Genomic DNA, 72,089 nt, shown 5'->3' with positions numbered 1-72,089 from the left:
CAGGCAATGTCACCCATCCCTTCTGTCTCAGAGCCCTGCTTCTCAGTATCCGTCATGGTGGCTGCTGGCCACACAAGGAGGACCCATGCTTCTGCCCTCAGTCCTCCTGGTTCTGCTCAGGGGACCACAAACCCCCCTGATGTCCACCAGAAGAACAGCAGTGAGAAAACACTGAACTAACCTGGGGACCGTGCCCCCCGTCCCTGCCCAGCGGCCAGGTAAACTGGAGTATAGCAGGTGCCCTGAGGAGGGCGTGTCCTGGCAGGAACCTTGCCCAGCACCTGGCACAGCAGCCCAGGGATGCTCTCGGAAACTGTCCTGAAGCTGCTGTCCCACAAACAGCTTTCTCCTCACCACAGCTGTGCCAGGTTCTGCATGGGACCCCGAGAACCCCCAGAAGCAGCCGCCTTTACAGCTCTCCCTCTCTGTTCTCTGCAGGCCTGAGAGATGCACAGCCAAGGTTCAGGCAGCAGAACATGACACTCAGTCTGCTCCCCTCACTCTGCATACTCGTGTTGTTTCACGTGATCTGAACTCAAGACATCAAAGTGCTACTGTACACTTCCTGTGTAAACAGGTTTACGCACACCAGCAAAAAGCACACTGCACAAAATAAACAAGTGAGGGCCAGTGGCCCAGCTGGTCATCTCAGAAGTCACAGGCTGGGCCCTGGGTGGACCACACACAGGGCCCTCACACAGGAGCCACGCACCTGCTGCCCACAGGCTCTGGGATGGTGGGATCTGCTAGACTGGTGTCTACTAGCTGTGCAGGCAACCAGGCCCTCCTCTTGCACCCTGGACCCTAGTCTGGGTTTCCCTGAGCAACCATTTCCCTGGAGATGTGGAGGTAGAGGGTCGGCTGTCTCCAGGCATGGGCTGGAGCCATAAGGACACAGAAGGGGCCTCACAAAGCCATGCAGGCGCAGGGGCCATACCCAGATCCATTCCAGGGAGCCACGCTATGCCCCATTGTGCCCCCGACACTGTTGGGCTAGCCGTGGAGAGGGCTGTGGGACCTTCCTGCAGCATTTCCTGCAGCCCAACATAAGTGCACAGATAAGATCTGACCTGCACACTCCATGGGACCCTCAGGACCAGACAGCAGACATGTCCTTCACCACAAAGTGCCCTGCAGCCCTGGCGGGCACCTGCAATCAGTCTGAGGGGAGGCATGGGCTGGGTTCCTGATCTGTGCTCTTTCTCATCCTGGTACCAGTGGCATGCCCTGCTGTTACCATGCCAACAGCCTGCTCCCTCTTGCTGCTGTGGCGTCCACTGCATGGATGTGCTGTCCTCCCCTCAGTGGCCAGGGACTCTCTGGCCGGGTTGGCACACTGGAGCTCGGCACACACTGGCTTAGGTGCTCACTGCTCCTGGATGAGCACCTCACAGACTTGCTGGGCATGCCCCCGCTGCCTACTTCCAAGTCCTTCCCATTCTGGAGTGGCCACCAGTGCTGACCATTCTTACCTCACCTGTGTGCATCCCTCTCCTCAGGACTACAATGACTGGCCCAGGGTGTAAATGCAATGGGGGCTGAATAAATGCTCGCTGAACCTCCACACAGCCACCTGACCAACTTTGTGCAAGATGAAGCCCACAGGAGGCCCAGGAAAGAGTAAAGGACCATTCCATCCATACACGGAATTTAGTAAATCCCCAACTGGAATAAACTAAGATGCAAGAAGAGAGCTACAGATGGCCACACCATCACAGAAGTACTCTGAAGTTCTAGAAAAGTCTGACAATTAATCTTCCCAGATGTCTCAGGTGTGCCGTGACCATAACTCAAGCTGTTACCCAACACACAGGAGGCCTGACCCCAGGACAGGGCCACAAGCCAAGCACCAAGCACAGTGCCGAGGGCCAGGAGCTGCCTGTCCACAGGACGTGGCCTCGGGGAACCATGCTGGAGGCAGAGTCTGCACCTGGGAGGTCGCAGGGTGGCACTTCCTTGGGACACTCGGGGGAAGGTCCTTCCTCATTCTTCCAGCTCTGGGCCATGCAGCCCTTTGCTCAGTCCAGCTTCAGGCCTCTTTCTCCTCCTTTACAGCCTCCCTCTGCCTCCCTCTGGGGAGGACACTGTCCTTGGGTTTAGGGCCCACCCTGATAATTCAGGATGACCTCATCTCCAGGTCCTTTATTACATGTGCAAAGAGCCTCTTTCCAAACCTGGTCACACACTCAGGCTCCAGGTGCCACACCTCTGGGGGGTTGACGCCTGTGCAGCAGCTGACAGGCCCTGGGGATCTACAGAGCCTCAGGCTTGAAGGCGGCAGAGTCCCCTGAGCACCCTCTGCTCATGGGCTCGACCTCTCTGGGCAGCAACACAGCTGTCCTGTCTGTGCTGCCTGTCACCAGCCTCACACACTCCTGACTCTTCCCATCCGCTCCCTGCCTTTCAACCTCCCCATCCCACCCCAGGATCTACAAGGCCAGTGTGTCCTGAGCCATCTGTGGCACACCTTGAAAAGGCAGCAGCAAGGCCAAGGACACTGTCCTCCCAACACATGGTGCCTCCAAGTGCCCATCAGGAGCAGTACCACGGTCAGTGCCAGGGACACTGTGGAGGACCCAGCCAGCCCACCTACTGGTGGGGTCACAGAGGGGTGCCTTCCCCCACCCCAGGAAGAGCAGAGTTAAAGGTAAGGAGAGAAGTGGGCAGGGGCTGCAGCCAACTCACCCCTCTTTTGGATCCTCCCAGGGAGAGGCCCTTCTCGGCTATACTGTGGGGAAAATGATTTAAACCAAAATTGAGTGACTGGAATCTGTCTAAGGTATTCAGGAACATGAGTCAGTGTGATCTGGATCATGTCTCCAGGCTCTGCTGTGATGTATAAAACACAAGCAGACCAGAGCCCTCAGCCTTCAGAGCAAGTGAAGACACTGTCAGGTTGATGAAAGTGACTTAGGAACAAAGCACCAAGCAGCAAAAGAAACATCAATCAGGCCCACGGAACCACCTGTCAATCAGCAGGGTCTCCTGGCCAATCCTGGATCTCAGCCAGTTCCCCCGACCAACTTCATTGGGACAAATGACTCTAAAAATCTCCTTTCCTGTCCCAAGTCCTTCCCTTCCTGCCGTAAGCCCCATAAAATGCCAGTCTGGTCAAGCCCCCTCACGGTTTCTCCTCAGACCTCTTCCTATCTGCTCTGTCGGTCTGAGAGTTCCGCCCAGGGTGGGGGAAATCTCAATAAAGCCTTGCTCAGCGGCCTTTTAAAACCTGCCTCCTTTTGGTTGCCGCTGTTGCCTGACCTTACAGACACTACCACCTCCTGCGCTCAGGACACAGGGCTTGGGCACAGGGGCTTGGCATGAAGGAGGTCAGAGGGCCTCAGAAGCCTTGGTGGACCCAACTGATCTGCTCCTAGGCAGGTTGGGCTTGGGTGACCACAGCTCAGGAGGGGAAGAGGCCCAGCAGGGTGGGGAGGTAAAGACCTCCAGTCAGCACCTGGACCAGAGAAGACCCCCATCAAGAACCAGCAGCTCTGACAGACATTTTGAGGTCACCAGGGACTCTGACCCCTTAGTAAAACACCGGTCATCCCCATAGAGCAGGAGAATGTAGAAGAGGTGCGCTCCCTACGGGGACTCTCAGCAGGACACTGTGTGGGGACAGAGGAGAGGCCTCCAGGGCCGAGTGCCACTTCTCACACTGAGTCAAAACACTGACTGGACATCAAAGCTTTCTTCAAGTTCTTTAAAAGCACCACTGCCTCCGAGCAGGTGATTCCAAGAGGGATAGGCTCTGGGGAGATGAAGCCTGGCAATATGAGAGCAGACCCGGAAACAGGATCTGGGGACCTTCCCCAAAGCAGGGGGAACAGTGTCCAGGCAGGATGGCCTTGGGCTCACTGGACAGCTGTGGACAAGCTGCCCTGAAGGGTAGGCTACGCCTCTGGAATGTTCTGTCAGAAAGGACAGCAGGGTAATGGCCTTCACTTGTGGGAAGCAAGTAACTTGTAGTCTCCCCTTGAAAGCACTTGGGAAATGATGACCGTACTGACCTGTCTGAAGTTTGCCACCTCCCACCCATGGCTCAACCCTGACCAGATGCCTAGACAGAGCACTGCAGCACGGGGTACCTGCAAATCCGCTGTGCTTCCTCCTGGGTGACGACAATGTCGGTGACACCCCGGCCACACTTCCTGGGGGTGCAGCCTAGAGGGAAATAGGCAGGGTGAGGAGATGGCTGCTAAAGCCACTGTCCCGGGACAATGGCTGGCAAGGCCCCTCTAGAGACCCAGGGTGGCCCGTGTGGCCAACGTACCGCTTAAAGGGGAACTTCTGATGAGCAACATGCGGCTCAGTGAAGCACACCCTGCACACAGCCTCAGCTCTGTCCATGCACGTCCTGGGCTTCCAGTGACCCTGTGATGGACAGGTTGACCAGCCCCAGGAGGCCATTTGTGTTCCCAGACTCACACCACCTGCGTTCCTCAGCTACGCTGACCACATGTCTGAGCACTCAGGCTCCCTCAGGAGGCCCTCCAAGACACCAGGCAGAACTCCTAATTCTAGCCATGCCCTTCCTCAGGGCCCTGACAATTCCCACCAAGTCCCTCTGCCTCTCCCTGTCCTGGTGACCTGTAGAGCTGAGAGGGAGGCGATTGAGAACTCAGGGGAGCCAGGGTGAACAGAGGCCAGGTGGTGGATGGGGCCAGGGCAGACAGGGGCCAGGGAGGTAGGTAGGGCCCAGGTAGATGGCAACCAGAAAGGTAGATGGGGACAGGGTTGTGGTGGACAGGGCTGGGGTGAACAGGGACAGGGCAGTGGTAGATGGGGCCAGGATGCAGAAGTGCGTCAGATGTGAGCCCAACAGGTAATCAGTCCTGTGTTCTGGCAGCAAAAGGCAGGGCCACGCCCTGGACCAAGGTGAGCAACCTAAGGATACATCAGGCTGGCTACAATTTGCTTTTTATCCCTTTTTCCTTCTTCCTACTCAGAAAGTGAACCTAGAACCTGGAAATGGAGCCATCATCCAGGAACCACATAAATAAGTAAAGGCCATACACCCAGCACCAGCACCAGGCTCGGGCCCATGGGGCCTTCCTCTGCCCTTCATGTAAGAAGAGCAGATTCTTATTTCAACCTGTAAGGGGTGTCTGAACCCAGGGGCACTGGGTGGACAGACCCACATCCCCAGCCCTTTTTATTTTGAGACAGGATCTTGTTAAGTTGCCGAGGGTTTCACTAAATTGCTGAAGATGGCCTCAAACTTGCAATCTTCCTGTCTCAGCTTCCTGAGATTATAGATGTGCCATTTCTGGCCCCATGAACTTTTAAAATTTAAAAGTATGGCTAGGTGCAGTGGTACCAGGTACTTGGGAGGCTGAGGTGGGAGGATCACGAGTTCAAGGCCAGCCTTAGCAACTTAGCGAGACCCTGTCAGAAAATACAGATAACAAGGGTGGGCGTGTGGCTCAGTGGTAGAGCACCCCTGGTTCAACCCCTAGTGCTGGGAGCGGGGTGCCATATACACACACAGTGCTGGGGCACTTGCCTGGCTTGTGACCTGGGTTCAATCCCCAGCACACAAAACAAAATCATTGTTGAAACTGGGATGTCAGAGGGAGGAGTGCTAAGATTCAGAGCAACAGTGACGGGGGACCGTAACTCTACTGACCTCAGTGGTCATTTCACTGACCTTCTTCCACGGCCACACCTGCCTCCTCTCATCCCATTGGGTGGCAGGAGCTCGGGTTCATGTGCATTTCAATGGACCCCTTTGTAGGAGAACTTGGCAATCTTTTCTTGGTCCTAGTCCAAGGCATTGAATTAAAAAAACAAAGCAAAAAAAGCTAGTTTTTCCAGGCACAGTGGCACTGCCTATAACCCCAGTGACTCAGGAGGCTGAGGCAGGGGGTTGTCGGGAGCTGCCATGGATGCAGCCATCTTTAAGCCCTGAAGTCCCAGGGCACTGACCAATTATTGCTTCAGTCTGGCAATAATTAATAGAGCCTGGTAGATAACTCGGGTGTCACCCCAGCGTGGACAGCAAGGTGTGGCTCCAGGAGTAGGCGTCACCCACAGGGGACGAGCTACACTCACCTGTTCCTTTTTAATCCTACCCCTTTGCCCTTTTTGGGATAGAATGTTCCATGGAACCTCCCCTTATGTGTCCCCTATATAGGAATAAAGAATTCTGGCGGCTCACTCTTTCCACAGAGCCTCAAGGTCGCAGAGCCGTCTCTGGATTATTGAAAAAGGAATTTCTGTGTGTTTGTGTGCTTTCTTTGCCATTTTCTTGAGTTATTGGAATATTCAGATTTTGTGAACCCAGCATTAGGTCCCCAGCTATGGAAGATGGCGACAGAGGATCACAGGTTGGAGGCCAGCCTCAGTAACTCAGTGAGACTTTGTCTCCAAACAGAAAATGAAAAGGGCTGGGATGTGGCTCAGTGGGGGAGTGTGTCTGAGTTCAAAGTGTCCCTGAGTTCAATCTCCAGGACTGCAAAAATATTGTAATAAAAATATCTAATTCTGTCCTAAAAAACTAGTCTCTAGTGCTAGGTTTTAAAAACTGAGAACACATCTGGGTGGCAGAGAATGTTCAGGAACATGCAACAGTCAGAGAAGTGGCAGGCCCTGGTGTGGGCCAGCCCTGTAAGACGTGTGCTCTCCAGGGTGCTGACTGGCCCACAGCAGTAGGCCTGGATATGCCGGGGTTCCTCTGGGCCCCGCGCCTCTCCAGCCTCTCACCTGTGCTGGCTGCCCTTTCAGTGCTGGGTTGGGGCTGGGCGGTGTGCTGGGAGGGCCCTCTGCCAGTGGCCTTCTTGTTACCACAGCTTCTGTGTATTTTCTGGCTCAACTTTCTCTTCCCCACCTTGCCATGTCTGTGACTTTACCACAGGCACCACTGGAACAACCAGACCAGGGACACTGCCTCTGCTCCCAGGCCAGGCAGTTCCAGCTGAACAGGAGGGACAGTCATCTGCTGCCTGGCAGCTTGTAGCTTGAGCCACTATTGTCCAGCAATGGCCATGAAACAATTTGCACAGAGGCCTATGGCTCTCAGAACTGCCGTTGGGCTGGGGACACCATACCTTCAAACCTCCTGTGGCCATAATAGTCTTCAGAGCAGGGCACCTCAATGAACATGCCTGCCAGGACCTCACCACGATGGGCCAGGACCTCGGTGACACCATCCTCGGTCCCCAGGCTGCTCCAGAGCAGGAAGGCAGCCAGCACGAGGCCAGCCCCCAGGCCCATGATCCTTAGCCACGTGTCCCTTGGCGTCTCCTGCGGAGATCCTTTTTGTTCCTGGGAACAGAAAACACAATCACTATCACCGGACCACAGTTGCATATGCTGGGAGTGCAGACAGGGGCAGAGAACATGTCACATGGCTGTGTCCAGGCTGGCCTCTGGTCAAAAAGGGCCCGTCCCAACAAACAGATGGAAAAATGTTCAAAAGCTCTTGCAATCAGGGAAATGCAAACCAAAACCAAACTGAGATTCCATCTCACTCCAGTCAGAATGGCAAAAACCAAGAATAAAATAATAAATTCTGAACAACAATAAATGCTGGTGAGGTTCGGGGGAGAAGGAACACTCGTGTACTGCCAGTGGGACTGCAAACTAGTACAACCACTCTGGGGTGGTTGGGACACTCCTCAAAACACTAGGGACAGAGCCACCACATGATCCAGTAACCCACTCCTTGGTATCTTTCTAAAAGATCTAAAACTGGCATACTATAGCGACAGACCCACCCCAATGTTTATAGAAGCACAATTCACAATAGCTAAATTATGGTATCAACCCAGAGGCCCATCAATAGATGAATGGATTACAAAACTGTGGTATGTATACACAATAGCATTCTATTTGTCATTAAAAAAGGTCAATGTTTTCACTCGTGTGCAGAAGCAAGAGTAAAATAAAAGGAAAGGGAGAGGGAGGGATAGACTATCATAAATATAAAAGGAAGATCAGTACTGAAGAAGGAAATCAAGAGGTAGAGAGGAGGGATGGGGTAGGGGAGGCAATGCAGAATGAGTTCTTAAAAACTCATGACATAGGCTGGGGCTGGGGCTCACTGGTAGAGAGCTTGCCTAGCCTCTGTGACTCACTGGGTTAGATTCTTAGCACCACATATAAATAAAATAAAAGTCCACTGACAACTAAATTTTTTTTAAAAAAATACTGTCATGTGCATATGTAAATACATCACAGGAAATTTACCTTTATGCACAGGTGGAAAGCACAGATCAAATATAAATTAGCTGGGCACAGTGGCACATGCATGTAATCCCAGTAGCTCAGGAGGCTGAGGCAGGAGGATCTCAAGTTGAAAGCCAGCCTCAGCAACTTAGAGAGGCCCTAAGCAACTTGGTGAGACCCTGTCTCAAAAATAAATAAATAAAAAAGGGCTGTGGATGTGGCTTAGTGGTTAAGTGACCCTGTGTTTAAACTCTGGTAATATATATATATATATATATATATATATAACTTAACCCTAACCCTATGTACACACACACACACACACACACACACACACACACACACACATAAATAGATGAGAGAAAGGAAGTCTAGTAGAGCAGAGGAAGGAGAACAGGGGAGGGAGGAAGAATAGGAAAGAAAAGGGGAATCATGAACTAAAATCAAATTCCATGCATGTATGACTTTGTGGGGATGAACACAATTACTATGTAAAACTATAAAGCTCTAAAAATGAAAAATAAAAAGATGGCCCATCAATCCTGAGCTGCTCTGGGCACTTGCCCAGGGTCAGGGAAGCCGGAGATGGGAATGGGAGGAAGCCCACCACGCCCCACCCCTAAAGAAGCAGCTGGGGCTGTGTATGGCCCCTGACCATCTGACCAGGCAGGACTGACCCTGTTTGGTGATGGGAGAGAAGATGGAGTGACCCCAAGTGGCACCCCTGGCCCACCCACAGAGCCCAGTGGGAGGAAGCACCCTGGAATGGGAGTCTCCAGTCTCCACAGCTGGCCAGGAGCACAGGGCACAGCACAAAGATCTGCCAAAAAGAAGCCATCCAACAGTCCAGGGCTGACCATGGGGTTCAAGCAGTGCCAAGGTTGTATGCCAAGGTTGTGTGCGTGTGTGACAGCCTTCATGGGCCAAGGCCTGGACAGACAGTGGGCAGGAGGGACAGCACTTGCTGCTACAGGTACACCTGTTCCTGAAGAGGAGGGGCCTTCCATGTTCCCTCTTCCGGCTCTTCACAGTGTCACGTGAATGACTCGTGGATTCCAGTGAGAAGAGTTCCAAGGTGGAACAGCAAAGTGAGTTGTGGGTACACAGGGTCATTTTAGAAAGGGCCACAGGTTCCTCCAGGGGTGTCTTCGGGGCTCATGAAGATTCCCCCATCCATGAGAACTGCCTCTGGATACCTGGCCTCTGCTGATTAGACCAGGCTGGACAGCTGACCCCAGCCAGGCCCATATGTCTCTGCCCCTGGAACTCTGTGCCTGGGAGGGCGAGAGCCAGGCCATCCAACAGCAGGCAGCTGGATGCTTAGGCTGCAGACTCAGCAGAAGGGACCAAGTCACCCCAGGTGCAAGACAGACAGCTAGGAAGGAAGGGAGAGGCAAGGAAGCTAGGTCTGAACACACCACCACCCTGGGGTCTCCTGCTTGGGGTGAGGTGACTCAAGGTGCACCCCAGGGACCCTGCACAACATAGGAGTTTTCAGTCTAGGTGTCCGTGTGGTGCTGGGTCAACACCGCAGGGCTGGTATTCAGAATGTTCTTAATAATTTAAGCAAGATATTAACAAGACTGTATGATTCGAGTTTAAGAAAGTACAGGTACAACAGCATCCATGACCCTAGAAATTTTGCCCCTATAGGAATGTAACAGTGGTCCACGGTATGCTTTGAATATAACCCTTACTGCTGTGCTCTCCCTGTGCCTCTCTAATAATCTCAGGAGAAACAGGATTACCTTTCTTCCCCAACCTAGAAAAAATTATCTGTCCCTGAGTACACAGCCACCATAAGGAACAAGTTATCCAGACTTTGGGGATGGTACCAGAAGATCTCAGAAATGACTATCTCCCAAATTAACAAGTGAATTACAGCTCCAACACAGAACAGCTGCAATGTAGCCTTTGAACCACCTCTTTAATTCTCCCCCTCCGGTTCAAGATAATGGGCAGAATTACAGCTTCTGGGAGAGGAGTCCCCAGAAACAAATCAATAAACCTTCATTTTCCTTTTTCTCAAAACTATGTCATCATTATTGGATTGGCATCAGGAACAAGGAGCAAGATTTCAGCAACAGGCACATTATAAGAAAATGTGTATTTCTGGGGCATCCGTTGCTTCTTGAAAATGGCAAGGTAGAGAAAAGTGTATTGTATTCTATATTTGTAAAAGGACATGTAAAAGCCAGCCATTCCTGCAGCCCAGCTACTTAGGTGACTGAGGCAGGAGGGTGGCTCCATTCTAGGGGTAACAACCCTGTCTCAAAAAAAAGGACATGAAAAGATTGCAAATATGATCCAGGCGTGGTGGCACACACCTGTAATCTCAGAAGCTCCAGAGCCTGCAGGAGGATCACAAGTATAAAGCCAGCCTCAGCAACAGAGAGGTGCTAAGCAACTCAGTGAGACCCTGTCTCTAAATAAAAAGTACAAAATAGGGCTGAGGATGTGGCTCAGTGCCCCTGAGAGAAATCCCCTGTACCAAAAAAAAAAAAAGGGGGGGGATAGTATTCTACCATAGGGTTTCTTGTCATTGAAGGAATTAAAATATGCTCTTCTGTCTGTCAGGTACTTAGGCCAAAGTAACTCCATTTTGAAAATCAGCACCTGCCACCCATGCAGGCATGACCTTCCCGTTAAGGCCCACCCTGAAAGAGTCCCTAACTACCAAAACCACAGCAAAGATGCCACATAATAATCACAGGACGAGATAGGTTATTTTTAAACTACTCTTTTATACTTGACTATGTAGTTGAGAAGTTTTTTCTGGCAGGCTGCTGCACCTTGCAGAAGGGTGGCCTAGCAGATATTCCCTGTCAACAAACCTTTGCTTGAACTCAGAGATGTGTCCTTCGTGGATATTTGTGCCAGCTACCCTAACACTGGCATGTTGACCATTTGAATTAAAGGCTCTTGAAAAATGACAAAATCCAAATGCATTGTAGCTCAGTCTGTTTCTGTTTTTTTTTTCACCTGTGATTTCCCAGCCACGGAGGCTCTGGAAAATAGGAGGAAGTAAACAGGAGGACATGATAGACACTGAAGGTAGACACAAACAGAAAAGTGCCCACTCCCAAGGTAACTCAAGGCCTGTGCCACTTGGTTCAAACCAGGATGAGAGTTCTTCCTTTCCATTGCTGTGTGTTCAAGCCCAAATGCTGAACTCTAATGATCTAGAAATCACTTTTCTTAGAAAAAGTGGCTTGTTATTTTTAAATGCTGAATATGAAGAGAAGACCTGTAACACTGAAAAAGTTCTTCTTGTCCAGAGCCGTTCCTGATGGGGCTGCTAGCAAAGACCCATGCTCCCACAAGTGCTGTTGGTGGTAGCAGAGCTGCCTTGCCTCTGCCATGTCCTGTCCCTGTGTAAAGAACCTGGCCCTGAAGCCACATTCCCACTGTGCTTCCGTGTTCCTCCCGGGTCACTGCCTTGGCGGTGGGTGCTGGTGGGTGAGGGAGCTGTGAACCTGCAAGGCACTTGCAAGGCTTCTCCTGTGCACAGGTCTTATCCAGAATGCTTGGGGCCAGGGAGTTTCATATTTTAGGCTTTTTCAGTTTGGGGACATGTGAATACACACCACAAGATCTCCTGGGGAAAGGAGATCACAGTTCATCCTATCCCTACACACTTGCACACAGCCCCAAAGCGAAGCTGTGTAGTACTTGGGGAGCTTCTGTTTGGCCACGGCGGAGCCCCTGGCCCAGAGTGGGGTCTTGTCATGCTGATGCTCAACAGTCTCACATTCTTATTCATTTTGGGTTCTGGATTTTTGTACTGGGGTGTCTGAGCCTGGGCTAGCTGTGGCTTTTGCTGGTGTTGTTTCTCTTGATCCACAGTCTTGGAATGTTTGTCTCCTGCCGGTGTAAGAGGGTTAACGTGGTGGGCAGACATTGGCTTCTCTGTCTTTGGATGTTGAGAACAGATGTTTGACTTTCAGAGGAGTTGAGAGGAAGATTGGTTATCAGCTACACCTGGTGACAAACACCATTGCAAGTTTTCTTTGGTTGTTAAAATATACTAAGTTAGCGGGGCACCATGGCCCACGTCTGTGATCCCAGCAGTTCCAGAGTGTGAGGCAGGTGGATCGTGAGTTCAAAGCCAGCCTCAGCAACTCAGCAAGTCCCTGTCTCAAAAAATAAAAAGGGCTGGGGATGTGGCTTAGTGGTTGAGTGCCCCTAGGTTCAGTCCCTTCTACCCTGTCCCCCAAATAAATGTACTAATTCTCAACAAATACATGTATTTATACACAATTACACCAAACACAGCTTGCCCCTTTGTGCTTCCCATGAGAAAACTCAGGTCCACAGGGGCCAGAGGCCTTAATTCCATCCTGTGACCAGTTAAAATTTTGAATGGTCTCTGAGATTGTTTGTGCAGTAATATTTGATATGTGTTTGCTTTCCTAGCTGTCTTTGACAAATCAGAATTTTAGGCCATGGGTAGCAGTTCTAACTGTAAGATTAATTGGGGGGGGCAGTTAGGAATGATCTTTGAATAGCCCCCAATTTTATTTTGAGTTATTATCACTTTGAAAATTTGTAGAAGTTTAAAAGTGTAAATGCATGGAATGTTTATTGATCAGTGACTTTGATCCCATTTGGCTTCTGGTATTCCTGGGTCAGGCCACAGTGGGGAGCTTCCCTTGGAGTCTCCTCTGGTAGGCCTATAGCTGGGATCTTCTGAAGTAGAAGGATGGACTCAAGTTGAGGGGGGTTTTTCCTGTGCGTCTGTGTCATGACTGTGCTTGTGGACGTACTTTACAAACAACGCAAGTGTCTGTTACTAGAAAAGTGACAGTAGTGATGGTGCCAAGCTTTTGCCGGTTTGTTGAATACTCTGTATCAGATCAGTGCACTTCAGATGGCATGGCAGATTCTATAAGCTAACTCTGGCAACATGGTATTGTGAAGGGGTGACTCAGGTCTGTTTCTCTGAACAGGGAAAACTATCAGTGAGGTCTTGGCTCTGCCTGGGAGAGGCTGGGTGGTGGCAGAAGTGGGCCTCGGTTTTCTACCCTGGGAGTTGGAGGTGGGGAATGGCATCTCTCTGTGCTGCAGGCCTCACCCTGACCCAGTGCCAGCCTGCCTGCCTGCCTGCAGCTCAGGAGCTTCATGAGCTGTGCCCCCCACTCCATCTGAGAGGTCGAACCCAGGGCCAAGTCTGCGCTGAGCCGTGCTTACAGGGAGGGCTGCTCCCCCAGCACAGGACTCTTGCTCTGCAGGAGCTGCTCCCCCAGGTTTCTGCTTCGCAGGGCCAAAAACTAGGGCACATTTTTATTTCTCAGCAAAGAATTATATGAATTCTACTTATTTTTTTTTATGTTTCATAGAATTCAATTTGCCACAGTCTCTCTCTGAACCATTATTTCATCAAAGACCCGCGTTCCTAGGAAGAACCACGCAAAGGCTCCTTCTGGAGGATAGACCCAGCCTCTGAGAGCAAACTGATAGAGCAGGCTTTTAGGAAAAGACGGCCTAGGGGTGTGCCTTGCTTTAGAACCCCTCTGGGACCACTCTCGTCTAGGTAAGGAAAAGGGACCTCAGACCTCACCTGTGGTCCTAAACTCCTTCAGTGGACTGGGAACGTCCTCTTCTGAACACGAAGGAACTGCCAGGTGCATTTTGATTGAATGCTGGGATGGGGATTTGGAAAAGTGTTGGATGCTCTGCCCTGCCGTTCCTCAGGCTCCTGCACCTCAGCAACGAGGCAGCCGGCTTGTGAGGCCTTGCTTTCCTTTGGCATGTGGACAGTTCTCTAAAACTACCCTTTAGCTGCTTAAACTCAAGATTGTTTATTTGCCTGATTTTAAACCACCGATTTTTAGCTTCATTAATAATCTTGTTTTTAAGCCGCCCCCCACCAAGAAAAACACACATGAAGTGTAAGTCTTAAAGCCCCCAGCTTGCCCACTGTCTGACTGCACAGGAGCTGCTTCAGAGGCAGCAGCCCCAGGCCCAGGGTGATGCTGCCCCAGGTGCCTGAGCCTCCCTGAGCACACAGCTCAGCTCACCAGAGTCAGACTCATGGAACTGCAGTTAGTGGGCAGAAGACAAAGGATACTGTTTTGCAAAGTGAACTCATTAAGAAAACAGTCCCTTTCCATGAGGGATCACTGTAAAGGATGCTATCTTGTTTTGGTGACTCAGGAGTGCCCCAGCCTCTCCCAACCATGCAGGATTGCTATCTGCTCACTCAAGTGGTGCCCAGACCCCTGAGAGCCTGTCACGTGAAGGTTCGCCAGCCCCCCTGGAGCTTGAGCTCAGCACCTCAGCCCAAACTCACCGTCATCCAGGAGGCCCAGTTTGCCCAGAGCTCACCAGGTGAGTGCACTTCGGGGGAAAGGTAGTCAAATGCCCAGGCCAGCAGAGAGGATGCTGCCAAACTCACCATTGAGGCCACTCTGCCTCATGCTTTCTGCTAGGTACCTGAGTGTTAGGTTGTAGGCTTTGAAAATTCTAATAACAGTGGGAGTGTTTAAGAAAGCCAGCAGAGGTTCTTTAAATGGTACTGTATATAGGTTCATGAACTAATTTAGAATTCACCTGTTTCTCAGAGAGTTGCTTTGTCATTCAGAACTCCATAAAATGATTCCACCCCCACCAAAAGCGCCATGTAGGTTGAACATACTAGAGGCTGATTGGAATCTGAAACATGTCCACTTAGTAGGTGAGCACAGCTTTAGTACAGGGATAAAAAGTAGTGGATTTAACTTAAGAGATTTGAGAGCAAATATTTGGAATAAACTGATTTAGAAAGTAAAAATGATATAGTCTATATTTGGTAAACTTAGAATCACTTTTCTTCCTTAATGAAAATGTTTTTAGAAACATCAAAGAACTTCTTAAAATATGTCTAGTTGTGTCATTAAAATGCCCAAGTGCGTTTCTGTCCCTGTTGCTTTGCTCTTCTTCAGTTAGAACTAAAGATGGTGTTAGACTAACTTGTCCTCACTCCCACCAGGGTGAAGATTTGCTGAAGTGGCAGGCAGTATTCGAGGAAGTCCCTGAGTTACTAACTGAGGCAAAGAAGAAAGAGTGGGTGGACAAACTAAGTGAGGCTTTGCTCAGCTCCGATGCCTTCTTCCCTTTCAGGGATAATGTTGACAGAGCTAAAAGGGTAAGTAGGAATTGTGCATTTGCATAGGATTGAGCATCATGTAGATATGATTTCCAAAGTCGTGCTTCTGATTTTTAAATTTCTTGGAGTTACATATCCAAGCTGTGGCTATATGATATAAACCAGTACTACCTAGAGGATTATTTGACTTCTTCATTTGATGTGTGGATCATCCAAATGCTGTTCTTTGGCCTGTATGAATGAGGTTTCATTGGCTTACGCTCTGTGGAGGGGGATTTTGATTTTTGCATAAACTGGTTTTGAAAATCAATACCCATTTTATCTTCAGAGTGGTGTGGCATACATTGCAGCCCCTTCTGGTTCCGCTGCTGACAAGGTTGTGATTGAGGCTTGCGATGAACTGGGAATCCTCTTGGCTCATACGGATCTTCGACTTTTCCATCACTGATTGTGTCACACCTCGGTGGTGTGCTCGTGTGTAAGGGAATAATTTTCAAAGTGTGAAACTTTGAAAATACCTTTTTAGTAAATAAAACATTTTAATGATTAGATCTGTGGTTTTAGAGGGTTGGGTTTTATTTACCTGAAATCTACTCTAACACTGACACTTTACGCATGGGGGTTTTTGTGCAGAGCACAGGAGCATCCCTACCTGTTGGAGCTTGGCTCATCCACAGCGTTCCCTAAATGAAACAAATCTGCCAGTGAGCCACAGAGGCTGAGCATGTGAGCAGATGACACCATCCTTGCTCCTCAAGCTACCCTGGGGGGTTCCTCTCAGGCACAGGTTTTTTGTTGTTGTTGTTGTTTTAGTGTTTATTTTTTAGTTGTAGTCAGACACAGTACCTTTATTTTTTTATTATGTGGTGCTGAGGATGGAACCCAGGGCCTCACACATACTAGATGAGCATTCTCCCGCTGAGCCACAACCCCAGTCCTCAGACATGGGTTTTTATCATATCACATCCTAGGAATTGTGCAAAAATCAAATGAGATAATTTAACAAGACCTTACAAAGTCAAATGTTCAAAGTACTAGGATGAATCATATGGAATTGATGAAATTTCATTTGCAAAAATACTGGTTTCATATACTATAACCAAACTAAAAAATATTTAATTCAAGATAATTGTGTAAATAACCGATCATATATTCAAAAATATTTACATTTTACTTTCCAGGTACTAACATATTCTAAGGGTCAATTTATATGATTATTATATAGTAAAATTGAAAGCAGACTTAAGATACCCTAGAGATAAGAGTGCAGAAATATACACTAGGTCCATTTTTGCCTGGATAACTGTACTCCCACCTGTCCTTGACCCTTGTCCCCCCATCCATGCCAATTTGCACAAATGCCTTTTATCCAATATGAGAGTTTTGATCTTTTATCATGGCCCAGTTACATTTATTGTTGTTACCAATATGTCTGACCTGTGAATTTATTTCTGCTATTACAGTTGTTTTTTCTATTTAATGTGTTCTGTCTTTGCTGAAATTCATTTGGACCTATGAAGATGTTGTGATTTATTACAGAGAATTTCCAAGATAAAAGAGCTGATATTATCACCACTTCTTCAAAGTAGTTATTTCTGCTTCTTTTCCCTTCCCCAAGCACCTTTTTGGTGTCCTCTGGACTGAGATTTCCTGCCCCAGTGAGCACTCAGGGATGCAAGCATGAGAGCAAACCCTGGGTTGAGTCTTTGGTCAATCCTGGACTGCAATTTGGAGGTGCTCTTCTTCTGTCCTCCTCAAAATAAAGACTCAGTCTTGTCATTAATGTTGACATTTACAGTTTACAATGTACTCCTTACAACATCCGTCCTGTTTAATACTCAGAAAATCCTTGGGAAGTAGTACTTATTACCTTTTCAATTTCACAAAAGAAGATTGAAAGTAAGTTGTTAAATGGCTTTCCCAAGATCAAATAGCTAGGTGATGACCAAGGCTGGGGAATGAGCTAAAGAAAGTGTAGTTCCTGAATCCTCCTCAGTCCTTAGAATTATGGAAGTAAAGCTATCAGGAAATGCTGACCCAATTAAATTATATATTTCCACTTAAGGGCAATTCAATCAGATGAGTGTTGTTAATTCTTATTCCTTCCTTCACCCCACTATCCAGTTTACCCTCACTCAGGAACTGGCTTCATATGCCACTCACATGTGGAAGCCAGAATCCAGTAAGTGACCCAAAATACCTCCCTTTTCTCACCCACTATATCTAGCTAGTTACCAAATCTCCTTGACTTACCCTCCTGAATCTCTCTTAAATCTATGTACCCCTTGCCACGCACAGTGGTACATGCCTGTTATCCCAGATTCTCAGGAGGATGAGGCACAAGGATGATTAATTCAAAGCCAGCCTCTAGCAATTTAGTGAGGTGTCCTGTCTCTAAATAAAATATAAGAAAGGGATAGAGATATGGCTCAGTTGTTAAGTGCTTCTGGGTTCAACTCCCAGTACCATCCCCTCTCTCCATTCATCAACCTGGTCCTACCCACCACTGCCTCACATCTCTGGCCTTCAGTGGCTCTTGACTAGGTATCCCATAGTCAACCTTGCTTTTTCCACATTTTTGATTCAGCAGCAGCCATAATGATCTTAATTAAATCGAAATCTGACCACCGAATTTCTCTCAAAACCTTCCTTGACTTGCCATTGCACAAGGAATAAAGTCCAAAATCTTTCACTGCTGCTTGGAAGGCTAGGGGGCGGGGTCCAGATCCCTCTAGCCACCCTCCAGCTTTATATCAAGGTGCTGGCTTTCTTCCCTCACCTCATGATGACTGTGTCTCATGCCTCAGGATTCCTGCTCCCTCTCACCTATGCTATCTCACAAGCTCAGCTCTTCCCCACCTGTCTCCTCCACCCTCCTCCTCTATATCCAGGCAGCTCTGTATCCTTACTCTTTCCACCAGGAAGACACTTTCTGACTACCAGCATCCACCAGTAAATGGACATCATATAAAAATGCTGCTAGTGCCATTCCCCCAGTTTCAGAAATAAATTAGGCCCAGGGTGGGCAATGGCATGCTCAGAGCCATAGAGCAAGGAGGTAACATCACACACTGGCCTATTTGGGCTCTGCCTTCCCACTGCCATGTAACCTCATAGTTAGCCTCTCATTTCTTTGTAGTAAGGTAAATGAAATAAATATACCCCAAACCACTGAAGTACTCAAATGAGGCTTGAGGCCAAGTATTGTTTCCATAGTATGTACTCTGGTGTACATATAGGATTTATTGAAAATCCCAGCTCCAAAGGCAGAGACTGGGCTGGCAGGCTGTTCCAGCCAGCTTTGTTGCTCCATGAATGGTAACCCCCACTGTGACTAAGGTGACATTCCTCCATGTGACTTCCAGGGACAGACCCCTTCAAGATGATACAGAAAGACCCTTTGAAAAGGTCAGGTGGAACAGAAAGTATACTGAATTAAAATCCATGAAGCCCAAATCATTACATCTTACATAACAATAAGAGGCAAGCAATTTTTGTGAGCACTTACTCTGTGGTGTTGCTAAGTGCCTTGTGTCCTCTCTTTCATTGAGTCCTTTCAGTTACCCAGATGGTTGGTTACTACTAATGGCCCCATTTTACAGACAAGGAAACTGATGAATGGAGCAAACAAATAATTCACCCCCAAAGACACTGAACCAGAAAGGACCTTAAGAAAGTTTCTGGTGGCTGGACAGTGGCCTGAGAAGGTTCATGGGTTCTAGACATTCACAAACTGGGAAACTTGGGTTTCCTATAGCAGCTTGATAGATTGATTTGTACAATGGACACTGCCAAACCCAATCCTGGTCAGGATGATATTGAAATGGATTGTAAATAAGTATGTTCTTCTGGTGGAAAAAGAAAAGAGACAGAGTATTGTGGAATTGTTATTAAGAAATGGTGACTGCTAAGAATTCATAGATCAAATTGTGTACTATGTGTCTTTGTGTGTGTGTGTGTGTGTGTGTGTGTGTGTGTGTGTTGTGCACCTGCACACATGCTGAATATCTCTTACTCTCACTACTCTAGCATCATTCCAATTCCTCACAGGATCATCTTACTTTCTTAATGCTAAGGCCTGAGAGATCAACAGCCCCTCTGTTTCCTAAGCACCAGCCCAGTCTTATTCTAGAAGTTTGGGGGGGAGAGAGAGAGAGAGAGAGAGAGAGAGAGAGAGAGAGAGAGAGAGAGAGAACAAACCCAGAGTAGCTCTAAAATGCTGAGCATGGCTGGGTGCAGGGTGGGGTATGTGGTTGCATTATATCTGTTTTCTTCATAAGCAAAGAACACAAAAGGCCAAATCCAATCTCTGTTCTCTGTCGAAATCTGACCTAATTCCGCAAGTGAAATAAATATATTTAGGTGTCTTGTTGCTGCCACCCACCCCCCAAAAAAACCTTACCTTCAAGTTTCTTTTTTCCTTAAAGAATAAAGCCCAGAATTGAATATGGACACCTGAGCATTCTGGAGTTCCCAGCTGTAGAGACAGCTGTTTCAACTAAGCAGCAAGCATCCTGCCTGGATTTGATTCCCAGAAAAATAAAACAGGCTTCTGGAGAACTCAAGAAGTGAGAGAGGGTGAGGGACCCTCCTGATGAGGAAGTTCACAGAGGGCACAGAGACTCTGGTGGTCTTTCCTGAAAACCACAACTTCTGGCAGCAAGAGGCTGAAAGACACTCAACTGGTTAACAGGCCACACACAGCAAATAAATGACACAGCATGAGGACAATGCATGAACATAGAGAAGCACATGCAGAGTGACACCAGATGGAGGAGGCAGCCTGGGTCGGGCTGGGTATTCATTACTTCTCACTCATACTGGGGTTATCAGATATGCTAGTACCTCAAGGGGCCCCATTGGAGGGCATCTCCTTTGAGTGTTGAGGGTCTCTGAATCCACCTCCTGCTCTCAGAAGCTATAAAAGATCATTACCTTAGCCCTGGTGTGACCCTGGGAAGTCATTAAAAGGGAACCAAGGGAGTGTCAGTTTGTTAGATGTGGCAGATGGTAGCTCCCTCTATACTAAATTGTGGTGAGGAAACTGGCAGAAAGAAGTGCTGACATGGAAATGGAGATGGAACTTGAAAAGAGAGTAAAGAGATGAAAAAAGTTCTCTGATTCCCCCACACTTCCCTTTACCACCTTCCACCCACAGATCACCTGCCCCAGCCCAGACCTGTCAGAAACACTATTTTGAGCTTTTTCCACCACTGTGACAAAAAGACCTGGCAAGAGCAACTTTAGAGGAGGAAAAGTTTATTTGGTATTCAGGGTTTCATAGTTTCAGTCCATAGATGGCCAATTCCATTATTCTGGGCCCAAAATTGGGCAAAACATCATGGTGGAAGGATTGCCACAGGAAAAACAGCTCAGGACATGGCACTAGGAAGCAAAGACAGCTAAAATGACCAAGAACAAAATATAAACCCCAAAAGCATGCTACCCATGACTCACCTTCTCTAACTAAACCCTTCCTATCTACAGTTACCTCCCAGTTAATACCCAGGAGAGGATTAAGGCACCAATTTGGTTAAGGATTTCATAACCCAATCAGTACACTTCTGAATCTTCTTGCATTGTCTCACGCATGAGGTTTTGGGGGACACCTCAACTCTAAACCATAACACACATGGACACAGTTACCCACAGACACATCCCACTGTGTACACAATTGCATATGCCTCAACTGAACCACAGCATCTCCAGCCCTTGGTACCCTAGCCACACCTGAGATTGCTGAGCAAGGGGAATCCATAACTTGGAAATTTCCAGTGTTTTAAAGAGAAAAAGTGGGACCTGAGAATAATTAGAGGCTAAATCTAAAATGATTAACATGCAAGTTTCAAAACTTAGACTCCAGAGTGGGGCTGATCCAATTTCAAATCCTCCCTCCACCACTCTTGCCTGAGTAGTCTTGAACAAAGATCTGAATTTCTCTCTGGATTTGGTTTACCTGTCTATTGAGGAGTTTTTATGAGGATCAAAAGAGAAAAATATGCATGTTAAGAGCATAAATGCAATAAGTATTGTCATATTTACTCTTTGGGGCTTTTCTTCTTCAATCAGCAAGCATTCATTGATCAAAGACCATTCTTATGTTTTTCCATCTGGATTTCAAAGGCCATACTTATGTTTTTTTTCATCCAAGTTTCAGATGGTCTGTGGGGCACAAACACCTTCCAAAGTTTTGAGTGGACCTGTGTCTTGGTGTTAATCATATTTTTAATATGGCCAAGTCTATATTTTTTAACTTGAAACAAACTAATAATTATAAAAATGGTCATACATGTTGGTTGGCATCTGTTCTTCCTGGATCCATGGAAAGGTGGCCTTCTTCTTCTGGCGGGCTTGTGGTAGGAGTTTGTGGAATGGCTGGAATGAGGAGTTCAAGGAGCCATGCCAACTGAGGTCCTGAGCTGTGCATGGAAAGTTTTCAAAACATACACACCTGAAAGCCAGATGACAAGTTGAAATGACAGCTTCTGTGGTGGGACAAAGATAAGAAAGATCCTGTGATTCTTCACATTTGCTTTCTGATTGCTCCTGATTTCCCCAAGGAGACCCTTGGATTGCTTAGAATGTCTATTTTTAGGTGAAACTGGAAAGCTTAAAGCTAACCAGGGAGCTGTCCCCTTGAGGACGAAGGCTGCATTTCTAGGTTGACTTCAAAGCTCCAAGTGTCTTGAGCTAGATTTGACAATTTATCTGCATTTCCACTTTCATTTAGAAGATAGTGTGGGATGGTCCCCTTCAATCTTTTATCTTTCTCTTCTACATTCTGTGCCCTTGTTTCTTCTCTTCAGCTCTGAAAATCCCAGATCCTGTCTGCTGGTGGTCAAGATGCCCAGAAAAGAGCCCACATTGATTACACATCATCTCTAGACACATGTCCCAGACTCTTCTCCCTGGCCTGCCTGACCTGTGGCTCAGGGACATGTCCCACTGCTCTTCTGATGTCTGCTATCAGCTCTTGCTTACTCAGAGAACAAATAGGGAGACAGACACATGAAATCATTCCACTGATGGCCACATGGCAATGAAAAGGTGAGGCAGACTTGACCTCAGACACAGTAATAGCTGAAACCTCTCTATTCGGGTCTTTCCAGCTCCTCTCTCAGTAAAGCTGAATTCTGGCCCCTCCTTGGCTCAATAAGTTTTGAGATCTTCAGGAAGGACCTTTGAATGCTAGACACATTGGAAGATTGTATGTTCAGGGTTCAGTAGGTCCACCGTAATGTCAGCTCTGTTCACGTTTTCAAACATAAAGCTAGGAGTCTGGGGCTTCTGATGAATGAGCAGGTCTTCAAGTCACCTGTTATCATTTTGGACCTGATTCAAGGGGGAACTGAAGAATAGAGACATAATTCTCTAGGTCAATGGATGGTCCTTGGTGGACCTAAGCTATGACAGTTCCCTGAAAGTGTTCAGGGGAATTGCCTATTCCGAGAGGTCCTAAGAGGCTTTCCATGTACCTGAATACCATTTTCACTGGAGATGCAACCCCCAAGACTATCCAGATGACAACCCCTGGGTATTCCCACCAAAGCTGTTGATCTGTCCTAGCAGTCAACACTCAGCAAAGAGCAGCTGCTGGCAGTGGGTGAGGCTACAGGTCCCAGGTTTGTGCCTTAACATGCCCAAGATAATGGGCAGGAAGCTAACTCAGTGTCCCAAGCCTATGGCCTGGCCCCCACGCCCCCAAGCTGAGACCCTGCCATGAAAAGTAGAAAGTTTGGCACTCAGGATAGCCAGAATCAAAATGAACTGCTCAGAGAGATAGAACCCATGCTGAACTTTCTTATCAGCAGAAGCAAATGGGTCAAAAAAAAGGCACCTGCCAAGGTGGAGACAAAAGACACAGGAATCCACGTAGACAGTTAAGCCCCCAGGTGCACATGAGTATGTTTGCATGTATTTGTGTGTGTGCACTCCCTGAGACTCACCATTGCAACTGAGAACCAGCCTGAGCTATCCCACACACCTAAATATACACTCCCATGTGACAACCCTTCAACCCTGAAAAGGATAATTTTAAAATGTGCATGGACCTAGGCTGTATCTCTCTCCACAAGACCCAAGCCCATCAATTATCACTGCATGGTAACCCCTGTTTTCCCACTTCAATCCCATGTAATCCTCGAGGACCCCTGTAAGGTGGTATTTTTTTGTGTTCCACACTTCACATGTGCCAAGACTAAGGCTAGAGGAGAACCACCCTTCCTGAGTTCATCCAGCAAGTTAAAGGTACATGTGCATCTTGCATTCAGGCCTGTGGCCCATGCCAAGGCCAAGGGAAGAGAGAAATGGTCTGAGCCCTTGACCAAGCTTGACTGCCTTTGACCTTGACCCAGCCAAAGACCAGGAAGAATTGTAGGAGGAGAGAGGAGTCAAATGAAAGAACTGATCCAAATTCCCACAAGCTGCTGTCTTGATTAGATTAAGTGAGAGTTGAGGTGAGAACTTAAAGGACAGGGACCAGCACCTCTGTGTTGACCATACTGGCACTTTCTGGTTCTCTTGAGGGGAGAGTTATCAACATCATGGGAGAAGCTGTCCTCTTCTCCAGGAGAAATCAGCTGGATGAGGTGGTTCTAGAAGGTTCAGAAGATGATGAATAGAAGTTTCTGTCTGTTCTTCTATTCTTAGAGTATGTCAGCCACTAGCCCTACAGACACTATGCTGCCATACTTTCCATCTGTATTATCTTCTGTTTGCTCTCTGCAGATGTTTTCTGCTCAATGCTACTGATGATCCTCCAGAAGGAATGGCATGTTCAATAGCATACTTGTAAGCCACAGAGAGAAAATATTGTTCTTCATTGGACAGTGGCTCATTGAGCTCTGTCTCATTCTTTGTGGCCAGGGCAACATCTTTGGAGGGCTCCCCCTGATCAGCCAGTTGGGCTCTCTGCACCAGTTGCTCAGAGTCCTCCATCTTCACTGTATGGTTCCAACTGGAGGAAAAATACCAAGGTGTTCTGCATGTTTTGTAGGGAGGCTATAGTGTTTCTGGAGCCCAGGTGCAGAGGGACCTACCCACAAAGCAAGCAACTGAGACAGTGGTGGCAGGGGTATGGGGCCCTTTATTTTAGCAACATCTTTCATGTCATAGGAAACATTCAACCCTTTTGTTCTGTTCCTGGCTTATTTCTTAGAATGCTCTTCCAGGGTGGTTCTCATTGTACTGGATTGGAAAGGGTGGGGGTAGGCAATGTAGCCAACAATATCATGAAGGTGCAGGCCAGGGTCAAGGGAGTAAGGGCATACTGACCTGTCACTGCTGCCATGCCTCCTGCAGGGAAAATGGAAATAAGGGCAAAGCTAAAGTTTCAGACTCAAGTGCTATCCGATAATGTGTGTATATTTGTAAACTACCATTAGCATAAATTTGGAACAATAACATTGGTGCTTTCTCCGAACTCTTATTAAATGTGGACCAATATTGTTGACCAAGAGGTATATATCACTAGCTAAGCACACTTAAGTGGCAAGATGCTGTGGTGTTTTCAGAGCTGCATGTAGCTATTTGGATTCAGAACATACTGAACCCTGCAAGAGAAAATAGACTCAGCTTCTGCACTCTGCTGGAATACCAGTGGGCAGAGCCTGGTGTTAAGAGCTGCTTGACTGCAGAGGCCTTCTGCTTACATGGACCTCAACAACCAGTAAAAGTGGGAAACTCTCCTGACCCTGTGAGTACCTTTTAGTGATATATGGGCACTTTTCATATGTATCAATATAAAAGAGATTTGTTGATATGGGAGGTTAAATAAGTTTTAAAAGTGATGCCAGAATCCACTTATTATTAAATACCAAATAATCTTATAGTAGAATTTAGGATAGGTTGCATGCTTGAAACTAGAATATGGATCCCTTGGTTTGGTATTTTCTTTTCTCTGAAAAAAAAACATATTTGAAAGGGCCACATCATTAACAAATCTAAGAAAGCTAAGAAATTCAGAATTTAGACATTTATCTCACTCTTAGAACAAAGTATTGATCAATAAGGGGGAGAGTTTGCTGTAGTACCTATTATGGGTTTGGGGGAGGAAATACTTTGGAGTCAGATTTGGTTTTGAAGTAGGGAGATAACCCAGAGGAAATTGCAGTTACCCAAAGAAGAATATAGGTACAAATACTAAAACAAAAATAGTTGATATATGTTCTAGAAATCTTATTTCTGTAACTGGCTAGTAGACTGGTTGAGCATATGGACACAAAGGATGAATTAGGAATAATTGAATTTATTAATCAATTGAGTAAGATTTCAGAGAAGCAGTTTGGTAATTACTTCAGAGAAAACTTTGAGATTTTTATTTTGATGTTTCTTGTTTGAGGGGACTAAATAGGCAGTCTAATGTTTGTGAAAAAAAAATCAAGTAGTGTTGGATCAAATGGCATAAATGTTGAAGAATCAGCAGTGAAATGACATGGAAAGTTAAATAAATTTAAAGATTGGTTAACAAAATAGCATGAAAAAAGAAAGTAACACAGACTGGAACCTAGCCTCATGTAGGTCAAGTGTTGGCTATAGGAAGAAACAGTAAGAGATAAGTGGAAAATAAGTTTGAAGAAAACAGAAAATTTTCATATCTGGACAGTCAGCTAATGTTTCTAGGAGGATAAGATTGCCATTTAATTTTATACTTCTGAACAAACAGATGTTTCTATTTGATTTGGAAATAAGGGGCTTATTTTTGATTCTGAAACAAGATAATAATGAAATAAGATAAGGATGAAATAAGATAATAAAGAAATAAATAATAATGGGTTCTTTGGCAACACTATCAGTTTTAATTCTTCTGAGTACTACCTGGGTTACATAGCCTACAGACACCATTTATCTGTGGCTTATTTATTTCATTTGTTATAGGTTCCTTGATTTGAAGGAAGTATTTTCACTCTGAAATGACAGAATATTTAATGCAATGTCTGTAAGTGTTGAGTTTCATGATACTTTAATTCTAAGAGAACCACCATGTGCACACCACCTATGTTGCTTCCACTTTAGAGAAACATTCTATGTGACTTCCGAATCAATAACCCTCCCTTGCCATGACCAGTGTAGCCAAACTAGAAAGTTCCTGTGACAGGCAATGGGAGATTGGAAGAATAAAGACTCACATACTCAGATTGTGAAAATAACAGCTGGGATTGTGTGGAGTGCTGCTCTTGGATAGAGAAGCAGATCTAAAGAATTATGCCAGCAATCTTTATTATATATATATATATCTCATTAATTAGATTAAAGACTACACAAGTATTATTCATTGTATTTATGAAAGTTTCAGAGTTAGAAACATTATGCAGCTTATACCTCAGTTACATTCTGCAGTTGAAATATGCAATGTTAGGAGCATTGTGTATCTCTCAAGAAAGTTTATTGTTTAAAGTTACTATTATGTGGGCAGGTTCAAGAGCAACAGAGGTGGTAGAAAATTATGGTTGTCTTTGCTTAAATAAATTTCTTCATTCCCAGGAGCTCTGTGACTGAGAGCAAGGTTGAGGCTGATAAGACTCTAGCACAGAGCCTCCACTTGAAGGGCATTACCATAGCAACTGGGCATCCTACACCTTTGTACAGAAACTTTCCATGCTTGCACCAAGCATGCCACAGCCAAAAAGTCATCAGGGACCCTCTTCTTAGACATTGATCTCTCAATCACTGTCACCATTCTCCACACTCCTCTTCCTAGGGAAATGTTTTTTTTTTTTCTTTTGCTTTTGTCTGTGCTTCATGGTTGCCATTAAGTACTTTTCTCTGCTTCTCCACTTACTTGGAACTTATTCTCTTTATCTTTTCATTTCAAAATTATATTTCTGCTCTTTATGCAATTTTATTTTTTCAAACTTCCTTCCAGCATGTTGAAGCTGAGCCATTAAAAAATTATTAGTGGGAACAAAGGATTAACTAGCATACAAAGCTAGATGATGAATTAGACTGCATTTGTGAATAAGTGAATAAACTAATCAATGAAAATATGGGTGTGGGGGTTAACCTTCAGACTCCCAGAAAATGCTTAAAATCACTCACTGTCCTTTTGATAATATTAATTCTGCCTATCCAAGAGCAATGTAGATATTTCCATCTTCTAAGGTCTTCTTTGACTTCTTTTTTTGGGGTTCTGTAGTTTTGATTGTATAGATCTTTCACCTCTTTCATTAAGTTGATTCCAGAGTTTTTTTTTAGGTTATTGTAAATGTGGTAATTTTCCTCATTTCTTCTCAGAGAAAAAAAACACACACTACACAGATTTAATGCAATTCTGACCAAAATCTCAATGACATTTCTCATAGAAATAGAAAAAGCAATCATGAAATTCTTTGGAAAAATAAGAGACCCAGAATAGCTAAAGCAATCCTTATCAGGAAGAGTGAAGCAGGTATCATAACTATACCAGAACTTAAACTATACTACAGAGCAATAGTAACAAAAACACAAGGTATTGGCACCAAAACAGACTGGTAGATCAATGGTACAGAATCGAGGACACATAGACAACCCACAGAATTACAATTATATTAGACAAAGGTGCCAAAACATGCACTGGTGAAAAGATAGTCTCTTTAACAAATAGGGCTGGGAAAACTGGAAATCCATATGCAACAAAATGAAAGTAAACTCTTATCTCTCACCATGCAGAAAACTCAAAGTGGATCAAAAACCTAGAAATGAAACAAGAGACTCTGCATCTAATAGAAGAAAAAGTAGGCCCTAAACTTATCATGTGGGATTATGCCCCAACTTTCCTTAATAAGACTCCTATAGAGCAAGAATTAAAACCAAGAATTGATAAATGGGATGGAATCAAACTAAAGAGATTCTTCGCACAAAAGAAACAATCTGTGAGGTGAACAGAGAGCCTAAATCCTGGGAGCAAATATTTTCCCCTAAAAGATCAGATCACTAGGGGCTGGGGATGTGGCTCAAGTGGTAGCGTGCTCGCCTGGCATGCATGCAGCCTGGGTTCGATTCTCAGCACCATGTACAGACAAAGATGTTGTGTCTGCCGATAACTGAAAAATAAATATTAAAAAATTCTCTCTCTCTCCTCTCTCACTCTCTCTTTAAAAAGAAAAGATCAGATCACTAATCTCTAGGGTATATAAAGAACTAGAAAAGCTAAGCACCAAAAAACAAATAACCCAATCAATAAATGGGCCAGAGACCTGAACAGACACTTCTCAAAAGAGGATATACAATCAATCAACAAATATATGAAAAAATGTTCATCATCTCTAGCAATTAAAGAAATGAAAATCAAAACTACTTTAAGCTACCATCTCACTCCAGTCACAATGGCAGCTATTTTGAAGACAAACAACAGTAAGTGTTGGCGAGTATGTGGGGAAAAATGTATACCCATACATTACTGGTGGGACTGCAAATTGGTGCAGCCAATATGGAAAGCAGTGTGGGGATTCCTTGGAAATCTGGGAATGGGACCACCATTTGACTGAGCTATCTCTCTCCTCGGTCTATACCCATAAGACTTAAAGACTGGATATCACAGGGACACAGCCACATCAATGTTTATAGAAGCACAATTCACAATAGCTAAACTCTGGAGTCAACCTATATGCCCTTCAGTAGATGAATGGATTAAAAATGTGGCACATATGCACAATGGAATTTTACTCAGCAATAAAAAAGAATAAAATCATGGCATTTTCAGGTAAATGGATGGTGCTGGAGAAGATAATGCTGTGTGAAGTTAACACATCCCAAAATACAAATGCTGAATGTTTTCTCTGATATAAGGAGGCTGAGTCATAGTGGAGTAGGGAGGGGGAGCATGGGAGAAATAGATGAACTCTAGACAGAACAGAGGGGTGGGAGGGAAAGGGAGGGGGCAGGGAGTTAGCAAGACTGGTGGAATGTGATAGACATTATTATCCAAAGTACATGTATGAAGACAAGAACTGGTGTCAACATATTTATATACAACCAGAGATATGAAAAATCTGCTGTATATGTGTAATGATAATTGCAATGCATTCTGATGTCATTTATTTTTTTTGAATCACTGTCCTTACTTTTGTACACAGGTGTAGGATCTATGTACTTATAGAATACCAAAGGTGAAAAAACTGCTATCAGTATTTGGGCACTCTTTCTCAGCTGCCTACACTGTAATGAGAAACAGGCAGTAGTGCTCCCAAAGACAGGTACCTAACCTTGCTGAAACTGTATATATTGCTTAGGTGACAAAAATAAATGCAATTAATTTTCTGTAATAGTTTTTTTCAGCTTGTCTTCTGTATGCTCAGTACCTTGAGGTTAATGTGAAGTGAAGAAGACCTTTTTTAACCATTAACAATTTATTTGTGTTCTATAGTCTCTTTTGGATACTAGGTATCTTTTAAAGATATTGCCTTTTATATTTGCTGCATCTTCTCCTGCTGCTTAGAATGAAGTCTGGCTATTAATTGAGAGGCAGGAAATATCTTATATATGCTCATAGATATGAAGTAGATGGAAATCTTGGAACCAGGCCTAAGTATATTGAATGGAGTTCTTTGCTGCTATAGGTATCACATCTGTTCTGGTCACAGAACCACTCAAGTCATGCATGGTTTTTGGGAATGATATGCTTGGAGAAAGTGAATACTGGGCTTGAATCATTCCATCTGCCTGTTTATTCTACTTCTGGGCCTCTAGTAATGTACCTGCTTTCTAAGCACCTCCATTTGAGCTCAAGAGAAGTCACAAAAGTGTCTGGACCGCTCACATGCTACATACGAGAACATAGACATACAGAGCATAGCAGATGTGCATCCAGATGATCTTTCTAGTCCATCTTTGTCAGAACAGCATCATCTTCCAAGCAAACACTGCAGAATAGGAGCAGAAACTGTACTGGGGCTCCATTTCTCTGAAATTTTGCTAACACATCAATGTCAGAAGCCTTTTTTTAATCTTGCCTACATCCTTTCACAGTCTGTCAGCTTAGAAAGACTATTTTCTTTTCCTCTCTAAAAGTACCTTTCACAAATTTTATATTCCCATTTCCAAGGGACAAGAAGTGCCATGACTCAGCTGTAGATGGGAAGCAAGAAGAGAAAGCTGCTTTCATGTGATAGCACACAACAAAGGGATATTTGCAAATTATTATATTTACAAAAATCATTAGATTTATACCCTATAATCGATATGATATAAAATCCAATGCTCTTTTTACTATTGGAATTCTAAAGTAGAATGTGCTATTTCATGAAGCAATATATATCCATTTAATAAATAAAAACTTTTGAAATAGCAAGCCAATAAAATACTGATGGCTTTGAATAAGGCAAAATACTCTTTCACTAAATGGAAGTAGCACAAAAATCAAATACTGAAAACAGACTTAAAAACTAATAACAGTATTTTTTAGCTTCTGAACAGTAGTGTTGCATGTCATCCCAGAGTGTCTTTTGCAGTAGAGCATCACTTGACTGTCATTCAGGCACTTCAAATGCACACCACACACACACCCACCCACACACACACACACACACACACATACACACACACTCAGAGAAACATAGTTCTAAGTAATCATTCTCTGTGACTTTAACACTTGACTTTTCTTAGAGCAGCCCCATTTTAGTCAGCTGAATAGAGGCTGCAAGTTTTATCTGAGTTCTATGTGTGGTAATCATTAAAAAAAGGTTTGTTGGGAAGTAGCTCTATATTAGAATGCTTGCTTAGCATACATGAAGTCCTGGGTTCAATTCCCAGCACTGCAAGGGAGAAAGAAAAGGTTGATCAAGTAACTTTTTGTACTGTTTATACATTTACTGAAGTAATTAACTACATACTGACCAAGAAAATAATCTTAAGGATTTATCTACTGACTATCCCTTAAGTTTGAGACTTGAAAAGAATAGGGAAAAAAAGAACTAGTACCTCCTAAGTCTTACATAATAGATGAAGTGCTGCTGCATCAATCAATAGACACTTAGGTTTTTTACATTTTTATCTGTCATGAATAGTGTTCCAATGGGACATGGGCCTACAAATGTCTCTTGGATATACTGATTTTATTTCCTTTGTATTTGAATTCAGTACTAGAAATGCTGGATCATATATAGGTTCATTTTTTAAAATATTTATTTTTAGTTGTAGTTGAATATAATACCTTTATTTTATTTATTTTTATATGGTGCTGAGGTACACATTCAGGGCCTTACACATGCTAGGTGAGCACTCTACCCTCTGAGCCACAACCCTAGGCCATGATTTTAATTTTTTTGAAGAATTCCCATACTGTTTTACACAATGAACATATTGATTTACATTTCTGTCAGCAAAATGCAAGGGTCCCCTTTTCTCCACATCCTTCCCAGGATTTGTTATCTTTAAATATGTTGACAATAACCATTGAAGCTAGAGTGAAGTGAGATCTCATTGTGGCTTTAATTTTCATTTCCCTAATAATTAGTAATATTGATCATGTTTCCTATACCTCTGAACAATCTGTATGTCTTTAGAAGTATGTCTACTTAGATCTATTGCACATTTTTAAATCAGGTCATTTGTTCTTTGCTATTGCATTGTTTGCATTCTATATATATTCAGGCTGTTAACCAATTATCAGATAATATAGTTTACAAATATGTCCTCCCATTCTGTAGGTTGTCTCTTCATTCTTTCAATTTTTATCAATCTTGTGCAGGAGCTTTTCAGTTTGTCTTCTCTTTTTCCCCGTGCCGTTGTTTTTTCTTTTTTTCCCATAATATCCTAGACCATTCTAATGTTCTGAAGAATTTTCTATGTTTTGGGCGCCGCAATTTTAACTCTAATCTGAGTAAACACATCCTCAAAATGTCTCTTTAAACTTTCTTTCCTTTCATTTAGGCAATACTGCTCTATGTCTGTATATGCCAGTATCATTAAAATAGTATACTGTACAAGTTTGTTTTGTAAATGTCATTAGAAATATACAATGAACACAAATAAACACATTCAACAGTATTTTGTATTTTTGCTTTGATACTGGTAAGGAATTTGAAATTCTTCCTTCTTGAATTAAGCTTTTGATTGTTTAAAAAAATCCCTTAATGGTTTTCATCGCAGATCCAACATTCTGTAAATTCTTCTCTCCATTTTATATATTGTTTGCCTCATCCTTGTGCACTTTTTAATGAAAACAAAGAGCCAGTCAAGGAAAGAAATCCTGACAAAATGAAACTCCAGTGCAGCTGCCTTCTACTATTCTTCAACCTAATGTTTATTAGCTGTTTGGTTTTGTTATGAATTATTATTTTATAGAGATTAAAAATTCTCACAAGGCATCACCTCTCAAAGCATATTCTGCTGGGTGAAATATGATAATAAATGGGGGACAGAAGGAATAAGTAGGAAAATGATAGCCAGAGAATACAAAAGGGAAATGAGGAAAATGTGATATTGAATTCCTTCAATGTCTTAAGAATCCATGACTCAGGAAGAACCCTGAACAGAAATCTAATTATCCAAGTGTTGGACAAAGTTAATTAATTTGCAAATATATTTTATCTTGTAGTGACAGCCATGTGTGCTCTGGGCAATGAGGAAAAAGGAGGCTGAAAAAGGAGGCTCAAGCATGAAGAAATGGCAGGCTCACACAACATGACTCTAACCCTAAAAAATTGAGGTGACACCAGTTCATTACATCTCCTCCCAAAGAAATTCTCATAATAGGGTGCTGTTTTGATTAAGGTAGTGAAGGGGGCACTTGGCAATGCACTCAAAATACTGCTTCTATTTACTCTGCTGTGTACTTAAGTTTTTTCCAAATGAATTGTGCCTGCAGGGAGAAGGGCCCTTCTGGCTTTTGTTATCAGCCCAAATAGGGTGGCAGATTGTTTACTTTTCTTTCTTAAGTCCTCTGGTCACTGTGTTCCTTGCCTTAATCTCCAGTATTTTATGTTTAATTCACTCACAATGAGGAGGGATCTTAATTTACTTCATTCAGTGACTTGCACTTGCAAGATTCTAGCACAAGGTGCAGTAGAGACTCTAGGGTTCTTGCTTGGGCCATTTCTATATACAGATATCTAGTAATAAAGATACATTCCTCTTATTCAAATCACTTCACATGGCTATATACTTTTACATCACTGTCAGAATAATTATGAATTCAAAACTGTAGTAACAGGGAGAAGAGCAATAAAAGCCTACATTCAAAGTGGAGTCAGGCCATGCTTTATTCTCAACTTCTCCAATTATCTGCCTTTGCAAGAGTGAATTTTTTGGTCTAATTTGTTGAGTCAGCAACTTCTCATCTTGTGGAACACAAAAGAAAAAGTGGTTATTAGCGTAGTGAGCAAGAAGGAAATAACTAAAGATAACTTGAAGATAAAGTTGGATATTTATTACAAGAAAAGTTTATGAGTGCCTTTGTAGACCATATGATAAAGTCTGACATGTAGTCTAGGTATAATAGGAGGGCATTGAAAGTGTTTACAGAGAAGAATTAAATGACTTATGTTTTTTAAAATAATATTATAGCTACCATGCACACATTGGATGGAGGAGAAGAAATGGTAGAATTATGGTTGGTGTTTTAGGTGTGTAAAATAAAGTGTGTATTGAAACGTTTGGCTGATGGAATACTTTTACTGGAGGTAGAAAGATTAGACCATGCTAAGAAATCAATAATATAGAAAATTACTTTAAAATAGGAGCAGATCAGAATATATTTCAGGTTTATTTTGAGCAACTGAGTGGTCATAGGCACCAGATTATTCATCCATCTTTGAGCTTGGGTCTTACATACTCTTCATAGTTTATATTTAACGTATGAGCGAGATTACCTCCACAAAGTTTCCATTTGGTGCTATGAAAAAAGTGGCAGCTTGGGAGGCTGAGAAAGGAGGATCATGAGTTCAAAGCCACCTCATCAACTGTGAGGTGCTAAGCAACTCAGTGAGACCCTGTCTCTACATAAAATACAAAATAGGACTGGGGATGTGACTCAGTGGTTGAATGTTCCTGAGTTCAATCCCGGCTATCACTCCTCCTCACCCAAAAAAGGAGACTATCAACAAAAACAGTATTACCCAAAGAATGTCTTCACTAAAATGGAGCCAGAAAGTCATTAAGAAAAAATGACTATTGATACACTTCTCACATTGCCACCTGGAAATGTGCAAATTTTTGTGCACCTGTACATTTTCACTACAGGCATCTGAAATAGCCAGATAATTACATTGTGTATAGAGGAGGGGGCTGGGGATTGAACCCAGAGGTACTCAAACACAGAGCCACATCCCCACAGCCAGTTTTCTATTTTATTTAGAGACAGGGTCTCACTGAGTTTCTTAGGGACTATCTAAGTTGCTAAGTTTTGTCTTGACTTGAGGTCTTCCTGCCTCAGTTTCTTGAGTCAGTGGGATTAGAGGCTTGAGCTACCATACCCATATTTATTTGATTCTTTAAGAAAATACCACTATAAACAGGGTTGAGACTGGCTGATGTGCTGTAAAAATTTTGAATGCAGTAGAGTGGTGTTTTGTGTTCTTTTTTGCACCTCAGTGTGGGTAGAAACTAATTCTTGTTCATTATGCCTGAGTCAACAGATGATATGCCCACCTATGAAGACTACTGCCAAGTGGCTCCTGTTTAAAAAGATTCTACCCAGCCTCCCCAGACATGTAGCACCACCGAGACCTGCTTAAAGTGGCATGGATAAAGAGTTCTCAGACTGATAGAATGTCAGTCGGATCTCAGTTTTAGAAGAAGGCCAGGGTGAATGATCAATGAAAGAATAATGAGGCAAAGAGTGAGGACCCATTGATTTCTTTTTTTGTACTGTTGCATATGTTTGATGACACTTTGGATACACCAAGACCCTTACCAGGTGTGTGTGTGTGTGTGTGTGTGTGTGTGTGTGTGTGTGTGTGTGTCCCATATCCCCTGAGAATATGGAGGAAAAACCTTTTTTTTTCAGTTTTCATATGAAATGTAGAGCAGTGAGTCACTTGGCAGATGGCTACTGCTTCCATGTTTATATATCAATCTTTAATTTCCCATCCTAAAATAGAAAATAACCAATATCCTTCAGTGAACATGTCCTGTGTAGTGGAAACATTCCCGGTACTCAGACTTCAAATTTATGAATGGATTGTTTCTTGCCTATGGATGGGGAAGACCTCCTATGTCCATGACTTTTTGTATTCCTCCTGAAATTTCACCAGTACCCAGAAGGTGCAGGTGGTTTTGTGTAAAAGTTGTATACCACCTCCAAGCTCTGTGAAATGGTCATCTATTGGCTTGGTGAAGGGAATACTGAACATCACTTGTGAAACTTATAAATCACTGTGGAAGGTAAGGCTTTCAGAGTAGAACCCTGCCTGGATGGTTAGAAATCCAAATAGGATGAGCAGTAGGAGTCTTTACCATAGCCTTGGTCCTGTGGAGAAGTTTATGAGGGGCTATGGTCTTCCCTATGTTTCTGGCCCCAGGGACCTCTTATGAAAACCCAGGAAAAAGTTTCAAAATTTGAATAGAGTATGTAGATTGCATCTGGTAAGATTCCTGACATTCATGTAGCAAAAACAGGGACACTTTGAGTGCAATAAGGTTCTTTTGTACCTGAGGGAGCTAGGATATATGTGATTGGGTTTATTCTTGAGTCAAATACACATAAAGAATTTACCATTGGCAGACACTTGGCCTATAATTTGGGAATTAGCACAGTTATAACTCTAAGCCCACCTTACTTTCCATTGTTCTCAAGAAGTGAGTCAGGAGCACAGTCTTTAGCAGATGAGGTAAACAGGATGTTTAACTTGACACAATCCTAGATTTCTCTAAGTACAGAACCTTCCAACCAAATTTTGAAGAGAAGTACATACAAAGAAGAAAATGAGTGTAATTTGTTCCATAAAGGAGGACTCCTGTTTTAAGTGTGGGTATTTGTGTGATTGTTATAATGGATGTCTGAATAAACCTCAGGCTCCACCCTTGTGTGAATCTGATCAGTGGTCTGAGTTCTGGGGCTTACTTCATAGAAGAATCACAGTGATTTGTGTTGAGATTTTGGGTACTCAAGCATCAGAGGTGTCTTTGGGAACCTAGACCTAGGCCCAGTGTGGATTTCTCCACAACATTACAAGTCTCAGCCAGGATTTCACACAATTTTCTCTGTAGAGCTTTGTTAGCCGAAGTTAAGAGCCTGAAACACACATGTGCCTCACATTTTAGAATCATTTTCCCTGCTGCTGCACTCTTTAGAAAGTCCACCTGCGTGAGGTCTCAGAAGAAATATGGCTATATCTCTATCCAGAATTTTTTTAAATCTGTAGGACCATGAACAACTGGAGCTCTTTAGGAATTCCTTGTTTCTCTCCACGACTGAATCAGAGATAAACTTCAGTGGCCAGAACTCATTAAAATACTGGAGAATAGAGATACCAGTGAGTTTGAGCCTTCTGATGGTGGGGCCTAGGGAAGATGACTATAGGTGTGTGCAGAGAAATCATTGCCAATGCCACCAGAATCTCTTTTTTTATTCCAAATCACATGGTACTGACATCACGCAGCCGGTGGACCCTAGTATGGGAAGGCATCTTTTTATGGGGAGTGGGGTGGGAATATGTTCAGAGTCAGGTTTCAACTCAGAATTTTGGAGAGGCTAAATGAGTTTTCTCCTGAGGCCTTGAATCACCTTCCAGGATAGAACTGCTTCCAGCACTATGTCATAGTTTACCTCTTGTATTTCTTGCAGCATAATACCAAATTTCCTGTGATTGAGCAATAACAGCCATGAAACCTGGAGGATGGCTCAATGGCTTTACAATCCACACAGGGAGACTTTTGGCCACCAGTGGCCACATTTCACCTCCAAGAAGAGGATTCAGCTTAGCTTCTGCAAGCATGTCCAAGGGTATTAAACAATGTCTTCCAGTTCACATAGATGGACATCCACTGCAATTTTCTCACTCCAAAGAGAGTCAACATTCTTGGAAGCCACATATATTTCAGGCACCAAAAGGTTAGAGGCATTGGTGAAGAAACTTATAGGTCAGCACACTTCCATGAGTGCTAGAACATTCTTCCCTTGACCCTATTTTTATAGTCCTCTATGCCACCTGCAACATTGTGAGCTCCTGATTATTACCAATGCCAGATAACTCATCAGATATCCTTCCTCTTCTGTCTATAATTGTCTATTTTAATTTTTGTGATGGGAATTATATCATATTATTTAGGATGGTATTTGTAAGTATTTTGGGGCAACATATATTTGCAGGTATATTCTGTGAATTTTCATATTTCTTAATCTACATATTTAATCTAACTGTAAATCAAACCTTACTCAATATTTACTACTATCCCTAATATTAATGCTAAATCTAAATCTAATATAAAGTAAATGTAATTAGAATAGTCTGTGGTTTTATATGTATTTTGACTTGCATTTTCAATTATCAATGGTATATCCTATATGACTTGTCATATATACATTATCAAACATATCCACGAATCCCCAACTTTTAGAAAGGTATAATTACATGAATCACATTGCAATCAACCCTGTTTCAGAACATGTATTTTTAAATCAATATGTAATGTTGTATAGACGGTTACATGTATGTTCTTATGAATACGTGGATTTTAGAATATAAAAATTAATTCCCTAAACAGAACACTAACCCTAAATGATATCTGAACTGAAAATTCAACTTAAAATGACCTCTATAGATAAACAAAGTTTTACATAAAGTATGTAGATTTAAATTAATATTTGTGTGTATTGTGAATTATATATTTTATTATCAATTTTATATTTGCACATATATTACTAAATATCATGTATATGATATATTCTTACATCCCCAAATTACAAAATATTTAATGCATGAGTCACATTATACTCTTATTTCAGTCTGTACATTTACATTTATATGGATTTTCATACAATGTTTACAAGTACATTTTCAGGAATTCATATTTTCAGATGTATGTATTGATTACCTCAACCTACATTAACTCCATTCAATATAGAATACTAACCCTAAAATTACCACTTAACTATACCTAATTTAAGATGAATGCCTGTATATTCCTATGAGATGTTATTTGTATATTCATTTATATTTTCAATAATCAATGGTGTATAGAGGTATAACTTAGTTCATATTCATTACATGTCATATCCATTCATCCTCTAGTTAAAAAACTTTTATTCATATTGTTCACATTATACCATTTCCATTTCAGAATATATTTATTCATATCTGTTTTCATACACATTTTCAAATGATCTTTCTAATAAACATACATACTTTTCAATGTACATATTCATTCCCTAAGCCTGACCCTAACCATCTCAATATATAATACTAACTCTAATTTTACTGCTACACCTATACCAAGTTTGACACAACTGTGTGTATATGAATGTTAGATTCCATGTGTATTTTAAAATATAATTTCAAACTTCCACGTTAACTTTGCATAAAGTTATTATGTTTTCATTATATACTATATTTATGCATCATCAAGATAAAAATGTGTATTCACAAAACTCACAGTATACATTTTTCTATTCATAAACATTATAGGTTTTCATAAACATTTTCACAAGTACTATGCAATAAGTACTCATGTTACTTAACATACATATTTATTTCCTAAAACTAACATTACTGAATACAAAATTTAATACTAACCCTGACCTTACATTTATACCTAAGCCTTATTTTTTAAAAAGCATGTATTATTATGAACATCTGTGTATACACTGACAATTACATTACATTTTCAATAGTATTTTTGCATACATATTTTTGTTGTCTTTTTAAATAGTTTTTAGTTGTCAATGGACCTTTATTTTGTTTATTTATGTGTGGTGCTGAGAATCAAACCCAGTGCCTCACACATGCTAGGCAAGCATTCTGACACTGAGCAACAACCCCAGGCCCTGCATACATATTTTATGAGTCCATAAAGTTATGTATTCATACTTAAATTAAAAGTATTTGGAATCATATGACTCACATTATACTATTTATATCTCAGAACATAAATATTTATATTATTTTTATGCATATTTACATAAGTACATTCCTATGAATATTTATGTTTGCTGACACTCACATTCACTATTTAACACAAACCCTATTGCCAAAAAAAATGATAATACTAATCCTAAACTCAGTCTTATTCCTAAATCTAAAGTAACATGAAAAGCTACATACTATACATATTTAAGAGTATTTTGACTTATACATTCAATTACCAATGGTATACTTGCAAATGTTATCATATATTCATTTATATGAAACATGCATGCACTCTGGAGGTAAAAAGTATGTATTCAAATTATGAACCCTATGCTCAGAACTTATATATTTCAGAACTTATATATTTATATATGTTTTGGAACTTATATACTTATGTATGTTTTCATATATATTTTCATGCATCCTTATGATTATTCATGTTTCCCAGTACCAATATTTACTGACTAAACCTACTCTTAATCATTAAATCAAAATTTTATGTTGAACCTTCTTCTTCATAATGCCATAGTGTCCCAGAGATTTCAATATGTTGTATCAGTGTTCCCATTTATCTCAAAGAATTTTTATTTCTCTCCTTGAAATTTTTGCAACCCATTGTTCATTCAGTAGCATATTATTTAGTCTCCAGACGTTGGAGTCACTTTTTTAAAAATTTTATCAATGATATCTAGTTTCATTCCACTATTATCTGATAGAATGCAGGGTAGTGTCTCTACTTTTTGTATTTGCTAAGAGTTGCTTTATGGAACAATATATGGTCTCTTTTAGAGAAGGATCCATGTGCTACTGAGAAGAAAGCATATTTTCTTATTGAAGGATGAAATATTCTATGGATTTCAGTTAAGTCTAAGTTATTAATTGTGTTATTGAGTTCTATAGTTTTTTCTTCAGGTTTGTTTGAAAGATCTATCCAGTGGTTAAAGAGGTGTGTTAAATCACCTAAAATTATTATGTTGTGGCCAATTTGACTCGGGAACTTGAGAAGAGTTTGTTTAATGAACATAGCTGAACCATTGTTGGGGGCATATATATTTATGATTGCTATGTCTTGTTGGTGTATGGTTTCCTTGAGCAGTACGTAATGTCCTTTTTTATCCCTTTTAATTAACTTTAGCTTGAAGTCCTTTTTATTTGATATAAATATGGAAACCCCTGCTTGCTTCTGTAGTCTATAAAAAGAGGAGGTTATTCCTATAATAAGAAAATTATAGGAATTTTATGTTTTACTCCCAAAAAGGGAGGACACAAGAGAAGGATGGAGAAGGTGAGGGGAGAAAAGCTGAAGAGTAGGTGAAGTAAGGATACAGGCAGAATTCTTGTGTGGAAGTTTATAGAAGGACATCTTAAAAATACAAACACTTGTTCAATTCAAAACTGTTTACATTTGATTGATTTAAGCTCTACTATAAATTCTGGTTTTAGTGAGTTCTATCATCTCTATGAGTTCTGGTTGCTAACTTGTTTTATATCCTACCTGGACTACCATGAGGGGAGACAGAAATGTGTGCTGGAAGTATGAGAGACCACAAGAACATCTTAGAAATATTCATATTTCCTGATGTATATATTCATTCCTTTACATTAACCCTAAACCCTTCAGTATTTATTATTAACCCTAATGTGACTATTGTAACTGTACCTAATTTAACATAAGTGCATGTATATTCATATAAGATGTGATATGTTCTTTGACTTATATTTTCAATTAGGAATGGTTTATTTATTAGTGTTTAAATTGGTATATATTCACTTTATTATATATCCACTCTCCCCAAGTGAAAAAAATATATTCATATGATTCACCCTATTTAATTTTCTGTTTTATAACACATATATCCATGTGTTTTCATACATGTTTTCACATGTACATTCTTATATATATACATATTTGATACACATATTCTTTTAGTAAGCCTAACTCTAACCAACTCAATATATAATATTAACACCAATATTACCACTATTCCTACAACTAGTTTGACATAAATGCATATTTATAAATATAAGATTCCATGTGTATTTTAAAATATAATTTCAAACCTAATGTTCAATTTGCTTAAAACATATTGTATATTCATTTCCTTCACTTATGAAATAAATTTTGAACTGTATACTCAAATACAGGGACAGATTATGCTTCTAAATTCTGGCACTTTATTAGAAATTAGAAATGTTTCTCTCTCTCTCTCTCTCTCTCTATATATATATATATATATATATATATATATATATATATAGATATAAATATAGATATAGATAGATAGATAGATAGATATATTCATGTGCATGTGTGTGTTTGTGTGTATATATAATTTAGATTTCTATTTTGGGTATATTAAGGTTATCTGTATCTGTAGATATAGATATACTTGGTTTTTAATTGTGTTTTTTTTTTCTTTTTACGTTGGTAGAATTTTTGCTGATTTGTCTATGATTAAAGACATTAATCCAATCATTCTCTAGACCAACTATTTATTGACTGATTTTCAAAGTTTTACTCAATGTCAAAAATGACAACTTTTATGGAGAATTTGTATCTATTGGATACCTGTGACTCTTACACTTCACATGTACTATTGTTTAAGTCACTGGTTTTCAAAACATTTTTACCTAATAAACCCCTTAGTTTCTCTTTCAAAGATTTTTTTTCTTGGCTCTATTAGAAAAGATACTAGCTCACTAGTTCTGAAATTCAATCCTGACATTTTAGACATGCATTATCAGATGAAAGTGACAGGGTTATTTTTGAAAACCACTGAGGTCACTTATTGCTATGATTTAATTGTGTGCCTCTTAAATCAGTTGCAACACAATCCCCTTTGTGGTGGTATTGAGAAGTTACAACTTTGGGGGAAGTGATAATGCCATGACAGATTTACAGTGAAAAGGTTAACACCTTATGAAAATGCTCTAAACAATGACCTTGGACCTTCATTTCTCTTCTGCTCTTCTGACTTGTAAAGACAGTGTTCAAGAAACTTCCTGGAACCAGAGAATAGGGCCTTCAGCAGACACTGAACCTGCTTGCATGTTGATCTTGGGGTTTCAAGCATTTAGAACTATGAAGAAATAAATTTCTTTTGAAAATTACACAGTCTCAGGTGGTTTGTTATAGCAGAACTAACCAAGTAAGATTACACTATACTACCCCTCACAATAGGGATAAGAAAGAAATTGAAATAAAAATGGAGAAGAAAATGATGTTATGATGGATGAGCTCAGGCATTAGAAATTCTATGTAGCATTTCCAGTACTGCATTACCTTTCTCCTTAAAATAATTTTTCATGAATTGCTTGTAATGTTTGTGTCCTCAAATAAAAAGTTTTTCTGTGTGTGTTCTTCAGTTTACAAGACTGATTGATCATACAGATTGAATCGCTTAGTGTACTGTGATCATAAAAGTGAACAGATTCATTGATTAATTGTCCAAATTATTTCTTTGCATGCTTTCTATAGAGATAAATGAAAGAATTTTATTTCAATTTTCAATAATTTACAATTTTGTTTTTGTCATAAATCTGTTTTTTTGTCAAATTGGAAAGTTTCTGTCATTTTTTCTACATGAGTTGTATGATGCAGAAGTATCAGTTTTCAAACTATTTTAGCAATAAAATTGGTTTTTTTAATATTAGTTGTTCAAAACATTACAAAGCTCTTGACATATCATATTTCATACATTTCATTCAAGTGGATTATGAACTCCCATTTTTACCCCATGTACATATTGCAGATTCATGTCAGTTACACATCCACTTTTTTACATACTGCCATACTAGTGTCTGTTGTATTCTGCTGTCTTTCCTGTCCTCTAATATCCCCCTCCCCTTCTCCCCTCCCATCTTTTCTCTCTAACCCATCTACTGTAATTCATTTTTCCTCTCTTTTTTTTAGCAATAAAATTGTGAGTTGGCAGAGTTTTACTATGATGCCATGTGAGTTGGCAGAGTTTGAAAGAGTGAAGGCAAAAAGAGGAGAATTTCTATAGTAACAAGGCTAGCAATAAAGGAATCACAGTGTCATTGACTACAAACCATATGGCTACTTTACTCCAAACCACAACTAAATTTTAATCAGTGAAATTCTCCTTTAAGAGAAATCCTCAAAATTGTTGTCTTTCAGGTGGAATAAAGTCCAAAAGAAAAAGGAAAGTTAATTGTCTTAATAAATTTCATTATCTTACCTGATTTGAAAGTTTACAGAAGTAGATCTCAAGGCTGTGAACTGAAGGTCCAGGCAATTGAGTGTCTCCAATGCTTAAGCTTTGCATTTTTCATGGTAAGGGAAGACATCAATCACCCATTCCACTGGCCCAAGTAAATATATGACTGTGGCTAACAGGATAGAATTAAATACATTTTCTACCTTGTGAAATAGCATATTTATTACAGTATAATCACCTACTAATATATATTTGTTTTAAAAAATAAAAATTAAAGTAAAAAAGAAAAGCTACCATGGCTTGTTTTGCTTGTCCAAGTGTTCAGGTTATGATTTTTGTGAGCATTAAGCATGTTTAAGAAATATAGCAGAGTTGTTATCTTGGTACTCTGTCTATAATGACTAAAATGTTTAAATAATATGAAGGTAGGGACTACACAGTTAACTCTAGAACCAGGAATCACTGTTCTGAGTTAAGTCTACAGGGACCACCTCAGAAATGGAAATTCATTGTCCTAAGATAAAAAAGTCACCAGGAATTATTTTCTATGTTGGAAACAGATATAAGTTTAAGTGTTTGAAGAAGTTTGAATACATTTACTAATATTTATTTTTTTGTTTTAATTAACTGTCTAGTATAAGATTATATAAATATTATATTTTTATGAGTATCATAGGTGATATTTATTGAATCAAAACAATGTTTTGGAGCCTGCACTAGAAGATTTCTACTTCTTATATCATTACATCCTCATGGTATCCTCATAATAATTACTAAAATCTATTCAATTAATGAGCAATCCGAGGCACAGTGATGGGAGGCAACCTGCTCAAGGTAGTCTTCATAAAAAGTAGTGGAGAAAATTTTCAGATAAGAATCTGCTGATTTATGCAGGCTTGCTACATCACTTATTAGACATGACTTCAGCACTTTTTAATATAAATGCAATTTGGTTTTTCTTTCTGTGAAAAAGAATAACAGTGACTTGACATCATGAAACAGCTTTTAAATTAAATATTATTTGCCAATTGCAGCCCTAAGAAATTAATATTCATATCTTGATACCTGGTATAAATTGAAAACTGAAAATGTTCACTGGATTTTCCAATAGTTTTCTTTTTCTACAAAATTAACAACAATTCATTCATTACACAATTAGAAGGAAGAAGGGGAATAGCTAGGATGGTGGAGGGAGACCCTCATCATTATACAAAATACATGTATGATGATGTAAATTTGTTGTCAGCATACCTTATATACAAACAGAGATATGATAAATGGTGGTATAAAGATATATTAAGAATTGAATGCAAAAAATAAGAGAGCTCATGTGTATTGAAATAATTTGGTGTAAACATACTTTATATACAGACTTACAAAAATTATGCTGTGAATAGATAATAATGAATGTAATGCACTCCATTATTGTCATGTATATAAGAAAGAAAAAAAAAAACAAATTGAAAGTAATCCTTCAATTGTGAAATGTAATCAATAAAAATCATTAGCAGATAACAAAAAAAAATCTCATGGTGATTACATCATCTTTCCTTTTTGGGGATATTGTTTGCTGCCTATGGCAAAATACAAGTATAGATTTTGAGATTTGTGAAATAATTTATTCCAATATAATCCATTTCAAAAAATTAGAAAATTAAGTGATTTACATGATATATGTGAATTTCAAGTAAGTTTTTATCATGAGGTTGTATAATTTTCATATTTTTGTTATATGAATTTCACATACTTTAAAAGTACACATGCTTCATTTAATATAAGCATTATTAAATGTGAAAATTTTTAAAAATGTTTATCTGTTAAGGAATTAGTTAACTCTTTATAATTTCTCATTTTATTTGATTCTGCAAGTTATCTCTGACATATACTTTCAATTTTCTAAGAGAGAATTGTTTTCACTTTATAACTTTTAAATGTTTAATGAGAATTTTAAAATTTAATACTCTATATTAATAATGATGATCTAACCTTTGAAAAATTGTTTATAAATTGGTCTTTCTTTTACAAAAGGTTTTATATTTGAATCATTAATATACTCATTTGAGAGTAATTTATTCAGGAAGGCTTTTAGATGTTAACTTCATTTCTATGTAACTACAAATATTTTGTTAAATAGGGATATTTGTAATTATCTCTCCCAAGTAGTGCACATATATTTTTCAAGTGATATAAAAGGAAGCTTAACTTCAAAGTGAAATACACAAACTTGAGAGTTACCATTACCTAGTTATCTGATCTTGTTCATGTGTCTTTAACTCATTAAGTCTCAGTTCAATCATTTTAATATGATGGGTACTAACACAGTCCTAGATGGTATAGACCATTACATACCTACATTATAATTTAGCCATTACTGTACATGAAGTCCATCATTAATGAAAACAATATGATTTCTAATGTTAAATCCACAGAGCCACATATGACTCTAGGATTTAACATTATAACAATCAGTATAGACCTTATAATGAGACAAATAATTAGCCCTGTGGAATTAAAGACAGAAAACTTAAAAAGGCTCTCATCATTTATACAATGATGAAAGACAGATACTTTACTGCCATTAAGGAGAAGAAATGATATTCTTTTCAAAGAAAGCTGCTAAAACAATGGAATATATGCATAACAAGAAAGTCATGGTATCATTTCCTGGTAAGACATAATAAATCATTCATTGGTAAAAAAAATAATTTTAATATAAAAGAAAAATATAAGATATGCAAAAACTTTTACAAGAAAGGGATTTATACAATTTATATAGTGGTGGGTGACTGTAATATCAGCTACTTGGTAAGAAAAGTAAGAAGAATTGCAAGATAAAGTTCATCTTCAGGGCTGGGGCTGTAACTCAGTTGGTAGAGCACTTGTCTAGCATGTGTAAGGCACTGGGTTTGATCCTCAGCACCACATAAAAATAAATAAATAAAATAAAGTTATTGTGTCTTTCTACAACTAAAAATATTTTTAAATGCTTAAGCATTATAGTGAGATACTTAAAATAACCTCTAGAAAGGACGCAATTGTAGCTGAGTAGTATGGCAAGCCTTTCTTTAATCATCCAAAATAAAATAATAATAATAATAATAATAATAATAACAATAATAAATACATGAATATGGTTGTTTGTTTTCAAGTTATATAATGTTTCCATAACAAAACAGGGAAATATTAAATTGTAACTTATAGTTATGATATGATACCATTAAATGGTACCAACTGAAGTAACAAATTAGGAAAAACTAACTGCCTCACATATGACAAAATGTATGCCTCACATATGAAAAAAGAGAGAAGGAAACTAGGGCAAGAGAATCCCAAGTTTAAAGCTAGCCTTAGCAATTCATTCAGGCCATAAGCAAATTAGAGACATTGCCTTAAAATTTAAAAATAAATAAAATAAAAAGAGGAGGGGATGTTACACAGTAGTTACGCATCCCTGATTTTAAAACTGGGTACCAAAAAAGTAAATAATAATTAAAAGAATGTCAAAAACTGAGACTCCAAGGAAGAGAACATAAAAGCTATATATACATAGTAGAATATTCCTATAATACTAGCAGCTTGGGATACTCAGGAAGAAGAATTGTGAGTTCAAATACAGTCTCAGAAATTTAGTGAATACCTAAGCAATTAAGTGAGATTGTGAGTCAAATGAAAATATTTAAAGAGATCTAGGATATTTTTCAGTGGTTAAGTGCCTCAGGATTGAATTCCCAGAACCAAAAAAAAAAAGAAACAGATTTCAATATACATCTTTCAAAAGGAAACATAAGTGTTAAATAATCATAAGATATCTCAATAGCGTTAGAAATTAGGAAATGACAAATAAAATAATAACTGTGAGACAAAATTAAATAGTATGAGTAAACACATGAAACAAATTTTCATGAACTAAAGATGAAGTAAAAATTGTTATTTCTTCGAAGAAACTGGCTATTGAAAATACATGCTTATTCCCCAACAGAAGAATATGCTTATAAAAATTACTGCACATCTTAACCATGATGACATATAAAGATATGACAGTATTGGTCCAAACAGATAAAACTCAAAACATGAAGAAAAGGCAATGTACATTGAGAAAGATATAAGAATAAAGTGAGGAAAATGATTTCCAGAACCCATTTTATCATAATATATCCAGTTTGACAAATATGTAAATCGTCAAATAGTTTTATGTAGAAGTCACATATATATAATATTTTGCATGCATGCATATTTAAAAATATTTAGAGTTTGAGAAAATAAATATATACATATAAAAGACTTGATTATACTCACTATTGTGTACATGATAAAACTTATCATTACCAAGATGTAAAATTCCCCCTAAATCTCAAGCATCACCTCATTAAAATGTTAGCATATTTTACTTTTATGGAAGAAGTGACCAGAGAAAAATTCTAAAATTTATCTGGAATGTTATATGTTATACATAAAATTAGCACTCAAATTCTGAATTAAAAGAACTTATTTTTCAATAATAAAAACCAAAGAATCATTATATAAAACAATATCCATAAATGAATGTATATGACTGTAAAACTCAATGTTTATTTAATAAAAATTGAAAAGCCAACATAAATCTAAACACCTTAAGAAACTCACCACATGTGAAAGGATGACATGGCCAAACCTAAAGGAAAATCAACTACAGGGCAGAATTTACTGGTATAGTTTTTGTATACAATATGCAAGGCACTGGGTTCAAATTTCAGCACAATAATAAAAGGCATATTTTAAGTGAGGGCAATATTGGGAATATAAAAGAATAGGAGATACTGACTCTCTCGCCATCCATGGATACATTGAATGAAATATTGTTTCAAGTTCCTCTGAGGCAAAGTAAAAAAATGAGTTGAAAGATTTATATAAATTGAACAGCAGGGAAAATACCTGCCACTTGATGATTTTAAAAAGCTAGGGTAAACTTGGGCCTCAGTTCAGCCTTAGGCATTGTACTATGTAATTGGAACAGAATTACCAACAGCCAGTGTCACCCTGAAAAGAGAAAGTTTGGGACCATATATATAACACAATACCTCTAAATAGTTTTTGTGCTTACAGCTTAATTTTGCTTGTGCTGAAGAAGGATCTTGACATTTATAAGTGCTAAGAACACAGAAAAAGTGATAGTTATCTACATCCATGCAAGGGCATCCATGTGCTTAAACCCTGAGATCAGGAGAAAGAAGTTAATCACAAAATATTTGGTTTATGCATTTGTGTGTGTTCAACACACAAAGAGCTCCAATCTCCAGCTTTCCCTTCTAAAAATTCCATGACTGCCAATTTTTCCCAGGAGAAAAACAATTTCTTCACTGACCATCTAATCTTTTAACATGGTCCACTCAATGGACAAAAAAAAAATATTTTCCTCATATATAACAAAACACTCTGAAAAAAAAATATATAAGGCTTAGGCAGGAGGACCACAAATAGAAAGACATTTCAAGCCCTCAAAGTTCTGGGAGTAAAGCTTACTGATCATATGCAAATATCTACTAGATCAAAACCCGAGGCCTTCTATTGGTTTGTAAGCATGTCTATGGGCTGCTAAAACCCAACCAGTAGTTCAGAGAAGAGGTTAGAAAGCACACATATCTGTTAATTCCCAGAAAAGATTTTCTACACACTCTCTCTGTGGCCACTTGACAGATTGGACTCTACAATCTTCTAACATGAATTTGATGCACTAGCCAAACAGTGGACACTTGTATACTGAACACCACTATTAGAGTAGCTTATGCCACCAGGCATGGTTGCACATGCCTGTAATCCAAACAGTTTGGGAAGTTGAGGCAGGAGAACCTGCAGTTCAAAGCCAGCCTCAAGAAAAGTGAGGCACTAAGCAACTCAGTGAGACCCTGTCTCTAAATAAAATACAAATTAGGGCTGGGAATGTGGCTCAGTGGTTTAGTGCATCTGAGTTCAATCCCCAGTGCCTACACTAAAAAGGAGAACAGTTTTGTCAATAATTTAAAAATAAAAATGAGTCAAGAAACTGTGGATATAGAAAAAAAGAAATCCTTGTACACTGTTTGTAAAAATGTAAATTTAGAAAACTCATTTGGGAAAATCATGTAGACTCGTTGAACTATTTAAAACAAAGCTAACACATAACATGATTACATTAATTCTGGGTAGAATTTCAAGAAGTTAGAAAAGGAAGTCAAAGAAATGACTGCATGTCCATTATCACATAGCAGTATTTTCAGTAGTCAAAAAAAAAATGATAGACTTAAGTGAAGGGTGTTTCAAGAGATTTCTTTCAGCTCCAGGGCATCCAATTACTCACCAGATAATCTGAACACCATATTTCACACTACTTACTTTTGTCAGAAGAGGACACAGAGACACAAATAGGCTATACACTCCAAAACTATGTGGACATGATAGCTATGGATACATCAGAAACCCCTGACTAAGGAGAAAGTATGAGAGTTACATGAGTGAAAAGAGGACATATCATCTTGTAAAGTCCACAAGAGGAAATCACAACTCAAAGACAATCAAGTAAGGTATCTGTTTCTATGAAAGACAAAGAGAGGAAAAGAATAAGTATTTCATTACAAAGTGTCAGTGACACTTTTTTTTTCTGTCATATTAAACAAAAACTGGAGGATAAAAATTCCATAACACTGCCACCTAGTGCTTGGGTTGTGGCTCAGAGTTAGAACACTCACCTAGCATGTTTGAGGAACTGGGTTTGATCCTCAGCACAACATAAAAAATGAAATAAAAATATTGTGTCCACTTATATCTAAAAAAAATTAAAAAACAACAATGTCAACTAGTGTTGGAAAAAATAGTTACAAAATAATTTGTTCATCTGAAATATGTGAAACAACTTATTATGTTGTGGAATAATAAATTTGGCATTGGGAAAATGAACAGGAAAATGAAATTATAGGATTATATTTTGAAACCTTTAAAAAATAAAACTGAAGAAAAAAGTCCAGCATTCTGAATTTGAGGTCCTTCTTCTCAGATATATAGAAAGCTCAGGATGAAAAAGCAACTTAGTCACCTGTATACCAGCAACACTTTTATGAAAAGAAAAGAAAATCACATCTGAATTCAGAATACTCTCATGATAATATGGCATTAAGTAATACACAATCTGAGGAGATGCCAGGCTTCCAGAACAAAGCTGTCCATGTAGGCTTCAGGCCATGCCTGAAGACACCATGATTAGATAGGACAGAATGTTCAGGATTCAGCTGTTGATGTATTCCCCACAGGATTTGACATAGAAGACTTAGGAATAATCTTCTCCATAGAAATGTTCATTTTTTTATATTCTGGAGACTATGCTGGGTAGTTCCCATCTACCAAAATCACTTTCAGGCATAGCAATTGCTGTGTAAAACTTCTTCCAAATGGTCTTCCTTTCCAGTGTACAGATACAGTCTCAAAACTCTACACAGTCACTATTTTCTGTCTTTCAGTGTGCTTTGCACTTCCCCTAAATATTTTTTTTATTATTTGTGTGGCAGCAGAACCTGGGTTTTCCAGGCTTTGAGGAGGATGCCTAGAAATGGATCTCAAAGAATTGAAAGCTTCAGAAATAAAAACTTGATCAGATAGTGTAAGCCATGCTTTTCATATGCGTCATATAATGAATTGAAACATTCTCACCCAAAAGTGCCTGATTGGAATGTCCCTGCCATCTGAGTCTGAATCCACTGAACAGATTCAAAGTGGCAATAGATTGCATCAACTTCAGCAATCAATGAGGCCATCCATAATGAGTCAAGATAGGTGCATTTACTTTACTTTTCTTATTAGGTGATCAGAAATGAGTACAGGCAAGGTTGCCCTTTCTGTGCTTATTCAACCTTTAAACTCCATAAATTACAGTTTAAACCATAAATTTCCACCTCTATAGTGTCATGCTAAGGTACATACTCAATTATCCACACCTTCTGTGGCATACATAAGGTCATACTATATTGTACCCATTTGTTTTATAGAACCTTTCATATTATAATAATTTATAAGTATCACTTTCTCACTAATTTGTCAGAAATGCAAGACAATGTCAAATGTATATTTGCATCTTTTATGTTCAGCCTATTTTCTTGCTTATATGACATGCTTTTTTGTGTGCATTGAATACATAAATTTACTTTTTTTACAGATGTTGATGAATCTTTATCTTGTTCATTTATTTATAAGTGGTACTGAGAATTTAACCCAGTGACTCACATATGCTAGGTTATTTTTTATCATTGAAATAATAAAGACATTTGAAACTAATACTTTGATTGACATCATATTGCCCCTCTAAAATACTCCCCTGCTATTTTTAAATTTCAAAATCTATTCTGAATACTTTTCATATCAGACTCTTGCTCTGCAAAATCATGGGTTTCCCAGCCAATTCCAATTTTTCATTATCAGCCAGTTCATTTACCTCCTCTTTCTATGCTGTCTTCAGTATCCTTGGTCCCTCAGCTGCTCTGCTAGAACATATTAAGTTCCCATCCCTCATGACATGATGCTTCCAAACCTATTCCAAATGCAGTTTACTATTTGTGATGCTAAACTAATGAGAAGAAATTTTAATTCCTTCATAATTACATTCATTATATAAACACATTCTTTGATATATACACATTTTTGAGTTAGTTGTTTTTTGAAACTTTAAAAGCCTGTAAAATTGTATTTTATAATCTGTAAAATGAAATTTGTTTTGACATAATATTTCACTCCTGATTGTAATCTTATTCTATAACTTTATATCCCTTTATGTAAATTACATCATTTTCAGTGCTGATGTGGACATTCATATTCAATGTCTTTGATTTCACATAATTAAAGGAACTTTTCTTTGTTTGCTATCATATTTTTCCTGTAATGAAACAGGCTTATTTTATATATCTCTTTCAAGTTTGGCATTACTCAATTTCAGGTAATTCATATAAGTCACAATTATGAAAATTAAAATTTAAATATCCAGCAGAAATAATGTGGTATTCAAAATAAGAATTAAATTATTTAATTATAAAGAGTTTAAGGTTAAAGTATTTCATAATGTTCTATTTTGTGTTTAGTGATGAGCATGCAAGTATATTGTTATTCATTAAACTGTTTTGTATATGCCTTTTTAATAATACATGTCTCTAAATACATTTATCTAGAAACACCACCTAAATTTTGTACAAATGCTTAACAGCTTATGAAAAAAAAATATTTCAAAATGCGTAAGATACAAGTTGATCTTAAGAATATTAAAATAATGCACAACTCAAAATTATAGCCATTCTTGTATGAATAGGATTATGACAAATTAATAGCATTAAGATTATCAAGCTATAAAGTCTTATATTGCAGTATTATTCAAATGTAGATAAATATAAAACATTAATTTGTGTAAAATATGCAAGCATTTCTAACTAGAACCAATAAATGTCTTGAACTAATTGCCTCGTTTTAAATCATTATACAATCATGTATGAATATATGCAAAATTTGAATTTTTTAATTACCTTTTAATGGAAAGAGTAGCTACAGCATCTTCATATTTTTATTTATTTATTTATGTTTTTGTTCTTCAATCCGTTTATGTCTAAAGGAGGGCAGAATTCATTTGAAAAAAATTCTACCTCAGGGAAGGCAGCTTCAACCTTATAAGAATTTCAGAAAAGGTTAATGTGGTACTGTGTGGTTTATTAAACCAAAACCCCCAATATTCTACTTCTTAATTAAAGGAATGTTCTAAATAGGACATTTATTTTATCTTCTCTTCAGCAATACCCAATGGGCCTGATTTGTCAGCCTAATGGTTAGATAATAGATTTCTATAATCCTGCTCTCTGTGTGCCTTCATGGTCAAGGAAAATTTATTTTTCTTCTGAAACCAGTGTCCTTACTTTGAAACAAAATGTTTGTATATCCTCACTAACTCACATAGAAGTAGAACATTAATTTAGAGGGCAGTTGGACATTCATAAATGCATCTATTAAAAACTAGCTGGAAACTTCTTGAAGGCACAGTTGTGTGATTCATCTCTGGCACTTCATTACAACTTCCTTGTCAATAGATGTAACTATTAAAATATTTATTTTAACTCAACCAATTGATGATAGAGCTAACTGGTTTACTCCAGCATACAAATACACACACACACACACACACCATCTTATTTTAAACTTTTAACTTTTAGGTTGCATACACAAGATGATTTGCCTTGGTTATTTCTGTCGTAATGCTATTATAGTTTGGATCTGGAATATCCCCCAAAGTCTCATGTATCAAAATCTTGGTCCTCAGTGCAGAAATGTTCAGAGATGAGACATTTGGGAAGTGATTGGATAACAAGAGTCTAACTTCATCATCTCCATTGATGGTATCATAACTGAATGTATTGTTGGGAGGTGGTGGAAACTGTGGGGGATGGAAACTAGTTGAGAGACCAGATCTTTGGAATTGTGCCCTGCCCCAGGATCTCCTTTCATCCTTTATGTTGATTTTCCCAGGTATTTTGTCACAGTGATAAAAAGCTGACTAATAAATATGCCATAATCATTTTTAGAGGTGGTCTTATTTAAAGAGTGTAATAAGAAGAATAATAAGCCCCAAAATGTCTAATTCCTCGACATATTTTCCATGCATACATTATCTTACATGGAAAGGGAATTTTGCAGATATAATTCAGAATATGGATCTTGAGATGTAAAGAGTATCCTAGATTAACTTGGACTGAGTCTAGTTACATGAGTCCTTAAAAGCAGGGAATTGTTCCTATGAAGGTCAGAGGGATATGACAAGATGGAAAGGGGGAAACATTTCAAGCACAGTATGGTCAACTTCTGTTTGCTGGTTTCAAGATGGAGGACAAGGACCAAGTTAAAGAATGTATATAGCTGGGAACAACCTTCTGCTCACAGCCACAAAGGACTAAATCCTACCAATAATGCAAGTGAGCAAGGAAATGAATCCTTCCTTAGAACCTCTAAACAGGAAAACACACCCTTAGAGCAAGTTGGATTTTAGCCTGGTGAAATTTTACAAAATCACAAAACTGTGAAGTAATAAATTCATTTCAGATGTCAAATTGGTGGTAATTTATTATAGCAGCAGGAGAAAACTAATACAGATATTTTAATATGGTGACTCCAGTTGGGAAGCTACATCAGGGCCAATGAACAGGAAACCTGTAGAGGGGAAGCCAAAATCATAAAGTCCCTTCAATTTAAGAGTCAGAAAAGTGCAGAGTGTACAGAATGGCAGCCTCTCCATCCTCTTTAGCATTTTTCTTGATTCCCTTAAGGTCTTGGAGAATGGGAGCATGTGTTATACACAGCAAGATATTAGGAGGGCTAGTTTATGTCATTAGAGACTGAAAATTTACTTTCATCTCTTCAGAAGAACTGGCTTAAAAATGCATACAGAAATGACAATGTTGGTATTTTTTAGAGAATCATAATACAGTTGAATGAATATGAGTTATATGAAAGAAGAAAGCACTTAAGTGTTTAAAAATGAAGCTGATTCAGCTGCTTCAGATTTCCACTGATTGAGCGCAGACTTCTGCAATTGCCTCTGCAGCTGTTTCAGGCTTCAGTGCTACTCTTTTAACTTGACATTCTGGAAATTAGTTACTTTAGTTTTAAACAGCTGACTTACTGTTAATCAATAAAATACATCTCTTTAAGAATAATTTCTCTCCTCAGAAAAAGAAAGTACATCAGTAACATAAACATACAAGCTGCAAGCTGAGTGTCAAAGTCTTTGCTGCTGTTAAACCTCCAAGGTCCTGAAGAAGGGCTCTTCCTTGCCTGACAGATGGGTCACAAGGAAGAATCCATGTGGAGACAGATTCAATTATGACTTTGATGGAGAAGAGGAATACTTTGGGGACAATGTAAAAATGGCCAGAAATCGAGAAAGCCATCTCCCAAACATTAGAGTTCTCCAGAGTGGTCCCCAGACCACAGTATCTAGTAGGAATCATTATAACAGAAAATTATTGAATCTCCTCCAGGCTTGATCAAAAATTCTGGGGGTGGAACTCCAAACTCTACACTGTTACAAAAATCCACAGGTGATCCAGATGTCTGCTAATGTTTGAGAAATAGTGACCTAACACAACCTCTCTGGTCACTTTCTAAATTTTCTTATTAGCTTCTCTAAAGTTTTTTTAATTCTTAGATGCCTCCAGAAATTAAACAGAGGCTGTTCTTACTAGGTTACTACCCCTCAACCTAATTTATTTTAGGGTACTGTGTATGAATGAGTTCTCACTATATCCAATAAGGTTCTTAATATGTCAAGTGCCCAATAAATGGAAAATAATTAAAATTGATGATACAGTAAGAACTTGTTTAATGAGTGGGAGTTCAAAGAAGAAGAAAAAGAATTCAATCTATTTGGTTTCAAATTTATTTTGTTTGCTGTCTACTTTTGAGCAAATTCATTTGCTTGCTACCAGCAAAATATTGTCATGAAATATATTTTGAAAACATGGATTCTTAGGCCTTTTCCCTGCATTTTTACATAGTTATATCCAACACTTATTTATTTTCCTAAGAGATCCTTTCTCACTTTTGTCTATCGTGGTCACTATATGTGGCAAATTTTATGTACTGATCCAGTCCATTGTGCAATACAAGCATATCTGTTTCTACTGATGGTGCTGTAAGCACCTCACAGATTCCAGCTTCGGAACAAGAGACCCTGGTTTGACCAAAGCCATTGCTTTTGAAGTTGTTAAAGTCTGTTGATGAACAAAAAGACACTTACACCATGAAAGAGAACCATCAGATGCCAGCACATTAGTGAGTGAGAACAGGTGTCACCTTGAAGGTGGGAGTGTATCAGAAGGGCCTTATGCTAGAACTACAGGGAGAGAAGACTTCATCTTCCTGTTTGGTTTCTAGACCAACTACCTCATCTAAAAGGAGAGCAATTTGTGAGACAGAAGAAAATTTATATGAATTATCTGGTGAATGACAAAAGCACCACAAATCTGATAGTATTTTCCTTTCCTTTGATGAAAGCATGGCTCTGTGTGTAGAAAGGGAAATATGTTGTGAAGGAATCAGTAGAAGTGAATCAGTAGTGATTCCATCAAATATGAATATTGAAGATGGTGTGAGTGAACATTCCAGTGATTGGTTGGATCAGGATTCAGTTTCAGATCAATTTAGTGTAGAATTTGAAGTTGAATCTCTTGATTCAGAGGATTATAGCCTTAGTGAAGAAGGACAAGAACTCTCAGATGAAGATGATGTGGTGAATTGAGTTACTGTGTATCAGGCAGGGGAAAGTGATACAGATTCATTTGAAGAAGATCCTGAAATTTCCTTAGCTGACTATTGGAAGTGTACTTCATGCAATGAAATGAATCCTCCCTTTCCACCACAATGCAATAGATGTTGGACCCTTCATGAGAACTGGCTTCCTGAATATAAAGGGGGAATTTCTGTGACATCCAAACTAGAAAGCTCAACACAGGCAGAAGAAGGCTTGGATATGCTGGAGAAAAAACAAAAAAACTACAGCAAATGATTCCAAAGAATCATGTATTGAGGAAAATGATAAGACCACACAAGCTTCCCAGTCACAAGAAAGTGAGGACTATTCTCAACTATCAACTTCAAATAGCATTAGTTATCACAGTCAAGAAGATGTCAAAGAGTATGAGAAGGAAGAAACACAAGACAAAGAAAAAGGTGTGAAAACTGATTTTCTCCTTAATGTCATTGATCCATGTGTGATTTACCAAGGTTGACCTAAAAATGTTTATGGTAAGTCAGGATATCTTATGTCATGCTTCACATGTGCAAAGAAGCTAAAGAAAAGGAATAAGTCCTGTCCAGTATGCAGACAACCAATTCAAATGATTGTGTTAACTTATTTCAACTAGCTGCCATGTCATAAAAATAGGATTATATATTTCTAGTTATAACCCTAAATATTTTGACCCTATGGATTTTATTTTTACTGACATTTATAAGGGAAAGAAACTCAAACTTTCTTCCTCTAGATTTCTTTGTAATATAATTTACCTAGCTTGGCAGGAAAAGTAGGTAATACGTATTCCCTTCTAGGAAAGATTCCCTTCTGTTTATATTTTATATATGGGTTTTAATAAAATTTACATTGAATATATAGCTCATTTTTTACCCTCACCCCTAATTTTAAATAATTTCAACTCTCTTAAGTGAGAAGTACCTAATTTTCTTTTTCTTTAACATAAGGCATTTAAGTGTTACTTAGCACTTTTCATGTAAGGAGAAAAATATGTATAAGAAATATAATATTTATATTTTAGATACTCTGTGTTGGATGTGGTGATCCACACCTGTAATTACAGTAACTGAGACTGAAGCAGGAGGATTGAAAGTTCAAGGCCAGCCTCACCAACTTAGAAAGATTCTGTTTCAAAATTAAAAATAAAAAGGCTGCGGATGTAGCTCAGTGTTTAAGTACCTGTGTTCAGTCCCTGGCACCAAAAAATAATTTTAGATACTCTAAAAGTTTCTGATCTTTTTCATAAGTTCTTTCATAAGTTGAGAGTTATATTTTGTGCTATGTAAATAAAAATGAATTTATTCTACAGCCTCTGTTATATGTAGTAAGGGGTATGTAGAAATGAGGTCAGTAAAATGTGGAATTGTCCTGAGAAAATTGTATTGTTTTCTATAAACTGAAAAGTGATTCTAAGACAATTTGAAATAAGTTTTTGGTCTAGGTTATATGGTTCTTAATAGTTTCCTAAGTTTCAGAATTTGGTTTAAGTCTTGTTTTAGAAACCAGTGAATTCAGGAGTTTGATAAACAACTGTTTATTAAAACTAACTGGAAAGGTTGTAAAAAATAACTTTTGGAATCTATTTTATATATTTTAACTTAGTTATTCGTGAATAGCTCTGTTAACTTCTTTGGGTATCAGGAGATCTGGTCTTCACCAAAGGCTTTAGAAAGACTAAATATCTACTCTGCTCTTTGTCTCTGCCTCTTAACAGAGAATATTTAGCTTGTGTTCTTTCCCAGGGGCAAAAAGGGGGCAGATACACTCTTAAGGTTCATCAATATTTGCAATGCAGACTGAGTTAGAAAGAAAATAATAAATGGAGCTGTTTGCACCTCTGTTTTCCATTAAAGCTCTCTTCTTCCACCAAAACAAAACATCTTCTTGCAGGGAAGCACCATAAAAAAAAACAAGGCCTCAATTTGAAGTCAGAAGTAGATTCATATCCCAATTCTACCATCACCAAGCTATGTGATCTCAGGAAAGCACCTAATCTCACAGTTGTAAAAGTGATATAATACTTAACCTCTGGAGGTTTATAAAAAGTTTGAATAAAATAAAATACATTATGCTCTGGAAAATGTGTATAATTGAATGTATTTACCATCTCTTCTAATAGTAAGAAGTTAGTGGATTCCAAAAGGTGATATAGTTATAAAAACTAATAGTCTGAGGAAGACAGGATTTTTTTTTTAAATAATACATATTTTATTCAATTAAAGGGTTCTCAATAGGGAAATTTTACAGTGGCTCACACAGGTGATGCCAGCAGCTAGGGAGGAGGATGCAGGAGGATCTCAAGGTCAAGTCTAATCTTACCAAATTGGCAAGACCCTCAGAAACTCAGCAAGAACTTGTTGTTTTTGTCATTGTTGTTCTTTTTAGTTATACATGATGATAGAGTATAATTTGACTTATTTATTTATTTTTTAATTTTTTAAATTTTTTTTATTGGTTGTTCAAAACATTACAAAGCTCATGATATATCATCTTTCATACATTTGACTCAATTGGGTTATGAATTCTCATTTTTACCCCAAATATAAATTGCAGAATCACATTGGTTACACACTCATATTTTTACATAATGGCATATTAGTGACTGTTGTATTCCGCTACCTTTCCTATCCCCTACTATCCCCCCACCCCTCCCCTCCAATCTTCCCTCTCTACCTCATCTGCTGTTGTTCAATTCTCTCCCTTTCCCCCCCCCTTTCTCCTCACAACCTCTTATATGTAATTTTGTGTAACATTGAGGGTCTCCTACCAATTCCATATGCTTTCCCTTCTCTCTCCCTTTCTCTCCCCCCACTAGTCTTTGTTTAATGTTAAGACAGGATTTTTTTAAAGAAACAATGGACCTGGATTAGTTCCAAACCAAATTGTTTCTGTTGTAGAGAAGGTGATGTTTATAAACTTGAGAAGCTGTGACATGTGAACAGGGTGACTGCATAAAATTGAAATGAGCTATATGTGGGAATAGTGTGCTGGAATTTGAAACACAACAGTGAAGGTGTGAAATTATTTGTTCTTTAATATATTGATAGTGGCCATTTGTATTCTTTCATTCTCTCTCTTCCTTCTATGGACCCTAGGCCCCCCATGCTGAAGATCTCCACAATCTCAAGGCATGTTTGTCCAGAATGAACCATGACATCCTGTCAATGAGGACTCTAAGATAGAGTGAAAGAGAAGGCCCATGTCTACCACCAGGAAGTGTGCCATGTCCTCGGAGAGGAAATCTGTTAATGCCATCTGTCAGTCAACAGGAACAGGCTATGCTCTGTAACAGCAACCCCTGTCTCTCCAGGCCTTGAAACTGCCCAAGCCACTTCAGCTTTCTGCATTACTACTAACTGCCATTAAGGCCACTTGTGGACCCAGGCTGATAGACAGAAGCCCACATTTCAAGGTGACCACACGTGAAGGAAAGAAAGAACTTGAATGTGTCCCCTCTGGCAGCCCAGAGGTGATAATGCCCTCAACTACCCTCATAAGAATGGCTGTGGAAGCCACTTACTTTCAGGGAGGATACAATATATGATCCAGTGAGCCCCAGAGGGAGGAGAACCAGGGGAATGTGGTCCCCTTTCCCAGAGACCAGAGACAGCAGAGTACAGCAGAGAACAGCTCAGTGACTCAGAGGAAACCATGGGAAGAAGAGAGGGATGTGGGCTGTCCTCTTGACTGATGATGTGGCCTGAGGTTTTGACAAGGGCAGTTCCTCTTTCTGGGCTTCCTAATAGGATCCTGGGATTTTGTCTATTCAGATGCTTCAGTTAATTCCAGTTTTGGGATCTGTTATGGAGAACAGGACTCAGTCTCTGCCTCCCTGAGTCTGCATGGGGCAGGAGTATGCTCATGGCTTCCATCCCAATGTGCTGAGGGCCACGATTCTCTCCAGTCATGCTTCAAAATGGTCCTGAAATAATCACAAAGTGACACTGAAATTACTGTAAACATTGTGAGATTGTATCATAACATTCTGTAACTGGGCCCTCCATACTCAAGGCTATCTCAAAGCACAGAAGAAAGAGGAGAAACATGTTGTGACATCCAGGAGCCCAAAATGAGCATAGGTAAGAGTAAACACCACCATGTAGAAAGCCAAGGGTGGCTTGACATTGGCCCAAATCTTTCAGATGTAACTTATAGGTGGTTAGGAGGAGCACAATCATGCAAATGAGGGCTAACAGCCCCTGGGTGACCTTTCCCTGGCCTGGGAAGCTCCTGTGTCAGCAAAAATCAAACAAAGATGGATGGCTGACTCCTTTGGCCCTATATCATTAAACAACAGCATGATCATAGAGAAAGATAAGCAGAGTGGCCACATGTAGGAGTTGGGCTTCAGGTGTGTGACTTGTGGAGAACTGGAGAAAAGCATCCATGACAGCTGGCATCTCTGAAATCCTTCCATGCAGGAAAGGATCAAGGTGAGTCACAGCCCAGCGCTGCCCTTGCAGGCTGAGGAGGGAGTGGGGACAGGACCCAACTTCAGAGTGGTCGCAGAGGGCACCAATCTTTACATTCCAGTCAATATTATTCTAAGGTTTAGTCCTGGCCTTGTCATTCTCCCAAAGACAGTCACTGCATGTTGTAATGTCCACCTCTGTGAATTTATCTGCTCTGCTTTGAAATAAAACAACCTTTTCCCATTAGCTAAACAGTAGTAGCCAATACTAAGGGGTCTAAGGGATCAGAGTCTCAACCAAGTCAAGAACCTTGCCACAATAGTCAGCACCCAGTGCCTACAGACACAAAATTAGGCTGCTACTTGCCAAAGGCAGGAGGTCAGGAAAGCCAAGTATACAAAGAGCCTTTGGGCTGGAGTTCTCCCTTTTCTTCATTATAAAGTTGTTGGGTCTCCCTTTAAGAATGCATGCATCTTAGGGAAGTTAATTGAACTCTCAGCAAAAAAAAAAAATAGAACTTTTCATAAACAAAATTGCTTTCAGCTTTGCACATAAACTCGCACAAAGCTCATCTCTGGGTCTTTCTGATGGCTCCACACTCCAGATGCACCTGGGGTCACTACTCAGACCATGGCTCTGTTCCCAGGGAGTGCTGTACTGAAGGTATCATCCAATCTTGGGCAACATGAGAGTGCGCTCATCACTGTCACACAGCTTTAGAAACAAGATCTCAAAATAGCCTGAGCTCAGTAATGTGGGCTGCATAGACAGAGGTGCCTAGGAACAGGAAGCCCAGGATACTTCACCACCCTCTCCTCAGCTGCATTAAAAATAGGTACCTAGGAACACAAAGCCTAGGGTCCTGCACCACTCATCCTCGGGTGCTTCTCCATGGGCTGCTCTGTGTTCTTTAAACCTCCTCATCATATCCTATGTGGTTGCTGACATCCTCATCTCACTAAAGGGCATATGAGTCTCAGGTGATTCAATGTTTTCATCAGGTCCTACAGGTAGAGGCTTCTAGAGCAGAGATCTGGATCCAGGCAAGTTTGTCTTTGCTCTCTGAAACCATCTGTGCCATGAGGACTGCACACCTGATAAGGAAGACCTCGCTCCTGTTCTGACACCTGGCCAAAGCACAGGCACAGGATTGCATGTGCTCGCACACCAGAAATCCTTCCTGGGATGGTCACCTGCCAGGCCTCCTCAGGCCACCAATAAATGACAGGCCACTGAAGAAATGAAGCCATGGCCCTGGGTCTTGAAAGCCACGTTTGCTAGTTGCATTTTGTTATTCAATTTGCTTATAAAGGTACCAGGAGTGATTCCAAGTCTACCCTTCCCTGTTTTACACCCTTCAAAACCCCTGAGTTAAGCAAAACAATGAGAAACGTATAGGATCTGGATAAAAACCTAGAGCCACGTATTATGGGAAATGGCTTACATAGAAGAAGGAATAGAAGCACATGCACTGGGAACACAGTCCTCCCAGGTGTCTCACTGGAAGTAGAAGGAACCCCTTGCTCAGCTTCCCAGGTGTCTTCACCCCATGCAGCTCATGGGCAACAGCACACAGGAGCGATTCCAACTTCCCACAACCCAAAGCTGAGAAAGCCTCATTTTCTATCTGAACTCAACCAATGCACTGTAGATTGTTGTTCAAATTTAGGTCATGTAGCCTGACTTCCTCACAAAGAGGAATGGAAAATCTTGGGTAATAATGGAGTCACCCAACTGTGCTCACTCCTGCTCAAATTCCTTTACACTAATTATGCACCTGGGTAATGCACACATTAAAAAGGGAACTCCTTTGCACTTGAACAAATTAGTAAAATTCTGGATGCTTTGCAGTGATACCTAATTCTCCTTTTAAAGAATCTTAAATATAGGACTGAAAGTTGGGACTGGGGTGGTGGCTCAGCGGTTGAGTGGTCACCTAGCATGTGCAAGGCCCTGAGTTCCAACCTCAGCACCACATAAATAAAAGTTTTGTGTCCAACTATGACTAGAAAATAAAAATAAATTTTAAAAAATGTAAAAAAGAAAGTAAAGCAACAAGCATTGTATTATACTACAGTTTAAAGAGATGCCCTTCAGCAGCAGTTGACATTCGGGTATGACAAACTCACTGAGCTCCACCTTCTGGGGCTTGTGCTATTTGCCAGCCTGAGTGTACTGACCATCCTAAGGAGGACAGGCATGGCCACAGGGAGCAGGTGGCCTGCTCTGCCTCAGTCTCTCCTTTGGGATTTTGTGGTCATTACCTTCCAACTCTTCCCAGCCCCCCACTCTGCTGTGTCTTCCACATGGGATCATGTCTCCCTAAACCAGAAGTAGAACTGAACCATTTACAGAAGTTCATCAGCTGCAGGAGAGCAACACTCAGCGTGGTTACCAAGGGCTGGTACAGCTGGGGAGTACTCCTAATACCCAACACTTCACAGAGAGTGCCTCAGAAGATCACCCCAGACAGGCAGGTCCCTCTGTGATAGGTCTGGAAGAATATATGCCTCTTCTCTGAGATCATTAATAAGAAGCCCAGTGTCTGGAGAAGCCCTATGGTGCCTAGGCTTCTATTAGCAATGCCTTTGGTAGTTTGAAGTATTCTAGGCAAAAATATCATCCTGGGCCTAGCACACTCTTGGGAGACAAGAAGACCTTTCAATAACTTACCAAGCCACTTTCCTCACCTTTAAAATGAGTGTAAGGATTTCTAATGAATAAGAACTAGGTAAATCAGCCATTAGATGTGAGGAAGTCAAGTAAGTGCACAATGCCTATAAATAGCAGTTCCTGTCCTCTGTAGTCTCACCCCTCCAAACCCAGGACATGGAGACATAGCAACATCATTCTACTATGGGCGGATATTGTTCAACTCCTGGGCATTTGCACACATCAATCCTCCATTCAGGAGATTTAGGGAACTCCCACATTCTAGGCACCCTGTAGATGGCTCCAGTTCCCTCAGTGCTATGGGTTACAGATGGTACTCAGGTTTATACCTAATGCTGGGATCTCTCCTCATCTTAGAATGATCCAGAACTCAGCTAAATGTGAAAGGAGTACTAAAAGAGGCAATGATATTTGTTAAAATGTTTTTTTGATTTAAAAATCCAGTCTTCAGTTTCTACTGAACATCTATCAGAACAGCTTTTGAGATGCTGCTAGAAGCCCTCATTCCCTCTATACTTCATTCTTAACACCCTAAGTGAGTTCCCACCATTAGAAATTACTTTCCTTTAGTTAAGGAATTGTCCCTATTAAAATGCAAAAATCTAAGTAGCCAAAACACTTGTCACTAATCAACACCTCTCCACCTGTCAGCCCCAGGTCTCTGTGTAGCTGATCTCAGCTCTTTTTAAATCCAGGAACACTGCCTCCTGGAAGGCAGAAACTAGACACCTCCCTAGCCTCTTTCACTCAGATAAAATAGGTGGGAAAGCTGTTTGGTCTGCAGTGTGCTGTAAATGGTTATCTAAAACATGAAAGAAAGTGATGAACACAGATGAAGGACCTAGTGTTGTAAATAGTGAAAGAAAGATCTAGAATGTGCTTCAATCATAGGTAGGATTAAGAAGGCTGATGTGAAATTCTTTGTGTTTATATATCAATACAGGCAACTTTCATCTTAGAGGGGTGTGTGGGTGCCAGGGTCTGGTGTTCCCCTGGCTTTTCAGTCAGCTGGGCCAGGGGAGAATATCCTGGAGCCAGCTGAGAAAGAGGAACCCAGGAGAGACTGGCTGGGTGAAGCCTGGGGCCAGGGCTGTCAGAGAGAGTAGAGTGCAGGGCAAGACTGCTTTTCCAGGACAGGCTATTGGTGACATTAGTCAAGAACTGGCCTTCAGAGGCAGAGGTCTTAATCTCAGGACACCTTCACACCAGGGACATGGGAAGGAGAAGCCAAGCCACAGCTACCCAGCATTGAGCTACAGGTGCTGGGGAAACACCTTTCTCCCACATTTGCTACTGGCAACACCTTGGGAGCATGTCTCTCCATGGTCTTGGCTGCTGTCCCCTTCACCCAGCAGGGGCAAAGCACTCATATTCACTGATGCAAGTGTTTTCCAAGTCAGCGGCACTAAACCCCATTATCTCACTTCTTCACACAGTTCAAATCCCCTGAAGGGAATGTTAGCAGAAACAAACATCCCATTCTGCTTCTACCCTTCATGTTAGTATTTCCCTTAAGTTGATAAATTTTTATGTATCCATCTTTCACCTCCTGGGTCTAATCTTTTTTTTTTTTTTGAAAAAAAAAGAGGAATAGGAGGAGAAGGAGAGAAAGAAGAGAGACAAAAATCTAAGTTTCAGGGGCTGGGATTGTGGCTCAGTGTTACAGAGCTTGCTTAGCACATGTAAGGCCCTGGATTTGATCCTCAGCACCACATAAAAATAAATAAATAAAGGTACTGTATCCAGTTACAACTAAGAAATAAATATTTTTTTAAAAAAAGTTTCAGTTTTTGCAAGATAGAACAGTGTGGGTGTGGAGGCAGAAGGGTTTGCCTCCAGACCAGCAGGGTGCAGGCAGAGTAGATATTGGCCTTTGAAGGCAAGCTTTCTAGAGAGGGGCAGTCCTCAGTGGTGCAGCCCCACCTGTGAGCCAGGATAGGAAGTCAGGCTGAGAAGTCAAGGTCCTTCCTGAGCTTGTGCTCCAAGGTCTGCAGTGTGAGAGGCCCACAGGGAGGCAGGCACCTCCTGTTGAGTTATGGAGTCTGAAGACCAAAGCAGGTCTTGTGCTGAGCCTCCAGGCCTCTGCCTGCACAGTGGTCTCCACCCAGAGCTGAGGATGGAAACACAGGAGGGGTGTGAACACCAAGCAGGCTCCCCAAGGTCCCCAGCAGACTTCCAATCATGAACAAGAACCTCTCTGGCTGACAGCTCTCCTCAAGAAGCACATGTGAGCAAACTCTGGCCCCAGGCACCATCTGCTGAGATGGAAAAGTAGCTTGCACAGGCTGCCTCCTAGCAGAGCCACCAAACACACACATGGCACTAGGCACATTCCACCACAGGGTAGACCAGGCTGTGCGGGCAGCTCGCATTTCTGCTGGCAAGTGCCCACAGAGGGGTTCTGTCTCAGCCCAAGTAAACACAAAATTTGGGGGGATAATTTTGTTTATTCTTGAAATCTTTTGTGCCTCCCACTTTCTTTAAAGGACCATTTCCACTGTATTCATATGTGAAGTCTGAGACAAGAAGCCAGGTTTACTGTGGTGTCAATACAGAAAAAGAAAATAAAACCAGTTTTCTGTTGTTTAACCAGAGGGATCCCATCATACCCATTATGGTAGTAGAGGTGCTACCCCACAGAATGGGGCATGCTGCACCTACAAAGGAGTGAGAGACATTGAAGATACCCACCGCATGGCAGTGAGTAAGAGCACTTCTACAGGTTTTGGGTTTGTTCAGAAGCAGAATCCTAACTTTTCTCAACAGCAAGGCTTCCCAAAGTGGTATCCCAGCAGGGCAGGAGCTCGAGCAGAGATGGACTGGTCAGATGACTGCAAAAGGTGGGCAGTGGACTCCTCTGGCCAGAAGCACCTCCATACATCAGGCTCCAAGACCTGCTCTCAGTACCATGAATACAAGCTATAATGGGTTTCTGTCACCTTGCCAGTGATAAGAACAAGCAGCACTTCATGGAGCCCACAGGAGCAGTCACAGGATGACAAGCACTATTCCAATGTAGTGAGGATGATAACTGATTTTGGAATAAAACTAGATGCTTATGAATCAAGTCCACAGAAAAAGTTGTTAAATTCCTGAGAAATAAGCAGTCCATCCTTTGGATAAAATAGGTGGAAAAGGTGCATAAGACACACTGTGTGTATATGTTGTTCCTGCAAGTTCCCAGAGAGCATGAGCAAAGACTGTCAGGATGTTCCACAAACCAAGCCAAAAGTGGCTATGCCAGAATCATTAGCATTTTTATACTAAAATATGACATTAAGAAAAACCATTATAGGGTTGGGGTTGTAGCTCAGTGGCAAAGTACTTGCCTGGCATGTGTGAGGCCCTGGGTTCAATTCTCAGCACCACATACAAATATATAAAATAAAGGTCCATCAACAACTAAAAAAAGAAGACAAAAGAAAAGAAAAGCCGTCTCCCTGCTTTCTTCCTAAGGAAAGTGGCCAAGTGCATAGAGAAATATTAATGACTCTGAGGTAGAATACTTGTGAGACTTTCCTTAATTTAAAAATTTCCCTCTTATAGATTTTGGAGTCAAGTTATAAAAAATATCAGTGTTAGGCCTAAAGGATACCTGCACGATGGATGAGGCATCCCAGCTGAGGGGAGACACACTGGCCTTCACCACCCATCTCTCTGTGGAGGGGTGTGCTCAGTGTGGGGAAAAACAGTTTGATCACACACTTCATGAAATGGCTCAACCTGAGCATATGTTCAAGCAATAATACTGCAATATTTACAGAACACAGCCAAAAGCAAACTGATAGACAAGCTGTGCTCAGAGGAAATGGTTCAGTTGAAGTTGAATGCTTTCTGGGGCTGGATTAGTCAGGCAAGGTTAATACTTAAGGCAGAGATAAAAGAGAAGGCGGCCTCAGTTTTCTCATGTATACAAGGGGAAAATGGTGTTACTGTGAAAGTTTTTCCTGCAGGTTAGATGACTCAGCTCAGATCTCTCCATCTCCTGCTGTGTTTACCACATCCTCAGAGCCCAGAATGGAGTTGTGAAAACTCTGGTAATTTGCAAGTGGGGCTCACCCTCAGGTGCACGGAGAGGCAATCGTGGCCCCAGGAGACATGGCTCCTCCACCCAGGCAGTCACCATCCCAGAGGAGAGGAGCAAGAGGCTGGGCAGGGAGGCCTGGCACCACCCTGCAGATCTCTGAAAACCTCAAAAGTGGAAGCCAACACAGTTCCATAGGAGGTTGGACTAGCAAATGTTACAGCAGACCAGTGAGCTCCCCACCACCATAGTCCATGTGGGAAAGGATGCTTTGTAGCGAGTTCCCCTCACCACCATAGTCCACGTGGGAAAGGACACTTTGCCGTGAGTTCCCCATCACCATACTCCATATGGGGGAAGACCCTTTGTGAGGTACTGTGTTCAACCAAAGAGCAGCCCTCCTGCTTCACTACAGAATTGCCATGCCACTGTTCACATGCCTGCTGCTGGAGCGACCACTTCTGTGAGGACCCACAGTGGTATTTGACTCACAGCCCATAGAACTGTGGCCTGCCTTACCCAGACTGCACCTTGCTCTCTAACCACCTGGAAATTTCTGCTGCTTGATGGTTGTGATTTATCCACCTGGTTCTCATGGCTGGAGCCTTAATTAGATAATTCCATGCTGCAGTGTGGGGTCCCTTCCTAGGCCCCATCAACACTGCCATTAAGTGATGCTCATGATAAACATGTCTAAATAGAGTTGCTTCTCTCAGATTCACTGAGCAGGAACATGTTTTCTTTTTGTTGGAATAGAAAATTATATTAATTTTTTTTTATTTATAAAGGGTTGTAGCCAGCTCTGAATAGAGTCCTTGGACTAGTTCTACCTTTGAGACAGAATAGAATTTTGGGATGTCTAGACTAAATTGGGCAGGATGTCCTGCACAATGGCTCCATAATTTTCAAAAATTTCAGATAATTCTTTTAAGAAAAGAAAAAGATCAATACCAAATGCTATTGCAGATTACAGTGATCTTTTGTCTAACTTGTCAAAAGTTGGAGACCCGCAACATGAGAATCTACGTGTGCATGCTCATTAAGAGATTCAGGCAAGCCTGGCAGCCAGGGTCGAAGATGGAGCCATGCATGAAGTGTCAGATTTTGTGCTGGAACATGGGACAGGCAATTTTAGAAACAACAGCTTATAAAGTAATGAAAACCCATGAAGGAATAAGCTCTTACAAGCAGCCCTGTAATTGGACAAGCTGCCATGGTGTGTAGGTATGTTGGGTTGTTGGTTTCCTTTGCAAGGTGGTGCTAGTATCTGAGGACAGCAGACGTGGTCCCTGGAGAGGTCTGTGGGCATCCTTTCTCTTCACCTTGGTAATGATTCCTGATTACCTCTATGTGGCTGCTTGCCTGCATCTAGGTGTTATTTAACATAAAATAATTACTTAGCCCTCTGCAGAAGGCTGATTTAGATACTAAAATAAAATACTGTTCTAAGTATGGCAGCTTAGTGTACATTTGCAAACACTCCCTAAAATGTCATTATGTTGTAGTAGGATTTAAAATATTGAATCATGCAGTGACCTTTCCTTAGAAGGAAGAGGTTTAACCCTGAAGCAAAATTATTGAGAGTTGCCTATATCAATTTAGAGCTTTTTGTACTCCAGCAAATGTAGAATTATTTTTCTCAGATTATGTGGCTCCCAAATTAATGACATCAGGGTAATTTAAAATTGCACATTCTGCCTTCATATTATATTTGTTAAACCTGGATTTCTGCTTCTGTGTCTTCCTTTCACACAGAGCCATTCAAGGCTCAGTACCCCCAATACAATTCTATGGCAAGTCTTTGAGCTCAGTGAAGCTAGGTACAGAGGACTAGAACAAATAGAAAAGAAAATTAATATTTAAAATACAGTAAGCACATCTAACTGCAGGCTCCCTGTTGACTTACAAGTAGATCAGCAAGTCGCAGAAATTAGAGGCTAACTGAGCTCATGCAGAACGGCTGTGTTTCTTTGCTTTTCCAAGCCTGTGCACAGAGATGAGATTCAGGTGTGGCTGGAGTGAAAAAAATTCAAATTTCCAAAAGGAGAAAGAGAATTAAAAACAGAGACAACAAAAACTCCTCAAATAATGGCCTTGGTGGTGACAGCGACTCTCCCTTAGCATCCTGGAGTGTTTAATATATTGAAATGGTTCATCTTCCTGCAGTGGACTTTTAATAACTCTTACAGGTGTGAAGCTGTGCTTCATATTAATTCATGTTGTCACTCCCACTCAATGTATCTACACATCCTGATATGCTTGTCTGGTAAACTTTATGGCCTCCGTGCATGCAGCCCCAAGAACCTTGTTATTACCTTCATCAATAACCTCGTGCTCCTGCTCCCACTAATCCCTCATGCCTTCCTGTGCCCTGATACAGTTAATAAGTGTTTTGCCATTATCAGTGATTCACATGCATGGGCACCTGTTCCCTTCATTCAACTTGCCCTGCTAAAGTAACACGACAAAGAGACAAATGTGATTTTGACTGGATCTTGTCAAGTAACAAGGAAACCAATCTGGAAAATTCCCCTTAGGGGTCAATTTATACAGACAATCAATTTTTACAACTGGGATTAATATCTTCTTTCTTCCTTCCTTAGGCATAATACTTGGAAATAAATCCAAATCATATTGAGTATTACATTAACACATTATTACTTTAAAATGGTCTAATATTCATGCAAATATCTACAATGAGTGAGTTGTGAGAAACTGCCAATATTATATATTTCAAAAAGTTTAAAAATACACATTTATCCCCAGTACTAACTTTTATAGCCTAAGTTTGATTATGCAATATTAACCTTTTATATTAGGATAATAGATATTTTATTTCTGCAATTATTTTAATGCATAGATTTCAAATGTAATTACATCATTGGTGTCATTGTGTGCACCAACGTACGTACAAGTAGCCTGCCTGTCCCAGTACTTAGATCTGAAGGACTAAAGGACTCTGTTCTCCTAGGTACAGGCATTGAGTGAGCCCATTATAAACCCTTCAGTCCAAATCTTAACACTGAAATCATGCTATTTTTAAAGGAAATGCCATAGTGTAATATATTAGCATTTCTTCATAAAATCATTACATGGAACATGCTCAAAGTGGGATGTCAGAATCGAACTTAATAACTTAGTGACTGTAGCAGTTTTAGGTTGGGACTGTATTTCAAAATTCACAAAATACCTCTAGCAATGCTACTTCAGTACCATGGTCCCATTCTCCTGTGTTTGGGGCTGTGAGTGCCCATGCAATACAGAGATACCTAGGTACCCCCCTGCCACTGGCATTGTGAAAGTTTGCCCACATTCCAATGTTGAACTAATATTTGTAACTGTTGCAATATAAAATAAATTAACCAAAATGCAGGATGTACAATCTAGATATGACAACATTCCTGGTTATAACTTTTAAAATTATGTACTAAGTATTTATTATTTCTCTCAACAAATTACAGCCATCTTTGCAGAAGGCATAGAAAGTAATAATTTTCTGAACTAAGCATTTTTCTATTAGTTTCCTTTTTTGATGGAGTTTTTATTAACATATGGCATTTCCGGCTTTAATGAGGATTCAGCATTTTTAAAATCAAACTTTATTTTTTAACTATTTTACAAAACTTTCTTTACAGATCACATAGTGTTTGAAGTTTCAAGCATATCCAAATATCTGTCATATATAATCTAGGCTATTAGTTATGTTTATTATACATGAACTCTGTCTCCAGACTTTGCATTAACTGTACCCCCGCCTCAAATGCTTTTTTTGTTTCTGAGACTTTATTATCTCCTCTCCTCAAGAAAATGGGTTAAATATCCTTTATGAGAATTACACTGCTCTGTGACTATATTTCAGCCTTGCTTTCTCACTATATCTAGTCTCTTTGAGGACAACACTTTAGTATGTTCATGATTATTATTTTTGCTACTTGGCGTGAAGCTTGGCACATCATAGGTATTAAATAAGTATTTGTGGAAAAAATGGATAAAATTACCAGAAAAAAATGTTACTTAATTTCATTTTTCTTCCAAATTTAAAAGTCATTATAAATCCCATATGTAAAAATATTCACTTGTTATCTTGATGAATGCTATACTTCTTTATATAAGTGAAAAGTTTCTATTATTTGGTTATAGTTTGAATTTGGGACTAGCAAAATTGTTTCTTTAGTAAAAGGTCTCTAGTTTTCCTTGAAGAAAAAAAAATGTAGATAATCTATTCAGACAACATGTAATTAGCATCCCATGTTACTCATTAATATAAATTTCTGAAATAGCTA

The 72,089-nt window shown here is 40.1% G+C and overlaps 1 pseudogene; it reads left to right on the top strand.

The window, feature by feature from the left end:
- Positions 1 to 22,289: 22,289 nt before the first annotated feature.
- On the top strand, positions 22,290 to 57,310 carry LOC143410719 (E3 ubiquitin-protein ligase Mdm2-like; annotated as a pseudogene).
- Positions 57,311 to 72,089: the final 14,779 nt, after the last annotated feature.

This window comes from Callospermophilus lateralis, chromosome 11, assembly GCF_048772815.1.
Source record: "Callospermophilus lateralis isolate mCalLat2 chromosome 11, mCalLat2.hap1, whole genome shotgun sequence".
Lineage (NCBI taxonomy): Eukaryota > Metazoa > Chordata > Mammalia > Rodentia > Sciuridae > Callospermophilus > Callospermophilus lateralis.
Note: the sequence above shows the minus strand (reverse complement) of the source record. Positions and strands in the feature narration are given on the sequence as shown.